This window comes from Lactuca serriola, chromosome 7 (genome assembly GCF_051521515.1).
Source record: "Lactuca serriola cultivar US96UC23 chromosome 7, Lser_US96UC23_V15, whole genome shotgun sequence".
NCBI lineage: Eukaryota > Viridiplantae > Streptophyta > Magnoliopsida > Asterales > Asteraceae > Lactuca > Lactuca serriola.
Window position 1 is genome coordinate 138,392,023 of NC_136414.1, and position 72,089 is coordinate 138,464,111.

General features: G+C 36.9%; 3 protein-coding genes across 3 annotated transcripts; 1 reads left to right on the forward strand and 2 right to left on the reverse strand.

The window, feature by feature from the left end:
* Positions 1-20,040: 20,040 nt before the first annotated feature.
* On the forward strand, positions 20,041-23,938 carry LOC145061703 (uncharacterized). Its single transcript, XM_079009245.1, has 5 exons — positions 20,041-20,498; positions 20,872-20,981; positions 21,080-21,451; positions 21,770-22,322; positions 23,389-23,938. Exons 1-5 carry the CDS (start codon positions 20,261-20,263, stop codon positions 23,469-23,471), a joined length of 1,356 nt encoding a protein of 451 aa, XP_078865371.1. The 5' UTR covers positions 20,041-20,260; the 3' UTR covers positions 23,472-23,938.
* Positions 23,939-28,186: 4,248 nt separating this feature from the next.
* On the reverse strand, positions 28,187-29,489 carry LOC145062200 (E3 ubiquitin-protein ligase RZF1-like). Its single transcript, XM_079009837.1, has 2 exons — positions 28,606-29,489; positions 28,187-28,511 (listed from the first exon to the last, which is right to left on the reverse strand). Exons 1-2 carry the CDS (start codon positions 29,453-29,455, stop codon positions 28,432-28,434), a joined length of 930 nt encoding a protein of 309 aa, XP_078865963.1. The 5' UTR covers positions 29,456-29,489; the 3' UTR covers positions 28,187-28,431.
* Positions 29,490-29,988: 499 nt separating this feature from the next.
* LOC145063006 (Acyl transferase/acyl hydrolase/lysophospholipase superfamily protein) lies at positions 29,989-32,495 on the reverse strand. Its single transcript, XM_079010603.1, has 7 exons — positions 31,842-32,495; positions 31,481-31,624; positions 31,324-31,396; positions 31,136-31,241; positions 30,934-31,030; positions 30,755-30,850; positions 29,989-30,643 (listed from the first exon to the last, which is right to left on the reverse strand). Exons 1-7 carry the CDS (start codon positions 32,484-32,486, stop codon positions 30,500-30,502), a joined length of 1,305 nt encoding a protein of 434 aa, XP_078866729.1. The 5' UTR covers positions 32,487-32,495; the 3' UTR covers positions 29,989-30,499.
* Between the last annotated feature and the right edge of the window lie 39,594 nt (positions 32,496-72,089).

A 72,089-nucleotide genomic window follows, 5' to 3' on the forward strand; every position in this document is an offset into this window, starting at 1 on the left:
TGATTTTGGAGTTGAAACCCCCACGTGCCTTGCACGTTGAGGGTTATTTCCATCATTTTACTTATTCATCTTACCGCCAGTTTAAGAAATCGATGCGTTCAATTAAACGATCATACTCCACATTGTACAACACAATCGCATACCCAAAAAAACACACAGCTATGTGCAAAATCCTTACATGAAAACCCTAGGAGCGACGACTGCAAGAACGAAGAATTGCAATGGTTTCTTGGCGCATTCATGGTGAAAAGGATGAAATCGACGTTGATCAAAGTTATGGTATGTTTGATTGACTTTCGTTTAAATGATATTGACTGTTAAAGGTTTAATTTTGTTAGCTAAAAACGATTCTCTCCTCTACAGCTGGACATCCAACAGTGTTTTCAATAAGAATGCACCATGGAGGTGAGTTTACAAGCTTTCCTGGAAGGAAGTATATTCGTGGGAAGCAAACATTTGTTGATTTACTGGACATTGATACCTTTTCCGTTCATGACATTGATGAGATGATGGAAGACCTAAGGTATGCTTCTGTCACACCCCAAAACTGGAACGGAGGAAACGTTCTGGGGCCGAGGACGTCATGTAATGTATCACAACAATGCAAAGTAGTAAACAAGCAACAACATCATCCATTGCATTAATAGTATAATTTTAGTTACAAGTGTGTTCTATCATAGTATAAGACAACAAAATGAACAATCAAAATAAAATACGAGTCTGGACTGCTCCGTCTTCACAAAACCTGGTCGTCGTACCTGTCTATTTGTGACCTGAGAATACAAGTTATTTTGAAAGCGAGTATCAGCCAAAAAGCTGGTGAATTCATAAGTATTAATGTGTCTTTGATTTGTAAAACTTGTAATGAAAGTCTTGACATTGTTTTGAAAGAAAGTTCGTACAAGTGCAGAAATGTTTGTAAGTAATGGAAAGCGTTTGAAAAACCCTAGAAATCCCTATGATTCCTATTAATGTAGATGAAATCTTCTACCAAGACCTAACTGTTTTGAAAGTAACAAAGATGGTTTTCCCTTGTATGACTACTATTAACAATATATATATATATATATATATATATATATATATATATATATATATATATATATATATATATATATATATATAGTCTACCTCATCGTTTATGTGAATGTATCACAAAATAAAAGTAATAGGAAAAATATAGCCATGTAAGTGTTTATCCTTTTGTAATAGGATCAACCCGACATCGCGACTGCCGAAATAGTAATAACCTTGGACGTCCGTAGATGTTCATTTTCCTCTGTAGCTAACAGCAAGGTGTAGGAATGGTTAGTCCCGTAAAGGTACCCTAATATAAGTATTAACCGTAGGCATCCGTAGATGTTCATTACCTATGTTGCTAACAGTTGGGTGCCGGAATGGTTAGTCCCGTATAGTAAGTAAGTAGTCTTCTCACGAAACCCGTTGTAAGTAAGAAATAATATGATTGGTAGTCCCTATTCTACATTTGGAACTAAAGGTGACTTCCACAACGAATCGCTAGGTCGAAATCCATATTTATTACCAAATCATATATAAGCCCAAACTATACCCATAATAGCTTACTAGGGATATATGAACGTATACCTTTGCTACCCAAAGGTACTAAACTGACTGACTAGAACTATTGTGTCCGTATATGTACACATGATATATAACTAATATTTAGACTACCTTCGGACGGATACCCGATACCCTACCAGACCACATCCCAACGAGGAAAAGGAAATAAAGCGGGTTAGCCTTCCTAAGTCCTTTAAACATTACTTATATAACTACACATATACAGGCATGCTTTTAACAAAGTATATATGTAAAGGTATCCAAGTAAGTGTATGCATGTAAGTGTACTCAGTAAGTGTATCCATGTAAGTGTATTCAAGTAAGTGTATCCCTTCGTATATCATTTAGTATAGACTCATGAATGAACTGACTCTGGTGTATTCCTTGTACTTGGAATGGTAAGCAGTATCTCCAAACTATACTTATAATAGTTACTAGTAAGGTACAAGTATACTGAGGGTATACCTTTGCTAGCCAAAGGTACTGAACTGGCTGATGGTACTTTTATGTCTATATGTGTATACATGATATATAACTAATAGTTGAACGACCTTCGGACGAATACCCGATACTCTACCAGACCACATCCCAATGAGGAAAAGGAAATAAAGCGGGTTAGCCTTCCTAAGTCCTTCAGACATTACTTATATAGCTATACATATACAGGCATGCATTTGATAATATAAAAGCATAAATGGAGCGTTGTAAAACCTTTGAAAAAGATTAAAATCTAAGAAAAGATCGACTTGATGTCAGTTTATAAAACGGTTTGAAAGTATTTTGTTTGAATAAACAGCTTAAGTATAAAGAAAACATTTGTTTGAAATACATTTGTAACAGAGTTTGAAAAAAAAAAATTACAGTGTATAAAGTGGTTTGATAAAGAGTTTTAAACATATAAAAACGTTTAATGAAACATTTGAAGAAATCTACTTGGTAAAACAGCTAACGTATAGTAAATCCATTTGCATGTTAGTTATTAATCACATGTGATTGATATAATAACCATCATGATTCAACTTGTATTCCCCCCCCCCCCCCATAAAAACATTTAAAAACATTTAAATCATAGATTAACGGGTATGAACTCACCTGAAATTGAGGGTTTGAACATGTTGACTGACGTAGGATGCTAAGTGTCAAGTGAAGACTTGAACACACACAGTGGTCCTAGTTATCATATAATAGGCATATGTGTAATTTAATTAGTCAATTAATAACTAATTAATCTAGTTAAGACACTCTAGGACATGGGAACACTTTGTTTCAAGTGTTAAAGATCACAGGGGTTGCAACCAAGTGTTGTAGGGCATGGCTAGTGAGTGTAGGGTTCAAGGAAAACTCCATTAGGGAGTTTACGATTTTGTGGTCACTAACAAAAGAGTTTAAGGTCGTAAAGCCTTGAGTTTACGGCCGTAAGCTCATACACTTTTGACTATATGTTGGTTTGAAGCATTAAAAGTCCCTAGAAGCTTTTCTACTTGAAGTATGTGACTAAGGAAGGAACTAGGGCACCATTTCACTCCTATTTGGAGTTTACGGTCCCTAAACCATTTTCCTTTGAGTTTACTACCGTAAACTCATAAGGTTTATGGTATTTTGGGGGTTTTCAAGACCCTAGCTCATCAAAGAATGGAACCATGTTAGTTACTAAAGCATAGGAAGGAATTTGGGTCATTTATACATACTTTGGGGTGTTTACGGTTTTGGGAGCTCCCCAAACCGTAAACACATATAAAATAGAGATGGTTGTGCCTTTTCATGTGATAAACACGTCAAGGAAAGATCTAGGCATGTCCCTAAGGCATTGTGAAGGACTAAGGCACCCTTTGGCACCTTTACTTGGTGTTTACAGTTCAAAGACTTCTTGAACCGTGAACACCTTGTTCTTGGGACATTTTCTTTATGTAAAGGTGTGTACTAAGTAGTATGATACTCTAGGATAGAAACTCTTACAGTATAGAAGCTTGAAATGAGCCAAAAGTCCAAGAACACTAGTGTGTGTTCTTGGTGTTCTTGGTGAACTTGAAGAATCAACCTTTTTGGAACATTTAGACGGATGGATGTGTGTTAAGACACTAGATTAAGTGATATACTAACTTGCAAGAGCTAGAAACACTCACTAGATTGAAGATCTCGAAGAAAACCGGGATGATACTTGAGAGAGTTTGGGAGTTTACTCTTGGAAAGGTGGAAAAATGCTAAAAATGGCTAAGTGCCACTTTTATACCCCTCCCCTTTAGGGTTTACGGCCGTAAACACCAAGTTTAGGCTGTAAACTCTAAACTTTTGATGTGTCGGGACTTTATTTTTGCACAATAAACCTTAGGGCATCCTCTCTCCTGATATCTCATATAGTGTTAATCCTAGAATACTCAAACTTATTCCAAAAAGTCTGAAATTTAATAGTAGTTGTTCTGACTTCTATTAACTTGATATGTTATACAGAATGGAAATTTCGGGTTGTCACATCATCCCCTCCTTAGAAGGAATTTTGTCCCGAAATTAGCTTTCTTAGCATCACTACTGAGGTTGGGCTCTTCTGATTGGCAAAATACCCACTCGTAGACTTGGCAACTTTGCCCTTCTGTTCATGATAGTATTCATACCTGGTCCATCTGTCATTTCCTCGTGTATACAAGCCGTATATAATTAGGTTTAGTAGGACTTTCAGATGTGCGACTCTGCCCCAGGTCCACAACCCAACGAGGACAGGAGATAGGGCGGAAACACACATACTAGATCTGTGTAATCATAATTATATACACTAAATAATAATAGGTGGGTTGTATTCGTCCATAGCCTCTGTGCTCGAACTTGGTCTGCTGGACGAGTGGTATTTCGTGGAGGTTTGCTGAGGTTTCTTCGGAACAGATAAGAACATGAGGTACTTTATGCATGAGTACTCTGGTGTTCTGGAATGGCGACTTCGCTAGCAAGACGATTTTGGAGAAAAGATGTGCGCACGAAGCTGGTATTGCGAGGATCGAATTGACTCAATTTGTATGATAATGTCGGAATCATATGGAAACTAAAGACATTAGATTTGAACATAAGGCGTTATAGACAAAACACCACAGTGCAACCTTTAACAGAATTACTGTACTTTAGTTTAACTACAAGACTATTGCTGCGAACAAGGTATACTACAAAAGACAAGTATACGCAGCAAGAGGATCCCTTAACTGACTGGATCTCGCAAAAGATAAGACTCTAGTTGCACTAGTTCTAAATAGTTTATAAGTCTGTTACAACGGAACGCCTTAATTACATTAACTTGGGTCCGGAGTAGTCTCTCTTGCGGTGGTGATCGTTAGTATCCTTCCATCTGTGCCTGTATTCGCTGCTTCTGGGCAGTTTCTTTTGTAGTGACCCACCTTGCCACAACCGTAGCAAGCCTGGCTCATACCAGCGCTGGGTACTTGGTTGATCGGTCTTGCTGGACTCTTGCAGTAACGTATGGTGTGTCCCTTTTTGTTGCAGTTTAAGCACTGCATCTCTCGACAAGGTCCATGGTGGTGATAGTTGCATTTGTTGCACTTAGGGAGATTACCCGCATATGGCTTTGTTGGTAATGGGTTAGTAGAGACTATTGCAGGTACTGTAGTAGCATTGACTGTAATTTGTTGTTGTTTCCTTGAGGATCCTTGTGAGGACTCGTCTTTCCTCTTGTTTTTGTTGTTGTTTCCTCCTTGTTGATCTTGTACAAAAAATTTTGAGTTCCGATGATTTCCGTGGTCAATCAGAGATTGTGCTGGTTCTTTGGCACTATCGAAAGTATCGGGCCTTGATACTAACACACTTGACTGAATTTGGGGAGACAATCCCCAAATATACCTCTCTAATTTCTTGCTCTCAGGAACAACCATATCCGGGCACAGATTTGCCAGATCACAGAATCTACCCGTATAGGTTGATATATCGGTACCAACCATTTCCAGACTCCAAAGTTCTTGCTCGAGCTTTTGAACTTCCCCTCGAGGACAGTACTCTTTCATCAGCATGATCTTCAAGTTTTCCCAACTTATCAAATTTTCCACTACTATAGTCAGGGACTTAACATGGCCATTCCACCAAGTTAACGCTCTGTCAGAAAAGGTACAAGTAGCAAACTTGACCTTGTTGCCCTCTGGGAAGGCGCAGATCTCAAAGACTGCTTCTGTCTTTTCAATCCACTGCCTTAGGACCATAACCCCACCAGTTCCATTGAAGTTTTGGGGTTTAGCATTTGTAAAATCCTTGTAGGTGCATTCCCTGGGGTGCCCATGTCTCTTGTCGTGGTGAGAAGGAGGTGCACTCGTTCCCGATCCACTAGGGACTGGAGCATTGATGGCTGACACGGCAACTGCCACTGCAGCCGTGAAGGCTGCTTGGGACATGGCAGCGTCGAAAGGAGGTGGTGGTTGAGGAGTTTGAGAAGATTGAGGAGGTGGTGGTATTGGTGTTTCGTTATTAGGGTTACGCCTTGGATTCTTGCGAGGCGGCATCTTTTGACTATACGAAGAAAAGATGACAACACGGTAAGAATAACGAATAAGGAGAGTGACTCATGGACTAAGTCTCCATAGTCCAACAACACAATTTAATAACACGTTTGAATGAGGATCTAGAATCGAAAGGTGAAAGCATTTGGACAATAATGTCCATACGATTTGGTATCTGTCAAAAATACTAGAATTATAGATGTAACGTGTTCTGGAAGAGTGTCCTAGGAGTAGGCCTTACATCAACCACTGATGGGAAAGTTTTGATAGGACTACAACCTAATCAAGACTTAATAGACCTAAGATTTATAACGATAGGAAATTAGACCAGAGTTTTACATTAACTAGGTTATATCCGAAGGAGAGGTCGATGAGGTTCTATCGGCGTCGAGAACTACTAGAAAAGTCTTGAGTTGAGCGATCATTCGAAGGGATTGGGTGATCATTCTCTGGCTCGTCTCTGAGCCATCCAGCCTTGTCGTGGTTAGGGTAGCATGGGTTGTCGTGGGGATGGACTCCAACCATGATATCTATGCGAGAAAAGGGATAATGAGAACTAACTAAATAGACGAACTAACTTAGATAATTATAAGATGATCCTTATCAGTTGCTTCAATACTTGTTTAGTGCATACCAGTTATATGTATTTAGGATAGGATAGACCTTCGAATAAGTGACCCTAACCCTAAGCCCCCAACCCAACGAAGACAGGACATAAAGCAAAGATTCGCAGATTCTATGTCTATGACATCCTAGTACATATAACCTTAGTGTATCCACTAAACGACTATTGACATACTAATAAAAATCTTTTTAGTTCTCAAATAAGTAATTACAGTAACACTAAATACCCCTATGGTATTTCTTTTGTGGTTGTGTTGGTAAGTTTTTAGACTTGTTGCCACATCACAACCATTCTTGGGCATATGCTAATCACTCCTCGGACTAGCATAGTTGATCAGGCTATGCCACTCCCAAGACTGACTATACATCCCCAAGCTTACTTGTGATATTCAACAATCGTAATACTTTTATTCTTGTCATTGTGACACTGATTTTAGTATGAATGCAGGCACGTATACTTTCTTAAATATTTTATTATTTAAAGTATAAACTCTTGGTCAGAGAATTTTAATCCCATTGTATTTATAGTCTGTATATCTTTTATGGGTTGATATACTCAATTCACTATAAACAATGCTCTGATACCAATTTGTCACACCCCAAAACCGGAACGGAGGAAACGTTCTGGGGCGGAGGACGTCATGTAATGTATCACAACAATGCAAAGTAGTAAACAAGCAACAACATCATCCATTGCATTAATAGTATAATTTTAGTTACAAGTGTGTTCTATCATAGTATAAGACAACAAAATGAACAATCAAAATAAAATACGAGTCTGAACTGCTCCGTCTTCACAAAACCTGGTCGTCGTACCTGTCTATTTGTGACCTGAGAATAGAAGTTATTTTGAAAGCGAGTATCAGCCAAAAAGCTGGTGAATTCATAAGTATTAATGTGTCTTTCATTTGTAAAACTTGTAATGAAAGTCTTGACATTGTTTTGAAAGAAAGTTCGTACAAGTGTGGAAATGTTTGTAAGTAATGGAAAGCGTTTGAAAAAACCCTATAAATCCCTATGATTCCTATTAATGAAGATGAAATCTTCTACCAAGACCTAACTGTTTTGAAAGTAACAAAGACGGGTTTCCCTTGTATGACTACTATTAACAATATATATATATATATATATATATATATATATATATATATATATATATATATATATAGTCTACCTCATCGTTTATGTGAATGTATCACAAAATAAAAGTAATAGGAAAAATATAGCCATGTAAGTGTTTATCCTTTTGTAATAGGATCAACCCGACATCGTGACTGCCGAAATAGTAATAACCTTGGACGTCCGTAGATGTTCATTTTCCTCTGTAGCTAACAACAGGGTGTAGGAATGGTTAGTCCCGTAAAGGTACCCTAATATAAGTATTAACCGTAGGCATCCGTAGATGTTCATTACCTCTGTTGCTAACAGTTGGGTGCCAGAATGATTAGTCCCGTCTAGTAAGTAAGTAGTCTTCTCATGAGACCCGATGTAAGTAAGTAATAATATGATTGGTAGTCCCTATTCTACATTTGGAACTAAAGGTGACTTCCGCAACGAATCGCTAGGTCGAAATCCATATTTATTACCAAATCATATATAAGCCCAAACTATACCTATAATAGCTTACTAGGGATATATGAACATATACCTTTGCTACCCAAAGGTACTGAACTGACTGACTAGAACTATTATGTCTGTATATGTACACATGATATATAACTAATATTTAGACGACCTTCGGACGGATACCCGATACCCTACCAGACCACATCCCAACGAGGAAAAGGAAATAAAGCGGGTTAGCCTTCCTAAGTCCTTTAAACATTACTTATATAACTATACATATACAGTCATGCTTTTAACAAAGTATCTATGTAAAGGTATCCAAGTAAGTGTATCCATGTAAGTGTACTCAAGTAAGTGTATCCATGTAAGTGTATTCAAGTAAGTGTATCCCTTCGTATATCATTTAGTATAGACTCACGAATGAACTGACTCTGGTGTATTCCTTGTACTTGGAATGGTAAGTAGTATCTCCTAACTATACCTATAATAGTTACTAGTAAGGTACAAGTGTACTGAGGGTATAACTTTGCTAGCTAAAGGTACTGAACTGACTGATGGTACTTTTATGTCTATATATGTATACATGATATATAACTAATAGTTGAACGACCTTCGGACGAATACCCAATACTCTACCAGACCACATCCCAACGAGGAAAAGGAAATAAAGCAGGTTAGCCTTCCTAAGTCCTTCAGGAATTACTTATATAGCTATACATATACAGGCATGCATTTGATAATATAAAAGCATAAATGGAGCTTTGTAAAACCTTTGAAAAAGATTAAAATCTAAGAAAAGATCGACTTGATGTCAGTTTATAAAACGGTTTGAAAGTATTTTGTTTGAATAAACAGCTTAAGTATAAAGAAAACATTTGTAACAGAGTTTGAAAAGAAATTTACAGTGTATAAAGTGGTTTGATAAAGAGTTTTAAACATATAAAAACGTTTAATGAAACATTTGAAGAAATCTACTTGGTAAAACAGCTAACGTATAGTAAATCCATTTGCATGTTAGTTATTAATCACATGTGATTGATATAATAACCATCATGATTCAACTTGTATTCCCCCCCCCCCCCATAAAAGCATTTAAAAACATTTAAATCATTGATTAAGGGGTATGAACTTAGCTGAAATTGAGGGTTTGAACGTGTTGACTGACGTAGGATGCTAAGTGTCAAGTGAAGACTTGAACACACACAGTGGTCCTAGTTATCATATAATAGGCATATGTGTAATCTAATTAGTCAATTAATAAATAATTAATCAAGTTAAGGCACTCTAGGACATGGGAACACTTTGTTTCAAGTGTAAAAGATCACAAGGGTTGCAACCAAGTGTTGTAGGGCATGGCTAGTGAGTGTAGGGTTCAAGGAAAAATCCATTAGGGAGTTTACGATTTTGTGGTCACTAACAAAATAGTTTAAGTTCGTAAAACCTTGAGTTTACGGCCGTAAGCTCATACACTTTTGACCATATGTTGGTTTGAAGCATTAAAAGTCCCTAGAAGCTTTTCTACTTGAAGTATGTGACTAAGGAAGGAACTAGTTCACCATTTCACTCCTATTTGGAGTTTACGACCCATAAACCATTTTCCTTTGAGTTTACTACCGTAAACTCATAAGGTTTATGGTATTTTGGGGGTTTTCAAGACCTTAGCTCATCAAAGAATGGAACCATGTTAGTTACTAAAGCATAGGAAGGAATTTGGGTCATTTATACATACTTTGGGGTGTTTACGGTTTTGGGAGCTCCCCAAACCGTAAACACATATAAAATAGAGGTTTTTGTGCCTTTATATGTGATAAACATATCAAGGAAGGATCTAGGCATGTCCCTAAGGCATTGTGAAGGACTAAGGCACCCAAAGGCACCCTTTGGCACCTTTACTTGGTGTTTACGGTTCAAGGACTTCTTGAACCGTGAACACCTTGTTCTTGGTGTTCTTGGGACATTTTCTTGATGTAAAGGTGTGTACTAAGTTGTATGATACTCTAGGATAGAAACTCTTACAGTATAGAAGCTTGAAATGAGCCAAAAGTCCAAGAACACTAGTGTGTGTTCTTGGTGTTCTTGGTGAACTTGACGAATCAACCTTTTTGGAACATTTAGACGGATGGATGTGTGTTAAAACACTAGATTAAGTGATATACTAACTTGAAAGAGCTAGAAACACTCACTAGATTGAAGATCTCGAAGAAAACCGGGATGATACTTGAGAGAGTTTGGGAGTTTACTCTTGGAAAGGTGGAAAAATGCTAAAAATGGCTAAGTGCCACTTTTATACCCCTCCCCTTTAGGGTTTACGGCCGTAAACACCAAGTTTAGGCCGTAAACTCTAAACTTTTGATGTGTCGGGACTTTATTTTTGCACAATAAACCCTAGGGCATCCTCTCTCCTGATATCTCCTAAAGTGTTAATCCTAGAATACTCAAACTTATGCCAAAATGTCTGAAATTTAATTGTAGCTGTTCTGACTTCTATTGACTTGATTGTTATACAGAATGGAAATTTCGGGTTGTCACGGCTTCAGTAGGTAAACCACTTTACTATCACTTTCAAAGTCCTTTTGGCAATTTAGATTTTGGGTTATTTGCTTTAGCTAGTGATGAAGATGTTCGTTATTTGGGGAGTTTTGTGGCTAAACATAAGTGAATTGAGGTATATATAGAGCATGACAAAACTACTTTGCACACCTATTTAATGTCCCCAACCCACAGTAAAGTTTGTATAACAGATATTACTGAACCTCCATCTTGTTCAAATAGATTGTTCCTGGAGTGGCATAACACACCTGTTGTTGACTTGGAGGATGGCATGGATCACATGGAGAAAGAATCGAGTAATGATCCTACACCCACTGGTCATATGGAGAAGGATTTGGGTAATGATGCTACTCCCACTGATCATATGGAGAATGATTTGGGTAATGATGCTACTCTCACTGATCATATGGAGAATGACTTGGTTAATGATGCTAATGACTTTGGTAAGTTTGGTGAGTTAGAGAGTGACAATGATGAAAGTGATGATAGTGATTTTTTTGTGTACATTGACAATATATTGGATGATATTAGTGTGGATATGCAAGACTTTGAAATGAATATCGACAAAGATGTGGAATGGGTTGGAGGGTCGTCTAACACTGTGGTTGATGAAGGCACACATGATGAAGCTTTAGAGGTGATTAATACTGACTTTTTAACATCCGATTCATCATCAGATGAGGGGATTAATGGTCAAAGAAAGAAGTCAATAAGAGCAATTCAAAGGGAACATGAGAATTATGAAGCACTTGTTAGTGAACCCTTCTATATTTTTCAAAAATTTGGTTCAGCAAAGGAGTTTAAGGATAATGTAAAACTCCATGCCATAGAGACTAGAAACGAGTTGGCCCTTGAAAAAATGACAATAATAGAGTGAGATGGGTTTGTAAGGGAACAATACCAAAGTTTGAGCCTAATGTAGAAGTCAATGATGAAGAAGAAATATGTCCTTGGGTCTTATTAGCTAGTAAATGGAAAAAAGATGTCAACTGGACAGTTAAAACGTACAAAAAAGTCCATAAATGTCTTCAAACTAGAACAGTAAAAGCATGTACGTATAAATTCCTCTCTTCTAACATTGTTGAACATGTTGAAAGTAACCCTACTATTCCAATTAGGGCTTTTCAAGAACAGCTACAACGGAGGTTTAAGGTAGATCTTTCTAGGATGAAAACATTTAGGGCAAAATCTGAGGCTTTAAACCTTGTGTAAGGAGATTTCGTTACTCAGTATAGTTTACTCAGAGATTACATTGTTGAGCTGCAAACTCGTAACCCAGATACGACTGTTAGGGTTGATGTTGAAAGCAAAGGAAATCCACACAGTGAAACGAGGACATTCATACTCATTTACATATGCTTAGGAGCTTTAAAGAAAGGCATCGCAGCTGGAAAGAGGGATTTTCTTGGCTTTGATGGTGCTTTCATGAAGGGTCCATTTCCAGGACAAATTCTTTCAGTCGTGGTAAGTTTTAATTATTGTTCTTTTACTTATTGTTATACATAAAAATAAGTAAAAATCTATTCATGATTGTTATTTATCATAAAATGCAGGGACTAGATGGTAATAATGGCACATATCCATTGGCATATGCGGTGGTTGAAACAGAGAACATCACTGTGACATCCTTAATTTCACGGCCAGAAAAGACCGATTTGTTTATGCTTTGTTTTTAGAAATTAGAGTAATCTTTTAAAGAAAACAGTTGCGAAATTTGTTCCCAAAACAAAATGTGATAAAAATTTATCGAAGCATTTCTTTACAGAAATGTATTTTCATTAAATAACAAAATATCGAGATGTCATGTTCCGATACAGACCAAAAGCATAAACAGTATAAAATAGACCTTACAATAGTCATTTGTAACTACTGATCTATAATCCAAAATCTCTCTTCAAGTCCACCAACTTATATTCTTATGCCATTACCTGTAATGCAAAGAAAACTGAGTGGGTTAGGCTTGGGAGCCTGGTGAGCATATAGGGTTTTCAACCCACAATAATATAATTATTATATTCAATAATCAAACAATCAACCCAATTACCCATCCCCATTATCTTCCTTACTCTTAAGGGTCTACCCTAAGAGTCATCTATTCGTTCACTCCGTATTAGGCACTAAGACAATAGCTGCCCAGATTCTTTATTAGACACTAAGATAATAGCTGCCAGGATTCTTTATTTGGCACTAAGACAATAGCTGCCACGGTTGTTTCGTAAAGCACTAATTCCATAGTTGCTATGGTTCATTGATCGGGTACTAAATCCATAGCTACCAGTGTAGATATTAAGTCCATAGCTATCATCGTCTATCTAACAGTACTAAATCCATAGCTACCAGCGTTCGTCTATACGGTACTAAATCCATAGCTACCAAGGTTCATCTATATAGTACTAATTCCATAGCTACCGAGGTTTATCTTTACAGTACTAAATCCATAGCTACCGAGGTTTATCTTTCGTCTCGTCCTCAAACTCATCCTTCATCACACACCAACTATTTCGTCTACCCATGTTCTACCAAACATATTTGTAGATATGACATACATATACAGTTTAACTCATTTAAAACCTATATAAAACATCCATCCCATGGTTATCTCAAATAAACAACAATATATAAACACATAACACGTATTTCGTAGCAAATACTTAATATCTATGTGTTAGAAGAAAGTGATCACACACTCACTTGATCAGAAGATGATCGGACAGCACTACGGCTTGTAGAATTAGTATTCTTTGATAGATCTGGAAGATCTTCACAAAAACCGAGCTCCTTGCGGGTAGAGCTTCGGCTCGGGAATTTTACTCCTTGGGATCTTCGGGGCTTCGGGACTTGCTTCGGGGATCGAGAATGATATCGGGGCTTCGGGATATTTCTTACGCGGGGCGTACGCAACCAAAAACGTCATCGCTTACGTATGCAAGGCACTTGAGTCCGAGGGGTTCATGCACCGGGGTACGCTGGGTGTACGCCAGTACGCTGGACGTACTTCGGATAAGATCAGTGACTCCTTCGGATATACATCTGAATTAAAGATTAAATATATATTTTAAGTATTTAATAAACTTCAAAAATTCATATCTTCCTCACACGAACTCCATTTTTGACGTTCTTTATATCCATGCGTAGGTGAGACTACGCTCTACAACTTTCGTTCATACTTCGTCGGCTAATTTTGACTTTATTTTAAGTAGGCTGGGACAAGAAAACTCCGTTATAAATTCATAACTTCTTCATCCGACGTCCGTTTTCGTCTGTCTTTTTAACGTTGCACTACTATCAATAATATATTTGATTCTCGTTTAGATCGCTAAGGCTAAATATCACTCTAACATAAATTCACTATTTACGTCGCGTTGTGTTGTGCCGGTTCTGTCGCGAAACTTCGACAGGTCATAACTTCTTCGTTATAACTCGGATTTCGGCGTTCTTTATATGTACGGAATCCTTGTAACATATACTACAACTTAGTTAAGATTACTCCTTCTAAATAATCTTCCATCAAAAAGTCATTTTTGATGCTTATCGTCTCTAAATTGACTAGCCTGGATCTACGGGCGTTACAGTTCATGGACTTGGTTTTTGAGATGTCTTGGGGAGGATCTTGGCTTGAATACTAATTCTAATTTCACTTTTATAACAGACATAAAAGGTACTAAAATCATAGATTTTTTACTTTATTTCTAAATTGTTTACTAACAAAATCTATGTATGATTGTTAGGGTATTCTAAATGCAATTGCAACCTTGTTTCCTTGTGCTGAAAATCGTTACTATGTTCATCACATTCAGGATAACATGAGGAAGCAATGGAGGGGTAAACCTTTCGAAGACCTCTTATGGACATGTGCAACTGCAACACATGTACAACAGTTTAACAAAGGAATGGAAGAGCTAAAGAAATTAAACAAGGATTGTTATGAGTGGCTTAAGAAGATACCACCTCAGCACCGGTCTAGGTCCCATTTCACTGGTATAACATTTCATTCTAGTAACATTCTTTATGTTTTCTTGGTTTGTGTAGTCTTTTAGTATTGACTTTAAGTGATGTGATTGGACAGGGAGAGCACATTCTGATGTGATTCTTAATAACTTGTGTGAAACATTCAATGGAAAACTGAATGAGGGTCGTAATAAACCAATTATTACTTGCCTAGAGTTCATTAGGGAATATCTAATGAAGAAGATTAGAAAAGGCCATTGGGAAATGTATTGGTCCTTTGACACTTACAGCTATGCAGACTTTGGAAAATATAAAAAAAGGCAGAAGATTATAGATATGTTTTTTTGTGGAAATGGTAAGTATCAGGTCAGTGGCCCTTGGATGGACCAATGCACGGTGGATGTGGTTCAACAAACATGCTCCTGCAGGAAATGGGAACTCACTGGGATGTCATGCAAACATGTTGTTGCTACTATATGGGAGATGGGGAAGAATAGTAAGGATGTTGGAATACCAGAAACTTGGGTGCATGAGGTATATTGGCTAAAAACTTGGAAACAGATGTACTCATTCAAAATTGAGCCCATTAATGGGAGAAGCATGTGGGTAAAGTCTGTGTGTCCAACAACTTTGGTTCCTCCTAAACATCGTGTCACAATAGGTAGACCAAAGAAGAAACGCAGAAAATCAGCTTATGAAATTGATGACATGGTAAAGGGTAACAATGCATCAAGAATCCTTCAGTCGGTTACTAGTTCAAAGTGCAACAACATTGGTCATAATGCAAGGAGTTGTAAGGGAAAAAAAGCTAGTGCTCCTAGTGGTTCTGGTGGTCCTGGTGGTTCTGGTAAGGGAAAAGGAAAAGCTGGTTGTAGGAAAGGGACTTGATCCATTAGTGAAAGTTTGTTTTGTTGGTTAATCAGTTCTTTTGGTTAAACTATGTCTTTTTGGTAAAACTGTGTCCTTATGGTTAATACTTTTGGGTAAATTATGTTTCTTTTGGTTAATCATTTTGTTGATGTATGAAACTATGTTATGGAAAGTATGTAAACTAAATTACCCTTTATTAAATCCCACTTGTGCTATTGGTTGTTTATGTCAATTGTTAGCATATGTTATTGGTTGTTTTTGTCAATTGTTAGTGTTTACTTTTCCATATAAGTTCCAGAAACACTTAATCAAACACTTTTCCATATAAGTTCCAGAAACACTTAATCAAAATACATGGATCATAGAAGTCAAAATAAGCTCCAGAAACACTTAATCAAACACTTCACCAAAATATTATCAAATTCACAAACACTTAATCAAAATACATTCCAGAAACACTTCAAAACACTTCAAATTCACATACAACAACCAACTACATGGATCATAGAAGTCAAAATAAGTTCAAAAAAGACAAACATCCTACATAGCATAGTAGTTGGATCTTAAGCACTACAACTTGTAAATAATGATTCCTATGAACACCCAACTTAAAATAATGATTATCTTCAGCAGCCGATTCTCAGCTTCAACTTTGTTCTTAGCCTTCAACAGCCCTGAATTATCCTAGTACATCGTCCACATCCTTCCTCATCAACCCATCCAATAAACTTACATTTAGGTCTCTGTCAAGTTCAAATCCAACAGATTTACGGTCATTGTCACACAAAAGCTTGAGTTAGAATCAAAACGACCTTACCTTCTTTGTGTAGCCATAAAACTTTCTTCCGGGGTTGTCGTCGGTCCATTATGTCAGTATAACACTTGGTTGCCCGCAATTACATTTCATCATTGTTGATTTTTTGTCCATTAAAGAAACGAGAGATGAAATGAGAGAACAAACGTAGAGGAAGAAAAGGGGGATGCACCGATCTAGGGTTTTTAAAGGATGAATAAGTAAAATGACGGAAATAACCCTCAACGTGCAAGGCACGTGGGGGTTTTAACTCCAAAATCAAACGAAGGTTAGATGAGGGACCAGACGTGCATTAAACCAAACTATTAAGAATTGACAGGGTTAAAAAATGGAGTTATGGACTAGACGTGTAACAAACACCAAACCACAGGGACCATTCGTGTAATTTGTCCTAGTTTTCATGATTTATGTGTTTATTTTTCCAGTGTAATAGTCTTCTCTCGATCAAACCGCAAGGGAATGTTAGTGATTAGGGTTTAGGTCCAAACCTTTAGGGTTTAACCATTAGAGTTTAGGTATTCTCTATATATTCCTATGTAATTTTCTTTTGAATATGAATCAAGTTATTATCTTACAATTTTTGTTGTTTAGGCAATTCTAAATTCATTATAGCCATTTGATCTATTTTGGACCAAAAATCATAATGTGCTTTTAGTCATAATGTGCTTTTATCCTTTTAACTTTCTAAAATATAATGATCGTACCCCAACCCTTTGTCTTCATCATTCCCATCGACGACTCCCCCATTTTCCACCGACTTCATCCAACTGGCATACCCCATTGAATCCACCTTTGGAACCCTCTCGACCTTTTTTGTTACAATCATAAGTCATAACACACATACAAACATCGTTGAATACAAACACACATGCATGCAACGTTACAGTCAAAATTCAAAAGGTAACTTGAAAAAGACGAGAATCGCCTTCCTTTGTGAAGTCAAAGCTCAGTATATCTTTCAAGAAAAAGAAAAAGAGACTTTCGACAATGGGGTAAATCCGTAAATGTCATTGGAATGGAGGATTTCAACAAAAGTGTGGGGGATGGGGTAGTGGGTGTTAATAATAACACATTTTATCCAATAAAAACATGAAATGTCATAAGAATTGTCGTATCATTTTAATATTCTGAAAACAAAACATCCATTTTATAATTAAAAACCATCCCTAACTTCACATTTGAAATGTGGAAGTATAACTGCATAAGTAGTGGTCAATGGACTAAACCCTTATTCAGAACTTAAAATTTTAAACCGAAAATAAGATGCAAGTCTCTATAACACTACTGTTTATGACTACGAAACTACAAAAAAAAAAAAAAAAAAAAAGGTAACGATTGAAAGATTAGGTTAGTTAAGGATTATAATAATGGTATTAAGTGTCTATTGTATAGTCTAATCACGTTGGATAAAAAGCATTACGATGTTTAATCAAAAAGCATTATCTTCAAAATCACTACATATCTTTTATAATTAAAACTCTTTTTTGCGTGTTCATCATCATACCCAAAAGCAAACTCACAACAACACATTGAGAGCATCCCAAGCACCGAGAACAATGTGGATTTGAATCGAATGACAAGTGTTTTAGATAAATTAGGTAAAGGTTTTCAAACTTTAAAAAAAAAAAAGGTATCGAGATTCGAGATTGGAGTACATGACAATTTTTTTTATTAAATTCTTTATAATTCAATTGACAACGTTTAGGTTGATCCATGTTTTTATCATCCGCTTCTTTTAAGATACTACATTTTATTTTTATTTATCTTCCTATCAAATCAAATGTTGACATATGGCATATTTAATGACATATTTAATGAAATTGATAATATTTTAGTCCATTTGTCATCATTTAATGTGGATAGGAGAATAATAGGAATAAAATATAGGAGAATATTTAATTTCTTTTAAGATAATATCCACATACTATTTAGGCTTAAAAAGAAATGAATCCACCATTTATAATACAAAGAGTGGTAGACCTTGTCCATTTATAGAACTTCACGTAGATCTTGCGTAGCTAAATTTATCACGATGTGGAAAACTTGATTGCATATTCACGATGTTGTTTTTGCGATACTCATGATCAATTTTTAGTAAAAACAAGTTATAAATGGCTATTTTCATGTATAACTTCTAAGTATAGTCATTTTCGTGTATAGAGCTCTCAAGTAAAATGCTTACATTACATGTGCATAGATGGTTGCATGCACATGAATGGTATAATATATTAACAACTTGTAATTTGTTGAATAAAAAATTATATTTTTATTAATAGCTGTTAAGTTTTATTTTTTATTATAAAGTTCTACGAAGTTGAAGAATACGAATTTTTAGGTTGGGCATTTATCTCTTTATTTATTCCGTGTTTGCAGAGGAAATGTATAGTTAAAAAAAATGGGATAACGATGACATGTTCTATCCTTTTTTGCCCTTTAACTTTTCTTTTTTCACAAAAGAACCCTTTTTTCTCCACCAATCCATTGCACTCATATTTCCCTTTCGCCTTTGCTTCCCCTCAACGTTCGGTAGCCAATTCATCATTCCTTTTTCATAATATTACCCCTTAGTCTTTTTCAAAATTACAATTATGTCCTCTTAGTTTTTGTAAATCACATTATTTATGCAACTTTCAACATATGTAATCAGTAATCACCATAACTTTGGTCTTAAAAGATGGTATTTTTCTGTTTCGTATTTCTACAATAAGTATCTTATTTGACCTTTTAGATTCTAATGAAAAATTGAAATTTTTATTACTATAAACGTAAATTATATGAAAAAAAATTATTACAAGATGATGTGAAGTTATATATAAAAACTAATGGATTCTTAAGAAGAGCTCATGATTATTGAACCTTCATCTACTAGCAATGAATAATTTCATTACAATAATGACATTTGGTTGATAACTAAAAATATTATTTAAATATATTATACAAAAAAGGTTTATCAAAAAATCAAACTCCCTTAATATATGTTAATATATGGTACATGTAGTATAAACAAACCTAATATTATGAAAAGCATGGTATTTCTGTCTAGAACTGAAATATTAAAGTGTATATTATACTATGAATAATTTTGGGAAATATGCATAAATATTTTTTTAACAGAAAAATCTACTTCAATATTTTGTCAAAATTAACTAAAAAGTTCTTATTTTTATTTTAACAGGAAATGGCAAATTATTGTGTAAAATTAAATAATTGGAAATTTTCTATTCAAAAAAATTTATGACTTTATTAAAATAATTCTAAAATAATGAGAATTTTCTACATATTATTCAATAATTTTTTAGATAAGCTTTGAATAATAATTTATTTTGTATGTAGATACTTTTAAAGAAACCATAATATATGCTTGAGTAACAATCATATTTTCTAAAAATAGATATATTTTTTAAACCAAACAAAAAAAAATGCTTAATAAATTCAATAATGTAACCACCAATAAAAAGTTGAAGGTTAGGAATTCAATTATAAACAATAACAAAGGGTACTTTTCGTAATTCGCCAATTTACATTCCCACATGGAAGGAAATTTGAAAATAAATAATAATAATAATAAATGCAAAAATAGTTGTAGTGGTACAAATCAGATGCTTCCTCCTCAGTGCTAGTTACAGTTGTGCCAAACCTACATACAGAGAGAGAAAGAAAGAGAGAAAGAGAATGTGTACCCATCAATAGCTGTGGTTAGTCTCTCATCATCTCACACAGCTTCAAATTGAATCAAATCTCCATATTTCTGAGGAAAAAAGGTTGATAATTGAGTGGCAACAAAAGGGGGAAAAGGGGCAGTGAGTGCACAGATGCGTTGCAAATGGGGAAATCCGAACCCCAATTGCCAATTCACAACCAACAGGAGCAGAATCATGATGGGGTTTTTTCGTTTGTTCGATGTCCGATGTGTTTCTCGAGAATAGCTCGGTTGTGTAGTTTCAAATGCGTGTTTGTTTTGCTTCTCAGTGTTTCTGTTCTCCTCACTGCGGTTTTTTCAATCTTCCATTTACACCATAGACAATCTGGGTTTGATGCAAAAGCTTCAATCAAGCACAGTGGTAATTCTTTTGTGATCGTGTTAGATTTAAACAGTATGATTTGGGTTTTTGTTTTTTGTGTTTTTTAATCTCCTTTAACGTGATTAGGCTTTGTTTTGTTGCTGATTGATCATATGATCTGCAACGATCTGGGAATTGTCTTGCTGTTTGGCTTAAATGTTAATATTTAGATTGTAGATTTGAAATTAACGTTATTCTTGCTAAATTGAGCAAATGCACTAATTTGAATTATGAACAGTATCTTTTTATATACGATTGGATGTTGATTTTCATACATCAACTTTGCTTAATATTATTCTCCTAGCAATAATCTGAGATTGGATCTGCTTCCTCCCAATTTTGAGCAAAATCTTCATGTATCTTGTGATTGCAGCCACTGTACAAGCGTATTTCAGATTACAAAAGCCGATTTCATATCTTCTTCCTCAAATCGAGAGACTAGAGTATGACATAAACGCAGAAATAGGCGTACCTAACACAACGGTTTGCTAATAAAATCTTTATTCATCATATAATCTCCACCCAAAAATGCATTTTTCATTTACATTATAATCACCCATTTGTTTTGTTGTGATCTACAGGTTGCGATTTTATCGATGCATAAAGCAAGCGCATCTAATTGGACCCATGTGGTGTTTGGATTTCTACCCGATCCCATAAATTCTCCAATAAATCTTGTTTCTTTAAGTGTTTTGAGACCATTGTTACTCGATCTGTTCAATCGACGTCTCAATTTGACATTGACGACTTCCATTTTTGGAGATCCATCTTCATTTGATCTTGTGAAGTTTCCTGGTGGAATCACGATTATCCCTAAACAATCTCCCACCATTTGGATGCTGCGACAAGCCCTTTTCAATTTTACCCTCCCTAATTCTGTTCGTGAAATTGAAGAAAACTTTGGTGAACTCAAGGAACAACTAAAATTAGGGTTGCACCTAAAACCTTATGAGGTAATTTCTTTTTTTACTTAATCCATGTTTTACCTGTGAGTAAATGACCATTTTACCTTTGATGTGAGAATGTGAATATTTGACCATTTACCCTTCTGTCTCTCTCAACTGTCTGAATGTGAGTTAATGACCATTTTACTCTTCTGATGTGAGAATGTGAGTAAATGACCATTTTTGATGTGAGAATGTGAATACTTGATCATTTACCCTCTATCTGAAGTGTCTGAATGTTAGGATTTTATTTTCCCTTCTGTTTGAATGTGAGTAAATGACCATTTTACCCTTCTGTTAATAACTACGTATTTTTCCGTTTTCCAGAGTGTATATATGCAAGTAACGAACAAAGGTGGATCAACAAGAGACCCTCCAGTTACAGTTCAGGCATCAATAGTATCTGATCTAGGCAACCTTGTGCCCCTAAGATTAAAACAATTGGCACAAACAATTACAAAATCGCCCTCGGCAACAAACCTTGGCCTAGATCACTCTGTTTTTGGTAAAGTAAAAGAAATCAGTTTATCTTCTTATCTTTCTCATACCCTAAACGCCCCTACACCTACCCCTTCCCCTGCCCCATCTCCTGACCTAAACGATTATGCGGGACCCACGATTTCACCGAGCCCTCAAAACCATGCTCAAACTTTACCTCCTGTGCCAAATTCCCCTGCACCTTCGGTACACCGTTCTTGTGGTAGGCCCAAGATCTTGCCTATGTATGGTCCTGGTCCAAGTGCTTCACCACCCATGAGTGAAAAGTCAGAAATGCCCCCGGGTCTTTCTCCTTTACCGGTTGTGTCATTTGGGTCAACGGCTGGTCAACAAAAAAGAGATGAAGCGGGCCCACCCATTTCGGTTGCACCAACCGCGTCTTGTAAGTTATCTTTTAATCTTTCTTACATTATTATAATTATAAATAATTTATGGTTTTTGAAGTTAGTTGCTATTAACATTGCCATAAAAATGTTCTTTTTTAATTTGCATATTAATAAAATAGATTAATTAACCAAAAAATTATAGATATTTAAAACTAAATATGACCAAGGGGGTAAATGACAATGTTATTGAGGGGATAGGGTAAAGAGTCGAAAAGATAAAAATAAAATAAGCACTTTTGTGTTCTTTTAAATGCACAAAATTGTTGTCTCCAATTGTAATAAGCTTTATACCCCATTAAGCCGAAATATATAAAAAATTTGTCCTTATTTATTTATATTTTCCTTCCATTCTTCAAGTGTGCTTTCATTTTCTCTAATATTAAAGAAAAATTATTATCCACACAACACTAATAATGGGAAAAAAGAGGTTTGACCTTTCGAGGGGCAAAATAGTATTATTTCACTCGGAGAATTGAAAGATCCAATTGGATATCCTCAACATTGTGGAAGATCACCATATAACTCCCTTGACTTTTAGCAAAACCATAATCAAGGGTCAATTTAGTAAATATAAGCTCCTAAAGTCAATAGGGGCTAATTGGTAGGTCAAGGAGTCACATGGGATCATATAATACATTAAGGAAACTTGGAAGTTTATATATTCTTTAGGTACAATGAGGACTTCATAAAAAGTCAATGGTCAAAATGGTTTTATGAGTTTCCATCATGGTATTTTTCGATAATTATAAGATCCACGTAGAACATTAACATAGTTTTGTGGAGGATTTTGGATATAACCCTTTATTTAATTTGTTGTTTAGCCACAAAATTATTTATTTATTTAGCCATCTAATTATTATTATAATAAACGTAAAATATAATTGTTCGATATAATGGTGAAAGTATGTTGCATTAATTGTTACCTTCGAGTTCACCTTTTAATCCTTAACATCACTCGCTACAAATGAATTGTAGCATTAATTTGTTTCTTTACCAAAGGGTATTTTAGGTATTTGACAAAGAGTTGACTATCTAATATTCTTCTTTCCACCGTTTTTGCAGCTTTATCAAATGGTTCTTTCAATCACATAACATGGCCTTTACTCTTCTTCTTTACACTTGTGACACTCCTCCAAACATTATAATGTCTGATTTATCTGCTCCATGTTGGCTGTGGGACCGGTTGATGGAGAGATCCAGGGGTGGAAAGTGGAATTTACCCTTTTTACAAAGTATAGTACAAACTTTTTATGCCCTGACATAATACACACACAAACACACCTTGATATACACACACAAACTCACCTTGATACACACACACACAAAAATATTGTACATGAACAAGAAAAAGTTGCGGGTCAAAGTCAAATGGTGGCAGGCCGCTTTGTGTTCCATGTTGTGTAAGATAGAAATGGGAATGTTTCCCGAAGGGAATTGTTCTTGAAAATGTCGGCTAATTGAGAAGTTTAATGTCTCCATGTCGTGTTATTGTTTCACAACAAAAGGTGTAACTTATGTTGGTTGTTTTTATAAGATAAAAGAAAAACAAGATCACAACTCTATTGTTATAAGAAACATAGTGAAAAATGAGATGCATCCTTTTTATATCAAATTGATTATGGTTTATGGTTGATTATTTCTCATTGTATTTTCAGTATGTGGTAACACATGACAAAAATATAATCTGAAACTGTGTTTGATGTGGATTGGACTTAAAGATCAGAATAGTTTTGATGTGATATAAATATAACTTTTTATCTCATCCATAAAGATGGAATATGGATCCACCTTTTTTTTTTCTGGACTTTGTAAAAGACTTTAATGACTCACCACCATTAGAAGATGTCATGAACACTTCTTTTGTAAGAATTTTTATTTCTTAAAAAAAATCAAATACAAACCCAATAACCAAATTAACAAATTCAAAAACATTTAACCTAAATACCTATATGAATGGATTTAGAATCATGTCAAAATATGGTGATATGCTAAATTGAATGAAGCTAGCAATAGGTCCACATATTACACTTATTGTCTTTCATTATAGATGGAGCTAGCAATAGGTCCACCTGTGTGAGTTCGGGTTTTACCAATTTATTAATTGGATTGAAGTTTTCAACCCAACACAACCCAACCTATTTAATTAAATGGGTTAAACAGGTTGATCCATTTAACTTAAATGAGTTGAAAATTTCAATCTAACCCATTAATTTTGGATTGAGTTCGGGGTGGGTTAGCGGGTTTGATCGATTTTTGTCGGTTCTAATTATAGGACATGTATTGCAATGACTAACTTGTGATTTATGGAGTTTCTTTAAGAACATAAGAACACCATGAATCATAAAATAATCACTAAAAAACAGAATTGGAACTTCATTAACCATCAACATAACCAGGGCGGGCCCTGGGCGGCTTGGGCCTTGGCCCAGGACATCAAAGTTATTGGGACATAACTTTGAGCCCAACTATTATAGATATATGTAAAAATGTCGGCCCATTTCTTTTAATCAGTAGATTTGTATTATCTTATTAAGCTCGATTGGAGTGAGAGCGGCAAAAAGTAAATTGGGTGCGCGGTAGAAAAGAAGACGAGGAGACAAGTCGAAAATTCCGATCCATTGGAAACGTATTGACACACCATTATTTATGCCCCTAGCCAGACGGTTGGAGATTTCATAGATGCAATGGACATTAACTTGTGTGTCTGTGATTTCTGATTTTTCTTTATCAGTATAAATCGAAATCAACATCTCTAATCTCCACTTCGGTAATCATCTGTAATTTGTTAGGCTGTAATCTTCATCTAATTATCTAAGCTTTTAGTCTCTCACTCGCGAAGGCACAATATCACTTTCTAATCTTCTTCTCGTGATTTTTGTCTGCAAGTTGTTCTTATTATAATAAAGCTTTTAGAGTTAATTTAGAGTGTAGCTTAGCATCCTGAGTTATTTTGTGGTTGAGCGAAACTAAGTCCATATGTGTTTTCCAGCTTTTAGAGACATTGGTATCTTTTTGTTTTTTTTATATCAAAAACACATTTATATTCGAGTGAAAGATGTATCTGCCGCCACTTTTTGTATTCAACTGAAACACATTTGTAGTCACTACATGAGCTAGGTTGTAACAAAAAAAATTAGCTTCATATTTATTTAGTTGTATTTACAGTTTTAGTTATCAATTGTTTAGCATTAATATGCTTGTCTTTAGACTTTTTTTGGTTGAACGCTAGAGTGTTAAGTTTATTTTCAAGATTTTAATCCTTTGATTGTTTAGCATTAACTTATAACTGTTTAGTTTATAATCCGATTGAAGAATTTAACTTATAACTGTTTGGTTATTTTGGGAATTGTTCGTCTAGACTTCAAGGAAGTAAATAGATGATTTGAAATTCTATACAAACCAACAAATACTTATTCATTGTGGTTCAACATCATAAATTCTTCATATCAGTTTGTATATCTGTATATTTGAGAGAAATGATGCACATTAGAAAAAGATGCTAAAGATAATGAGTTTCATATGGAGTACACTAAAATTTTGATTTGACAATAGAGTTGGTGTTTACAACTCTAGATGTTAATTTTTCAAACTCTAGAGTATAATCACACGAATGCAAGCACTTCTATGATTAATATATCACCGGTATTTTGTGGTTCAACTTTATGAAAACAAGGCATAATTATGCAATTTCGCCCAGGGTATGAAAAACCTTAGGACCGGCCCTGAACATAACACCAAAATTTAGACATGTTAGATTCGAAATCCATAAAATATGTATTTGGTTCAACTCTTTTTGGGTTCCTTGATTTGGTTATCAAATTCGTTTTGAGGATTATTTGATTTTGATTTCAAGGAAATTGAATTTATAATATAGAGAAATGTTTTACATGTAGGTTTTTTTTTTGTGGTTTGAAATTGGTTTTCGAATTCGGTACAAGATGAATATGTTAGGACATTCATTAAAGCATACGTGGATGCAGACGAGAGCAAATAGTCATTTTATCACTCAACGTTTATTTTTAGCACAATCCAAGTCACGTACCATTATCTTTTCATCAACCACATGGAGGAAAATTGTAATCTACTCTTACCAAAATTTGTAAGTTATAAGGAATTAGTTATATCTTAGAAAATTGTCATCATGAAATCTTTTATTTACTAAAAAGTGTCGTTAGTAGACTTTTATCAAATATATAATAAGCACCGAATGTACGTAATCGGTAATTCCCTTGAATACATCCGGATTTGTGGATTTGTTTTTCCTTAGAATTAGAATTTATTTTTCTATCTAAAATATTTTTTATAACAAAACATGCTATGCTTTATATGAGAAGAAAACACAATAATTTTTAAATTGGCAGTCTTAACAAATTATAATTTCATTTGGTAAGTTGCATATTTTTTTTTTGTCTAATCATTTTTTAGTAAATTGATCGATAATGTCTAAATATTTTCTATGGATCAATAGTGTCACCATGAAATTTCGTGTAAAATTAATAATTTTAATTATAAAATGACTTATTTCTAGAAATATGAATTTGGCATTAAAATTCTTAATATCCTCGAGTATCAGTGGAGCGTGTCACCAACAAATTGTCCTCAGGAACGTGTTTGAGTGTCATATTTGGTGTATTGTTCATATAAGTTTTGTCATAAACCATCCCCACCATGTCAATTTAGATGGGGTAGGTTAACAAACATCAGAATTTTTTTAACAATTATTTTTTTAAACTAAATTTTCCATTAAATAAAAAATAAAAATTACATAACAAGACATTAAACCATAACAATTCAAAATAAAAAAAAAACAATAACTTAAAACTTAAAAACATTAATATTCATAACCAGTAACAATTAAAAGAAATATTCTTCTTAAAATTGACCTTCCAAATTGTTAGATCTAACAAGTGTCGTGTTGAAATCAATATGGTTAATGGCCACCTAAAAGGAAGACAATGATGATGCAAGAGATAATTTTATACAAAAGTTCAAAAGAAAGGGTTAATGTGGTGTAAATTGGTCTTTAATTTTAGTATTTATTGTGGTTAAAAATGAGTTTAAAAAAAAAAAAAAAAAAAAAAAAAAAAAAAAAAAAAAAAGAGGCTTTCTCTCTTCTCACTAACTTGCTTCTGAGATGCCTGTTTAATTTCTGTGTGCAGACGTTTAAATTTTTTACTTAAACAAGTTAAAATCTCTTACCCAAGTTTGTTTATTTTGGTGTTTAACCTATTATGAAATTATTATTAATCGACCATAGGGACTAAATTGTTAATATTATGTTCTCTGAGCTTTTTTTAGAGAGATGGAATTATGGATTCTTTTTCTTTCTTTTTTTATTTTTTATTTATTATTATTATTTTTTTTTGTTAACGATACTGTATAAAAGCGCAAGAGAAGTAAAAGGAAGGGAAGTTCAAAATATTTTTTTGAACTTTAGAGAAAAGATAGGAAAAGATTATATAAAATTTTATAATAACAAAAACATGCCTTCTATTTTGCCATAGCTTATACTCCCTCCGTCCTAAAATTATAGTACATCTTTCCTTTTTGGTTTGTTCCAAAATAATAATCCACTTCTAAAAATAAATAACATTTTTACCAAAATACCCCATCATTATTACTTAACTAACTAAGCATTTAATGGAACATTAAATGCAAAGTAAGGACAAAATTGTCATTTTATTAAATAAAGTTAGTGGTAATTAATGTTTTTCTTAATCTGTGTGTTTTTTGTCTGTGGACAATAATATTGGGACGGAGGGAGTATGTTTTTGCAATCACCGACTTTTTACGTAGCAACGACTCAATTTACGAATTGAAGGTTATGGTAACATATATTAATAACCAAATGAATATTAAATATTATAAGAAATACATATCATTATAATTTTCATGGGACGTATTTTACAAGGATTGGAACAATCTAGAGAATATTAACATGAACATCCCACAAGAATAATCCAAATAAAGAGTAGCGTAAGGATCCAATCCAACACATATCTTTGATAGAACCGAATTTCAATATTTCCATTGAATAATATTGTCATTTTTAAATTGTTTAAATGACATACATTATGAAATTTATCTTATGTTGTTTAGAACGTCTTAATATATATTATTTCTAAAAGGTGACACCAAATTAAATAAGAAGTCATAAACCGAACCAAGTGTGTCGCCAATTCTATCTGCAAAATATATAGGATGATCATTAGATGGTTAACTACAAATAAATAAACAGAATTCAAATAAAAACAATGTTCAAGATTTATATATACGAACCTAAGAGAGAAGTTGGATTATTCATGTCATGAAAATTAGCATGTCCAAATGTCGAGTTTGAGAAAGCTCTGAAAGGCCATAAAGTGATAAATTGCTCTAAGCTCCGATTCATGTTGACAGAGTTTCGAGAACCTTGTCTTGCAAAGCCATCTTCTTCATAATGTGTGTGGGCATAATTATTTGAGAGACCTTGTATCACATATCGACATACAGGGCATGTATTATGAACACTTAACCATGGAACGATACAATCGGGATGATAAAAATGTTTACAAGGTAACTCCCTTACTTCTCCTCCAACTTCAAATTCATCTTTACAAATTGGGCAATCTGAGTCGTTAGCCAAGTGAGATTGAGTTAGGCTGACAAGTGGCAAGGCTTCGATAACTGAAATCGGTGTTGGTGGTGGCCTTGTGCCCTCTTCTTCATTGGAAACATCATTCGGTTCCTCAAAAGTTGCATTTTGATGACTAAGAGATCCGTCATTAGGTTGCAAACCAGTCACATGGAAAATAAAGTTGGAATCTAGACCTTGTTCAATATCAGTATCAGAACCTTGTTGTCTGATAAATTGTGGTGGTGGCTCGGGTGGGTCAAATAGAAGAGCCAAATTCTCTATAAATTGTGTGGCTAAAGACGGTTCAATATCTGCGATGTTGGATACCAACCTAGGTCGTTGGAAATCAAGCTCATCGGGAATTATACCTAAACACCGTGGGCAAACAGTTTCAGGTATGTTATTTGAGTTGGTTCTAAATGTTCTTTGACAGCGTCGACACCAGTAGTAATGATAAGTTCTCATCCTTTGGTTCCCGTTGACGCTTACACGACGACGAGGCGGAAACGGCATGTTTAGAAGGAGAAGATAGCAAATAAGACGAAGTGTGTGGATAAAGGTGTGAAAAGGAGAAAAATGTGGATGAAATGTATATATAAGGTGTGTTTAAAGAATTCTAGGAAAGATAAGGGATGACTTTGGTAAGTTGCTAAAGGTCTAAGGATTCTTGACTTGTGATGGTTTTCTCTTGCTTAATATGTATGTCATGTCACCTTCTCAAAAAGGTTAAGCATGTGTGAGAGGTTGGATCTTTTAGATAATAGTATATGTTATTTTTAACAATATTACCTCAAGACAAAAGAGGAAGGAAACTGAAGTATTTTGTTTAACGACTCTAATCTCTCGTGCAACAAACAAATATTACGCATAATTTTATAATTTTGCAAACAATTGATTTTCTAGACTACAATTATATTAACATGTAGGATAATACTAAAATATACCTTGTATTTATATATAATATAAAAAAATATTGTTTTTGCATATCGTATCAACGATAAAAACACATTGGCCAATTACCCTTAAACCTTTACATAGGATAAAAGTTATACAAGAAAATACACCAATAAATCTTTTTAAAATTATTACAAATATAATTGTCGTTCTAAATACAAACTTATAATATCATTTACCATATAGTAATCAACATTTCAAACCATTGTATTTGACAAATCATCCCTACAAATCCAACATACTTGCAAAAATAAAAACACAATAGTTGAAAACCCTGATTTATCCTTCTAACAACCCTTGAGCTGTCCCACAGACACCAGCCAACTGGTTGGCTAGCATAAGGGCCCGTTACTCAAAAACAGCCCAATCCATATTGGAATTAAAACTCTCACACTGTCAATAAGACAATAATTCAGATATTTGTTGTTTTTGCATTTTCCTAAGTATGTTGGTGGTGTAGAGATGACATGTCAAGTACAATTACTAGAAATACAAACCCTAGTTTTCTATATATAGAAAGCACTAAAAGTAGGATACCTACTATGTATCTAAACATACAAATACTTATACTCTTACTTTTGTACCTAATTATTATTATCATCATCATCTAACAAATGTATTGTTGTCTTCTTGAACCAAATTCTCAACGGGGTTTAAAGCAGCCCATACGGATGCATCCATGTATCCAAGCTCATACAAGTTATCAAGAATCAAATCGGCTGCTGGCTCCAACGCCCAACTGAATAGCTGCTTTGAGGAAATTAAGGTTTAATAGTAAGACAATGGGAACAATGTTGTTTTAATGTTAATGTTGTTTAAAAAAAAAAGAATCTTGTAACTTGTATTGTAAATTTGTACCTCTCTTGGGGTTGCTCTATTTTCGGGATTACAGTCAGGGCTGATTCCGATGTTTTCCAGTCCCAAACGACTGGCTGGAAAAGCACACACACGAACCTGTAAAACAAAAAAATATTACAAGGGTAAAATGGTCATTTACTTGTATAAGTAAATGAATACAGATAAAAGTTAAAAGTTACCGTTTGAGCAGCGGATGTTGGTGGCATAAATAAAGTCAAACCGCCGTCTACACAGAGTCTATTGCGGAACACAATTGCTGGTCTTGGTGCAAGGTATCTGAAAAAAGAGATTTATTTTTATTTTTTTATATTACATTTATGATGTCATAATTCATAATCATAAGAAAAAATTAGTTTATTGAAAAAGAAATTAATATTTTACCCTGGAATGAAAGAAGAAGTAATTACTGCATTAATAAGATCCTCCCTGGAATCAAACTGATCAACAAGTAAACCTCTTGGTCTCCATAGAATCTGTGTTACAGCAACTGTGTATTCATATTCATAATATAATTTATTAGAAAGCTGTATAAAAAGACGTAAATGCCCTTAAAAACAGGATATGCTCACCTCTAACCCTTCCATTAGACCTTATATGAGCATCAACTGGAAGAAAATCTTCAAGAACTTCTCTAAGAACAGCCTGTCCCCATACAAACATTTGTAAGAATGAAGCAAAATGATACAAACAAAAAGAATTTTAATAAATATAAGTTGAGAAATATACACCAAGACGAAATGCAGTTCCTCTAGTTCGACAATCTTGAGCCAAAATCTTTGTAGCTTGTAAGGCTTCTTCCATACTTGCCCCTGATGCAACAACTGCACATACAATGGCACCAGCTGATGATCCAGCTAATGGGGTTGTATCCTGATTCAAAATATATCAACACATCTTGGGATTTAGGAATTAAGTTTGTATTGATAAGAACCCTAATTGATGCTTGCATACATGTAGAAAACTATGTCTTAGGAAGAAACCTAACAATCTGTAAACAGATAATTTGGACTCTCTTCTTTGTAGTATCAACAAACCAAGCAATCTGATTACAGATGATCTGAAAAGAAAAGGGAATGGAATGATGTACCTTAATGTAACCCTTTTCGATTAGAAATTTGGCAACACCAAGATGATAGGGAAACAAAAGTCCAGCAGCAGAGAAGCTAAACCCAGGGCTAGTCACCGCCTTCCGCTCTCTTTCCGCTTCCACATCCTTCAGCCTCTGCTCCCACACCACGTCTCCATCGTCCACCACCGCCGCAATCTCCTCCTCCTTCACCTCTTTCTGATTCCTCGACCTACTCCAAAAATACGACTCCTTCTTACCCACTAATTCGTCGCCAAACATCCTAACTTTCTCCTCCGAATCCAATCCCCTTTCCATCGCATTTCTGCTCTTAATAATTCGAGATGCTATCCCTAGGAAAAGCTCCCCCGTTGCCACTGCAAAGGTCCTCTTCTCCGACGGTGATGGCGGCAATGGTGGTTGCTTGGGGTCGGGGGTGGTTATGTTGTTTGGGTCTTTTGAGACGGCCTTTATGGAGAATTGTACGGTTGGAGGATGTCGAAAGACGGTGCTGGTGGTGGAGTTAGGATTAGGGTTAAAGGAAGGACGGTGGAAGAGGGTGGAATTGGAAAGTGAAGTTGTCATCGGAGAAGAATAGGGCGGTGGAGGACGGCGGTGGTAGTTATAAATGAGTTTTTGGACGGGAGTTTTGGTGTATATAACCATTTTTTTCGATTAAAATATTAAATTAAGACGGAAGTGTCCAATTTATAAGGTGACATAATCAATAACAAATTTTGTTTGGCTCTAATTTTTTTTATCAATATTTCATTTAAAATATAATTTAGGGTTAATCACAAATATAGGTCGATTTGTGTATATATTTTCTCTTTTATGTTTTTATACATGTGATCATCGAATTTATTTAGTTTCTTCATAAAATATACTATTGTATGTTTAATCAGTTTTCGATGTCATTTGGTAGCTTTGACGAGACTTTTGTCATCTTCTTCGACGAGTCTTTAGCTAACAAAAATTGTCCTACCAGTTCTTGACACATCATATATATGTTCTTGGTTTTTAGATTTGTGTTTTGGACATTCCCAAAAATGTGTGAAAATTTTCTTAAGTAAAAACTCACACAAGAAATTAAGATATGCAAAGTGAGTAAATGAGTTCTAGGAGTTTTTCATCTTTATCTATGTTCGTTGAGTGTATTTTTCCGGTGGAACAAACCCTAACTCGAAAATCTGAAAAACGAGTTCATCTTCTTATAAAAAACAAGTTCATCTCCAACTTTATCGAGTTCATCGAGTTATAAGGTTTTCCATATTTGAAGACCCAATTTCTTGACACAAGCATGCATTTGAAGGTACATTTTCATCAAGATCTTGAACAAACCTGAAAATCAAAAACCAAATCTCGATTTCTTGAACAAACCATATCTGTCAAGTTCTTTACACACACATACACACTTAAAGTTCCATAAATCGTTTTTCGACCCTCGACCCTCTAAATTTCGTTTTTGAAGAATGTTTGTTCTTACGATGTTTTTGAGTGTCATAAAAGATGTTCTTAGAGATTTTTTTAAAGAGGGTTTGTTCTTTGAGATGTGAAAAACCATAAATGGAAACCCAAAACTCAAGAACCATTTGTGTTTGTGTTTGTGTTCGTATTCAGGAACTCAATAAAAAATTTCAGACTCTAAAGAGGGAAAGAAATTCATATGTTTGGGAAGAGAGTTTGTTCTTGAGTTCATCATGTTCTTGAGTTCTATAAACGATGTTCTTGATATGTTTTTGAAGAGTGTTTGTTCTTTAGATGTTTGTTCTTGAGATGTGAAAACCCATAAATCAAAACCTAAGACAAAAAATCCATTTGTGTTTTGTGCATTTATGTTCCATATATGATTTCGATTCTGGTGGGTTTGTATTAATCATATATGGATTTTTTGAACATGTGTGTTTTTGAGTCTGTTTGTGTGCTTGTGTGTGTGTGTGTTCATGAGTGTGTGCTTGAGTGTTTTGACCGGAAAATATGATTAGGAAAATTCATATTTGGCCGAAAACCTAATCCAACCGGTAATAATAATGTTTTTTTTAACAAACTAAACAAGTTCAATGATCAATAATAGTCATATGTGTACAAAAAAATGAACTAAATGTGTACACGAGCTAACATATATGATCTTTATAAGTCATTAACCTATAATTTTATTATTAAATCTATAAATCGTTTTTCAATGGTAAATAGAAGATACTATAAATTATACCAAGATTAGTAATAATAAGTAACAAGTAGGGTGTTTAGGATTGTTAATTTAAAATAGCATTTGTGAAGAATGGTAAAAAAATTCGTTGACCACCAACATTTTCGCAGATGTTGGCCTACGAATAAGATTGAACGATCATGAAGAATGGTTTTGTTCGTTCAATTATGTTTGTGAACATTCATTTATATTGTTTGTTTACGTTCGTTTATGTATGTTCATTTAAGTTCATTTTATGCTCAGATATCCTTAATGATGTTTGATTAAATTACTATATTATATGCTTGTTTATGTTCATATATGTTCAATTATGTTTGTTTATCTTCGTTCGTTTGTGTTCGTTTAACATGTTCACAAACACAAACTAACGAAAATGAATAATGTAACTTGTTAAACTAACTGTGACATCCCCAATTTCACGGCAAGAAAAGACCGATTTGTTTATGCTTTGTTTTATATAATCAGAGTAATCTTTTGATTAAAATAGTTGCGGAATTTGTTCCCAAAACAAAAATGATAAGAATTTATCAAAACGTTTCTCAAAGAGAATTTATTTTCATTATATAACAAAATCTCGGGATGTCATGTTCCGATACAGACCAAAAGCATAAAAATATAAAATAGACCTTACAACAGTCATTTATAACTACTGATCTTATAATCCAAAATCTCTCGTCAAGTCCACCAACTTATACTCTTGTGTCATTACCTGTAATGCAAAGAAAACTGAGTGGGTCAGGCTTGGGAGCCTGGTGAGCATATAGGGTTTTCAACCCACAATAATACATTTATTATATTCAATTATCAAACAATCAACCCAAATACCCATCTCCATATCTCCTTTATTTTCTCAAGGGTTTACCCTAAGAATCCACTATCCTTCATTCATTCATTCCTAAGGATTTACCTAAGGAATTGGCATGAAGTCCATTGCTGCCAAAGTTTATCTATCAGATACTAAATCTATAGCTATCAGGTGCTAACTCCATAGTCACCAAGGTTTACTCAACAAGTGCTAACTCCATAGTCGCCAAGGTTTATACAACAGGCACAAAGTCACATCGTCACCAAGGTTTATCAATAGGCACGAAGTCACATCGTCGCCAAGGTTTACTCGATAGGCACTAAGTCACATAGTCGCCAGGGTTTACTCAATAGGCACGAAGTTGCATCGTCACCAAGGCTTACTCAATAGGCACGAAGTCACATCGTCACCAAGGTTTTACTCAATAGGTACTGTAACGCCTGCGTTTCCAGGCTAGGCATTATCCTTGATGTAATAGTCTAGGTTAACCCTTGTAACTCTTTTTGGAGTATTAATGATGAAATATTTGAGTATTATGTGAATTATGTGAATTATGTGTTTATTTTCTTAATTATTATAATTAAATGAATTAAGACTAAAATAAGCGTCAAATTTGAAGTGTAAGATAAGCCCAATATCTTTGCATAAAGATGTAGTGGTCGAAACAAGGATTCCGAAGATATAAAGAATGCCAAAATCCGAGTTATAACGAAGAAGTTATGACCTGTCGAAGTTTCGCGACAGAACCGGCAACGCTGAATGACGTAAAAAGTGAAATTTACGTTAGAGCGATATTTAGCCTTAGCAATCTAAACGAAAGTTGTAGAGTTCGTTAAATCGAGAGCGTGCATAAAAAGAAGGCCTAAATCTGACTTCGTATGAGGAAGTTATGATTTTTCGAAGTTTCGACTTAGCGGTATGCAGCCCAAATACTCGAAATAGAGATCGAGTGATATTTAGCCAAAAATTTCTAAATGAGAATTGACGATCTCATTGATAGTAGTCCAACGATAAAAAGACAGACGGAAATGGAGTTCAGATGAAGGAGTTATGAATTTCGAACAGAGTTTTCCTGTCCCGGCCTACTAAAAATACTATATAAGTAATATACTTATAATATATTAAAAATCAATTCAAAATTAGCCAATGGATTCTAAACAAGAGTTGTAGAGCATAATGTCACCTTCGCGTCAATATAAAGAACGTCGAAAACGGACTTCGTATGTGAAAGTTATGAATTTCTGAAGTTCGGGGCGCGAACCCCAAAGCTGTGTCAGAGACCACGACGTGGCAAGCAGTGCCATGACGTGGCAAGTCTTCTGACACCTCCGGGAGTCCCCCAGACGCAACTTGCGATGACGTATGCAGTGACGACCAAGCCCACGACGTGGAAAAAGGTTGCCACGACGTGGCAAGGGCCAAATTTGCCCTATAAATAGATTTGAAGGGCCAACCGTTTAGGGTTGCTATTCTCTCTCTTCTCTCTCCCGTTTTAGCTCGATTTACGTGCAAGAAATATCCCAAAGCAAGTCCCGAAGCCCCGAAGATCCCGAGAAGTGCAATTCCCGAGCCAAAGATCTGCCCGTGAGGAGTCCGGTTTTTTGTGAAGATCTTCCAGATCTACCGAAGAATACTACTTCTACAAGCCGTAGTGTTGTCCGATCATCTTCTGATCAAGTGAGTGTGTAGTTATTTTCTTCCAATACAATATTATGAAGTATTTTATATAAAATACGTGCTATGTGTATATATTTTGTTGTAATATGTGTGAATGTATATTCACTCTCTTCGATCTCATAGATCTGATTTATTCTCTATGAAATACGTGTTATGTGTGTGTGTCTCATCTGTTATGTGGAATATGTATTGATTAAAGCATGCTATACAGGTTTTAAACTATGTATAAAAATGTATATTTTTATCTACTAATATGTTGGGTAGAACATGGGTAGATAGTTGGTGTGTAATAAACAGATGAGAGGCCTCGTTGTTGTTTTGATTCAGTCATCTAGCGGAGTTTAGATGACGACCACAGACTTTTCTAGATAGTCTTGTGGAATACTAGCAGGCTCGCCACCTGTAGGTATTAATGAACTTGGGTGTTCATTCGCTGTACTCCATCCCCCTCATGGTTTCCTTATTTGACTTATATTGCTGAGGAACCCTCGAAGCATGTGTTGTCGCCCCGATGAAATATTCTTAGACTAGGTCCTTTATGTTAGTTGTCTTAGGGATGTAAAGTGAGAATAATGGGAATGGGTAATTGGGTTATTGTTGGTTGGTGGAATTAAATATAATTATTTATTGTGGGTTGAAAACCCTATATGCTCACCAGGCTCCCAAGCTTGACCCACTCAGTTTCTTTATATTACATGTAGTGGCGCCAGAGCATAAGTTGGATGACTTGTCAAGTTATTTTTTGATTATAGACCTGTTGTTGTAAATAACTGTTGTAAGGTCTATATTTAAATGTTTATGCTTTTGGTCTGTTTATCGGAACATGACATCCCGAGTATTGTAATATAATGAAAAATACATTTCTTTAAGAAATGCTTCGGTAAATCTTATTTTATCATACTTTGTTTTTGGGAACAAATTCCGCAACTCTTTCAAATCAAAAGGATTTACTTTGAAATTATTTTAAAAGCATAAATGAAAATCGGTCTTTTCTGGTCGTGATTTTGGGGATGTCACAATTGGTATCAGAGCATTAGTTTAAGTGAACTATGAATTTGTAGGATTTCTAGACTTAAACTTAGAATGCTAAGTGGAATTTTGAGATGTGTGTCTGTTATATTTTAGACACGAGCACTAGTTTATTTTAGGAAAGTTTCCTAAAATGCTTTTGTGTGCTAATTGTTATATGTTTCCATATATGATATTATTTTTTCGGATCTATGGTCTGTTGCTGACCGGATTTGGAAACCTTATGTGTGTAGGATTCTAAGCGTACGTCTACGATATTAGAACTAGCATGTAAATGTTTCGGAGTGATAAGGATGATTTGAATATCTATCGTGAATGAGGATCTAATTTCACCTTATTCGGTGTGTAGATCAAAAATGGTGAGAACAAGAAGTGGAGTTGGAAATGCTGATGAAAACAGGAATCAACCACCAGTGATTGAACAAATACTTGTCGTAGCAGCAGCACTTGAGCCAATAACCATGGCTGGTGTGCAAATGATGATTCAAACAATGTTGGATCGTCAAATGGAGGAGACTAGGCGGTTGCTTCAACAGAATCGTGAAGAACTGTCAATTCGTGTGGAAGAGCCCGAATTAAATGAAGGGCACTCGGAAGGTGGAAACTTCAGTGGGTCTATTGGTCAAGCCAACCCACCGATAGTTAGGCAAAACAACCATGATGGAAGGAATGATGGAATGGGATGCAAGTACAAGGACTTTCTAACTTACAAACCATCGACCTTCAATGGAAAGGAGGATCCGATTGGAGTTATGGATTGGATCTCCGAAATGGAATTAGCTTTCATGACTTGTGGCTGCAGAGGTAAGTTTCAGACTATCTATGCAGTGCGTCAGTTTCGAGGTGGAGCCGTTCGTTGGTGGAACACTCTAGGGAAGACTTTAAGCCCTAATGAGCCACTGCAATTGACATGGGCAGAGTTCTTGGTGCAGTTCTAGCGCAAGTTCTGCTCGGCTCAAAATCTGTTGGAGTTGGAGAATAAGTTTTTGGCATTGACGAAAGGTAGCATGTCAGTTGATGAATACACCAATAAATTCACCGATAAGATGGAGTTTGCCTTGCGTATCGTCCCAGACGAGCTGACAAAGGTGGACCGGTATACGAAGGGACTCCCATGGGATACGAGGTGCCAGTACGTCAGGCACATACTCTAGATGCAACTATCTGGGCTGCCAAGTCTGTTGAGAACATGATTAAGGGGAGAACCACCGACAAGGTTGAGGTTGGTGAGAAGAGAAAGTTTGAGGGAACATCTGGTTCCGGTAAGAAAAGCAAATTTTCGAAATCTGATTCGAAAAAGTTTGGTGGAGGAAAAGGAGGTGAAGCGAAGTGGTGTGATAAGTGTAAGAAAAAGCACTTTGGAAAATGTAGCGAAGATGTAACCTGCTACAAGTGCGGAAAAATTGGGCATTTTGCCAATGAGTGTCCGAACAACAAAAGGATGTGTTTTGGTTGTAATGAAGAGGGGCACATTTTGAAAGACTATCCGAAGAAGAAGGAGGCAGCTAAGCCCAACATTCCACCAAAGCCGAAGGCAAGAGCCTTCCAGATGACACTTGAGACTGCGAAAGATGAAGTTGATGTCGCTTCAGGTACCTTTCTCGTAAACGAATTACCTGCTCAATTTTTTTTTTGATTCTGGAGCCAACTACTCCTTTATTTCGCATGAGTTTGGTAGAAAACTATCCTTGCCTGTTGATAGACTAGATAATGCTTTATTAGTCAAAGTAGCTAATGGAAAGTTTGTACCTGTTAGCCATCGTATGAAAGACATCTTAATCGACCTTAATGGGAATAAGTTTCACGAGGAATTATTGCCTATCGAACTTAATGGTTTCGACATCGTGTTGGGAATGGATTGGCTTAGCGCCAATGATGCCGAAATATTATTCAAGAAGAAGATAGTTAACGTAAACCCGCCTGGGAAAGATTCATTTATGGTGTACGGGGACAAACGGCGAGTAAATTCTGGAATCATTTCCCTAATGAAAGCCAGGAAGTGTTTGACCAAGGGATGTACATCATATTTAGCATTCGTGATCGATGCTAAGATGGAAAAGAAGGTGATGCAGAGTATTCTAGTGGTGTGTGATTATCAGGAAGTATTTCCCGAAGATCTTCCTGGATTACCACCTGATAGACAAGTAGAGTTCAGAATAGACTTGTTACCAGGAACCACGCCAATAGCAAAAGCACCGTATCGATTAGCACCAACGGAGATGAAGGAGCTGATGATGCAACTTCAGGAGTTATTGGACAAAGGTTTCATTAGACCTAGTTCATCACCCTGGGGAGCTCCGGTGTTATTCGTGAAGAAGAAAGATGGAAGTATGAGAATGTGCATTGATTATAGAGAGCTGAACAAGGCAACAATAAAGAATAGATATCCGTTGCCAATGATTGATGACCTGTTTGATCAATTGCAAGGTTCGAGCTATTTCTCGAAGATCGATCTAAGGTCAGGATATCATCAACTAAAAGTAAGAGAGCAAGATATCGAGAAGACTGCATTCAGAACTAGATATGGACACTACGAGTTCTTGGTTATGTCGTTTGGACTAACCAATGCTCCAACAACATTCATGGATTTAATGAATAGGGTTTGTAATCCGTTCCTTGATAAATCTATGATAGTGTTCATAGACGACATTCTGATTTATTCGAAAAGCCAAGAGGAGCATGACAGACACTTGCGAGAAGTGTTGGAAGTCTTGAAGAAGGAGAAGTTGTATGCGAAGTTCTCCAAATGTGATTTTTGGATCCGAGAAGTCCAATTCTTGGGTCACGTGGTCAACCAAGAAGGGATAATGGTTGATCCAGCAAAGATTGAAGCTGTGATGAAGTGGGAACAACCGAAAAGTCTCACAGAGATCCGAAGCTTTTTAGGATTAGCCAGATATTACCGAAGGTTTATCCAAGGCTTTTCTTCAATTGCTACTCCATTAACAGCTTTGACCCACAAAGGAGATACTTATGCTTGGAGTGATAAGCATAAAGAAGCATTCAAGAAGCTAAAGAAGAAGCTATGCGAGACACCGATACTTTCTTTACCCGATGGAGTTGAAGACTTCGCTGTTTATAGCGATGCGTCTGGGGTTGGATTGGGTTATGTTTTGACCCAAAGAGAAAAGGTGATAGCATATGCGTCTCGACAGTTGAAGGAGCATGAAAAGAATTACCCGACTCATGATTTGGAGTTGGCAGCGGTAGTTTTTGCTCTGAAAATATGGAGGCATTACCTCTATGGCACGAAGTGTAAACTTTTCACTGATCATAAGAGTCTCCAATATCTCTTTAATCAGAAAGAGTTAAATATGAGGCAACGACGCTGGCTAGAGTTACTCAAGGACTACGACTGTGAGATACTTTACCATCCTGGTAAAGCTAATGTTGTTGCTGATGCTCTCAGTCGGAAAGTCAATCTTAAAAGGAAGAGGCCAAGAGCGTTGAGAATAGAAGTTGTCTCAACAATTGTGGAGAGTATAAAGAAAGCTCAAGAAGAAGGTTCAGAGAAGAATGACCGAAAGGCGGAACGTTTGGGTAAAACTTTAGTGTTCGGTATAAACAGTCACGGACTGAAGGTGTTCCAAGATCGGATTTGGGTACCTAAGTCCGGAGGAATTAGAGATCTTCTGATGGAAGAAGCTCACAAGACCATGTACTCGATTCATCCGGGTAGCACTAAAATGTATAGGGACCTGAAACCCTACTACTGGTGGCCGACGATGAAGCTTGATGTTGCAAAGTATGTGGCCGAGTGTGTGACTTGTGCGAGAGTCAAGACACAACATCAGAAACCATTTGGGAGTTTAGAGCCTATACCTGTGCCTATGGGTAAATGGGAAGACATTGCTATGGATTTTGTCACTAAACTACCCCGAACAAAGAATGGTCACGACATGATTTAGGTGGTCGTTGATCGATTCACTAAGAGTGCGCATTTCATAGCAACCAAGGAGAAATGGTCTATAGATAAGCTTGCGAATTCTTATGTGAAGGAAATTGTGAGGCTTCACGGTGTTCCGTTAACGATTGTATCAGATCGTGATAGCCGTTTCACCTCGAGATTTTGGAAAAGTCTACAAGAGGAAATGGGTACCAAGTTGTGTTTAAGTACAGCTTACCATCCGCAGACTGATGGTCAGAGTGAAAGAACAATACATACACTTGAAGATATGCTTAGAGCATGTACCTTGGAATTCCTAGGTAATTGGGATGAACATTTACCTTTGGTAGAATTTTCCTACAATAATAGTTTCCACTCGAGCATAAAGATGGCACCTTATCAAGCTTTGTATGGACAGAAGTGTCGTACGCCGTCTTGTTGGCTTGAGGCTGGGGAAAAGCAGTTTATGGGTCCCGAAATGGTCCATCAAACCGCTGAAAAGTTGAAAATAATTAGAGAAAGAATGTTATCAGCTCAAGATCGTCAAAAGAGCTATGCTGACAAGAAGCGAAGGCCGATGACTTTTGAAGTTGGAGATTCGGTTTTGCTTAAAGTCTCGCCGTGGAAGGGACTTATAAGATTTGGTAAAATGGGAAAGTTGAGTCCAAGGTTTATTGGACCGTTTAAAGTTCTTCAGAGGATTGGGAACCAAGCTTACAAGCTCGAATTCCCCGAAGAACTGAATGGAATTCACAACACTTTTCGTGTGTGTTATTTGAGGAAGTTCACGGGAGAAGTTCTTGATATAATTCCAATTTATGAATTGAGAATTGATGAAAACAAGAGGTTAATTGAAAAACCAGAGGCAATTGTTGACCGAAAGACTAAGAAGCTTCGACGCAAGATGGTCGAATTAGTGCTTGTCCGTTGGAAACATTCGAATGGGCCAAATCTCACTTGGGAAACAGAGAGTGACATGTTGAGTCACTATCCGCATTTGTTTGTTGATGTGTGATTCCGGGGACGGAATCATTCTAAGGTGGAGAGAATTGTAACGCCTGCGTTTCCAGGCTAGGCATTATCCTTGATGTAATAGTCTAGGTTAACCCTTGTAACTCTTTTTGGAGTATTAATGATGAAATATTTGAGTATTATGTGAATTATGTGTTTATTTTCTTAATTATTATAATTAAATGAATTAAGACTAAAATAAGCGTCAAATTTGAAGTGTAAGATAAGACCGATATCTTTGCATAAAGATGTAGTGGTCGAAACAAGGATTTCGAAGATATAAAGAATGCCGAAATCCGAGTTATAACGAAGAAGTTATGACCTATCGAAGTTTCGCGACAGAACCGGCAACGCTGAATGACGTAAAAAGTGAAATTTACGTTAGAGCGATATTTAGCCTTAGTAATCTACACGAAAGTTGTAGAGTTCGTTAAACCGAGAGCGTGCATAAAAAGAACACCTAAATCTGACTTCGTATGAGGAAGTTATGATTTTTCGAAGTTTCGACTTAGCGGCATGCAGCCCGAATACTCGAAATAGAGATCGAGTGATATTTAGCCAAAAATTTCTAAATGAGAATTGAAGATCTCATTGATAGTAGTCCAACGATAAAAAGACAGACGAAAACGGAGTTCAGATGAAGGAGTTATGAATTTCGAACAAACTTTTCCTGTCCCGGCCTACTAAAAATACTATATAAGTAATATACTTATAATATATTAAAAATCAATTCAAAATTAGCCAATGGAGTCTAAACGAGAGTTGTAGAGCATAATGTCACCTTCGCGTCGATATAAAGAACGTCGAAAACGGACTTCGTATGTGAAAGTTATGAATTTCTAAAGTTCGGGGCGCGAACCCCAAAGCTGTGTCAGAGACCACGACGTGGCAAGCAGTGCCATGACGTGGCAAGTCTTCTGACACCTCCGGGAGTCCCCCAGACGCAACTTGCGATGACGTATGCAGTGAAGACCAAGCCCACGACGTGGAAAAAGGTTGCCACGACGTGGCAATGGCCAAATTTTGCCCTATAAATAGATTTGAAGGGCCAGCCGTTTAGGGTTGCTATTCTCTCTCTTCTCTCTCCCGTTTTAGCTCGATTTACGTGCAAGAAATATCCCGAAGCAAGTCCCGAAGCCCCGAAGATCCCGAGAAGTGAAATTCTCGAGCCGAAGTTCTGCCCGCGAGGAGTCCGGTTTTTTGTGAAGATCTTCCAGATCTACCGAAGAATACTACTTCTACAAGCCGTAGTGTTGCCCGCGAGAAGCCAATTTTTGTAAAGATCTTCCAGATCTACCGAAGAATACTACTTCTACACCCGTATAAAAACATAAAATTCCAAGCCCATCTCAAATAAACAAATAATATATAACACATAGCACGTATTTCATATCTAATACTTTATATTTATGTGTTAGAAGAAAGTAACCACACACTCACTTGATCAGAAGATGACCGGACAACGCTACGACTTGTAGAAGTAGTATTCTTCGGTAGATCTGGAAGATCTTTACAAAAATTGGCTTCTCGCGGGCAGAGCTTCGGCTCAGGAATTGCACTTCTCGGGATCTTCGGGGCTTTGGGACTTGCTTCAGGGCTCGGGAATGATACCGGGGCTTCGGGATATTTCTTGCACGAAAAACGAGGTAAAACAGGAGAGAGAGAAAAGAAAAATGAGCAAGAAGGCCAGCTGCCCTCGCAAGGTATTTATAGGGCTGAACCCTCGCATTACGCTGGGCGTAATGCTTAGCTACACGGGGCATAGTGCCAAAAAACGTCATCGCTTATGTATGCGAGGCACTCGAGTCCGAGGGGTTCATGCACCGGGGTACGCTGGGCGTACTTCGGATAACATCAATGACTCCTTCGGATATACATCAGAATTAAAGATTACATATATATATTTTAATTATTTAATAAACTTTAAAAATTCTTATATTTCTCATACGAACTCCGTTTTCGACGTTCTTTATATCCACGCGTGGATGAGACTAGGCTCTACAACTTTTGTTTAGACTTCGTCGGTTAATTTTGAATTTATTTTTATTATTTATTTTTAGTAGGCCGAGACAGGAAAACTCCGTTATAAATTCATAACTTCTTTATCCGACGTCCGTTTTCGTCTGTCTTTTTACCATTGCACTACTATCAACAGATCTTCGATTCTCGTTTAGATTGTTTTGGATAAAAACCGCTCGATCTCAAATCGAGTATTCGGGCTGCATACCGCTAAGTTGAAACTTAGAAAAATCATAACTTCCTCATACGAAGTCAGATTTGGACGTTCTTTTTATGCCCGCTCACAGTTTAACAAACTCTATGACTTTCATTTAGACCACTAAGGCTAAATATCGCTCTAACGTAAATTCACTTTTTACGTCATTCAGCGTCGTGCCGGTTCTTTCGCGAAACTTCGACAGATCATAACTTCTTCGTTATAACACGAATTTCGGCGTTCTTTATGTGTACGAAATCCTTGTAACATATACTATAACTTAGTTAAGATTACTCCTTCTAAACAATCCTCCATCAAAAAGTCATTTTTGACGCTTATCGTCTCTAAATTGACTAGCCCTGATCTACGGGCGTTACACTAACGAAGGTGAACAAGAAAACTCGTTCGTTTATCAGCATGTGTTCGTTTGTTTGTTCGGCTAACTAAAAGAACGAACATGAAAAACCATCGTTCGTGTTCGTTCCGTTCGTTTATAGCCCTAGGTTTGATCATATAAAAGAATATTACCTATTTGGTTTTATTTGGTAACAAATGTTTAGAAGTTTATAGCTTTTAGGTTTAAACAAAAAAATGATTAAAAAAAACTTCATTTGAAAATAAAATAAAAGCTTATAGTTTTTAGTTTAATAAACTCATCCACAGTCGTTAAAGATTCACTTGTTGGTAGGAAAAAAACAAGTTAATACTCGTTGCTCAATTATTGATAAATTTATTGCTCATATAGAAATGGGGAGTGTTTCGGTTATGATGTCTTATAAGTAAAGCCGATTTAATTAAATATATTTAACGTCTTGGTGTGAACGAAGATAATTAATGTTATGTCTTATAATTCATGTGGCTTAGAGACAGAAAAATGTCGGGTGATCTCTCGGTTATGCTCAAAGTATCAGGTTAAATTTTTGGGTTAGCTGGAAACGTATCTTACTTGCACAAATTTGTTGAAGGTTAAATGTAACGCCTGATGGTTTCAACGTATTATTTAATTATTTATTTTAATTGTCTAATTATGCAAGTTGTGTGGGCTTGGTGGAATTGGGATTTAGTGTGTAGGCTTTGTTGAGGCCTTAAGTTGGGCGTAATCCTGGTGTACGTGGGGCGTAAGTGGATCATTAAGGAACGCGGAGGCATGCACGTACGCTTAGCGTACAAAATGGTACACGCAACGTACATGGTCATAACCAAAAACCCTACTTTTTAGGGTGTAAGCCTTATATAATGTCATTAAGTCCCAATTGTTAGCCTCCTTATCAACCTCTTATATCCAGAAACACAAAACTTGAGTCCTATCTTCTATTGTTGAGTGTGTGAGCTTTTGGAGCTTTTGGTGTTCATTTTGTACATTTTGAAGGAGTTGAAGAAGCTAGAAGTTGATTAGCCTGAACAGGAGGTCTTGGATTCAGAACATCTACCCATTTTGCAAGAAGTTCGAGGTATCAAGTTCTTATCTTGTGTAACACCCCGTTTTGAAAGTACTCGGTTGTGGTCCCAAAAGCCAAAGGGTAGGGGCGATTCAGTCTTTTATGGGTCTCGGGTTTTATTCGGACGGTTTTAGGCTTGAGGGTGCGGCTAGGAGCATAGGGCTTCTTGCCACCTTTTCATGGATATAAAGTTCATCGGAAACAGACTTAGAGTGAAGGAGTTATGACACTTTGAAGTTATTGTCAATTTTAGCTCCTAATGGAGTTTTGTGACAAGGCAGCCCATGCATGCATGTGTTTCGCTGGGTATGCCCGACATAAGCTGGGTTACGCCCAACGTATAAGGTTATATGGTCGCGGATGCGGAGAGGCGTACACCTAGCATATAAGGTTATATGGTGGTGGGTGCGGAGAGACGTACGCCCAGCGTACGCTCAGTGTTTCTAAAATCCTAACTTTAGGGTTGTGTCACTATAAAAGGAATGATGTGCCTCATGGGTTAGCCTCCATCTCATCTTTAGACAGCCACCGCGAAACCCTAACCCTCCCTTGAGTGTTCTTGGAGCTTTGGAGGCCATTAGAGAGCATTTTGGTGTTGTGAAGCCATTTTTCAAGCAAGTGAAGAGTATAGCAAGGTGGTGGATCAAAGGGGAAGCAGTAGATCCAAGATTGTGGTTCCATTTCAGATTATTTTGAGGTCTAAAGTCTGAAACTTTCCTCAAGTATGCTTAGATCTATGTTAATGGAGTTTTTGGACCTTTATGACTCAACTCGTTTTCTAGTTCCAGGGTTGCCACCCTTAGTGTCATATGAGTCCCATAAGCAGTAAAGTTTCAATATTTAGGGATCACTTGTGACCATTAATGAGATCTAGCCCTTTCTATGGAAGTTTGTTGTCACATTTCAAGTTTGAGCTCATTTGGTGGGTTGCAAGCCACAAAGTAATGAACTTTATGGATTAAGACATTGAAGAGGACTTGGATATGTATGTAGCTTCTGGAATGGAGTATTAAGCACTTAATGGGAAAAGTAGCTTAACAGAGGAGTACATTGGGCATACATGTAGGTATGCGCAACATACACCACCTTCAGCTAGTACGCTTAGTGTACAGAAGAGTATGCCCCGCGTACTCATCAGTTATGGGCTTGGTGTGTTTTGGGCCTCGGGTTGGGCTAGGCAGTGGACTTTGGGTCTTTCGGCCTTAGTGGGCCATTAGAAGTCTGATGTTTTGGGCCAAGAATATGTTTGGTCTTAGGGTAAGGCTCATTAGAGGGATTGGGCCCAATTTGGCAGATTGGGCCATTAGTGGGCCACTAGTGGGCTTGGAAAGCCTACCTAGTGTTGGACCTTTTTGTATTATGGCTTTGGGCCTTAGTTATGGACCAAACTAGACTAGGGGTAAAATGGTCATTTTACCCTAAGGAGGATTATTGATTTGGACTAATTGTCATTTTGGGTAATGGTAGCTCGGGGAGTCGAGAGACCAGCAGTTCGGGGATCCGCCAGCTAGCAGCGAACGGTTATTCGCAGGGTTCTACAGTCAGCTTGTGAGGTGAGTCTCCTTACTGTTTTTATGGGTCTAAGGCACCAATGCCGACCCATTTAGTTTATGTATGATAGGAAGACCCGGGGGTTAGCCCTAAGCATTATGCATGAAAGACCAGGAGGCGGCTCCTGGCACACATTATGTTATTATGTATGCTAGGAAGACCTGGGGGTTAGCCCTAGGCAATATGTATGAAAGACTAAGAGGTGGCCCCTGGCACACTGTATGCTATTATGTATGAAAGACCAGGATGTGGCCCCTGACACACTATATGCTGATTAGCTAAGTAGAGTAGTATGTATGATAGTTGTCTTTGTGATGCTTGCATGGAAGACTAGGAGGTGGCTCTTGGCACTTGTGTGTAAGACCGAGGGGGGTGGCCCCAGGCTTGGCAAAAAATACCACGTGCGGCTCGTAGCATAATGGCAAGACTATGTTTGGCACATAACACCTTACTTGGTTATGGATATGTTTGATATGTATGGCTCACGGTTTATTTGGCATGTATGCCCAGTTGATATGTATGGTATGAGGTATTTGGGGAACTCATTAAGCTTCGTGCTTACGGTTTACAGTTTTGTTTTCAGGTATCTTCAGTTTTCAATAAAAAGGAGCTCGGGACGATTGCAGCGCATTCACCTATGTTATTCCGCATTATGTGATCTGTGGGATTAGACTCTGATAATTGTTTTAACTAAAATGTTTTCAATGTCTGGAACAAAGATACTAAAGGTTTTCTCATATTAAAAATGAAAATTTTGGCCTTAAATTTTGGGATGTTACAAGTTGGTATCAGAGTCTTGGTTTGAGGGATCCGGGCACACTCTCGAGCGTGTCTGGACTCAAGCTGAGGACTTGGTATGAACATTTTCAAAATAAAAAAAATCATTTTTTTATAAAACAATTTTGAAAGGAATCTGAAAAGAGAAAGAAACTTTGAAAAGAAATGGGTGCGATGTGTGCAATCGGCCAAGCTCAAGTAAGTGGTTCCCAAAATACCAGTACATGTTTGTTATATGATATGATTATGTGATTCGCATGCTAGATTAGAGCTAAGGATCTAGGAGAGATGCCTTTGTATGCTTATATGAGCTTGTAGATTTGCATGCTAGAGCTGATCAACCAGTGGTAGGATGGCTTGTTTAGGCTATGCCTAATTATATGAGCCTTGTATTGTATGCTAGTATAGATTCCTGATTAGAGGATAGTTTGATTTGAATATGTTGGTTAGAATTTTCCTTTTTCTGAATGCTACTTGCTTTGTGCTTTGTAGGACTCTGAGTGATGGGAGTTAGCCATTAGGTGAATATGTCAAGTCACATGTGATCAGGGTTGAATAATCTCAGAGTGTTGGATTTGGCCCTATTGCGCATCTATTGTATGAGTCTAACCGTTGTAGGGATGAGTCCTTTACTCGAAGGATTATCTGAGCCTCATCACATGTGATGGTATTCAGGTAGTGGCTAATTGGCATCACGAAGATACCTTCAGTAGCTGAGGATTGGGTTCGGGTTGGAGGTTACCCTAGGGCAAGCCTAGGATGAGAGTAATGCTGAGAGCAGTCGTAGCAGTAAGGGACTTGGTGAAGTCGAAGAAATCCTTGAGGAAAGTACAGATAGATGTGGAAGGTAGTATGGGACCATACTACTGAAAGCAGAGGATTTGTACTCAAGTCAAGGAGGGCCGAGATAGAACCAAGGAACTTGTAGTATGTGAGACCTTTTGAGGTCACGTGTGACCCTGACGATTATGTGTTTCGTTTCAGAATGGTGATGATTACGCGACACGGAGCAGGAGGATCAGGATTAGGTTCAGGTTCGGGATCCGAACCAGTTGATGAGAGTTTGCGCGAGCTTATCGCGTTGGAGATCACGAGAGGCGTCCTTGAGGCAACCCCGGTGATTTTTGGGTCGATCAAGGAGGGGATTTTCGATTTGATGGAGAATCGTCTCAGGGCGTTCAGGAGTGATATGGCATCTGGCCAGACGAGGACACACACACTCTCCTTCAAGGACTTCAGGGGATGTGGTGTGCTAGACTTCCACGGGGTGAAAGACCCCATTGTTGCCAGGAGATGGATTGCAGACATGGAGTCTGCTCAGTTGATTAGCTTCTGCCTTGAGGGGTCGAAGGTCCGGTACGCTGCAGAATGTTTGAGAGACAGAGCTAGAGATTGGTGGGAGTCAGTTGGTGACTCTCTGGGAGCCTCAACCATTGGGGCTATGACTTGGTCAGACTTTATGGCCCGGTTTAGGGCAGAGTTCGCACCAGCTATGGAGCTTCAGCAGCTGGCCAAGGAGTTCCATGACATAAGGCAGATGACAGAGACAGTGGTGGAGATTACCTCCAAGTTCTGGGAGAGGGACTTTTTGGTGCCTCAGTATGCGGGAGATGAGGAGACGCGGAAGAGCCGCTATCATGACATGTTGAGAGCTGATATTCAGGGGCATGACAGCTACTCGGCATGCCCGACTTTGGATTCTATGATTGCCAGGACGCGGGAGAGGGAGATTGATTTGGAGCACATTACGAAAAGGAGGTCATATTAGATGTATACTTTGGAGGGTCCCGGGAAGAGACCCAAGACTTCACATCAACGATTGGTAGGTCGGTAGAGCCGAAGTCAGTGCAGCACATGCGGGAAACTGCATGAGGGAGTTTGTCATTCCAGGGGTTCAGGCTGCTACAAGTGTGACAAGGATGGTCACGTCAGCAAGGACTTCCCACAAGGGGCAAACCCATTATGTTTTCACTGCAGTCAGGTGGGCCACAAGAAGGCTGACTACCCGACGATGAGGGGAGGAGCAGGGAGTGCGACTGTCCCGACTACTTTGAGGATTACGGATAGGCGAGGGGGTAGGGCCTTGCAATAACAGACAAGGGAGATCCGGATTACAGCAGTTAATGTTGCAGGTATGTATCAGTTTCCCTTTTTGATTCTATATGTATTATGGTTGTTCTTGCCTTGGTCTCGGGTAATAGTATGTATGAGTTATCTCCCTGCTTGTATTCAGATTGTATTTGCGGAAAATGTTATATGTCAATTGCATATCGGGAATTATTAGTAGCTAGTGTAAGGTCATTTCCCTTTTCTGGTTCGAAGGGTTCAGTGTTATCTCGGTTACAGTCGAGATCAGTTCAGGAGCATCATGAGAAATTTGCGGTCAGGGTTTACCGGGATGGTTATCCACCATCGTCAGGATTCAGTGAAGTTCAGTCGTTATGCTAGGGATAACTTTTGGAAGCATCAAGAGAGGCAGTCTAATGCTAAATGAGTTGCTCTGAGCATCGGCTAATTCGACTTTAAGGATTGAGAGGGACATCAGGTTATGATTTTAGGGTCATTAGTGTCAGGATTTCAAGAAGCGTTCATCTAGTTTTCGGTGATTTTGCGACCTTTGGAGTGGGCTAGTGATGGATTGCTAGCAAGATTAGGCGTTAGGAGTTAGCGTGTCTATCGTGTAAGGGAGGAAGGAATGGAAATCCTCCGATTTTCGCGTGCCGTGAAGACTTAGTCGAAGCTAAGTGTGGGAGAAATGATCATGTACTCAGAAGCAGGAGCGGATTTGAAATGGGATAAGTTTTGCATCCTTGTCAGGAAGAAAGACGGTTCAAGCGGCTATGTGGATTAAGGATAGTGTGAATTGGAAGTTCGGAGAACTTAGCAATAATGAGATCGCATTCTCGGGATGCCTGTTAGCAGGTTTCAGAAAATTAGGTTGGGAATTTCAGTCAGGACATGAGTAAAGCTTGGGGTACTAGATCGTGCTTGTATGCTCGATTATGGGGGTGTTCATATTAGTAGTTAGCATGGAAAGTGTTGTAAGACTGCGGGATAGCCGTAGCATTCACTAGTAGCTAGTTGACGGGGGGAAGTGTTGTAAGACTGCGGGTTAGCCATGGCATTCACCAGTGGCCAAATAGAGTGAGAAGTGTAGCAAGACTGCGGGGTGGCCCGTAGCATTGGTTAGCAGATAGTGTAGAAGTGTTGTAAGACTATGGGGTGACCCGTAGCGTTCACTAGTTGGCAGATAGGCTAGGTATCTTTAGGAATTACATGATAGAATTGCCTGATTATATGATGCCTGATAGCCTAACGTCTCCCTTATATGAAATTGACACAATTACTGTAATTTCTTAGTGTATGCATCATAGCTATACATAACTAAGATTCTATAGCTTGAGAATGTTTCGTTTAGCCTTATTTCATGTTCTTGTTTGATGAAGAGATTAGGGTAGAATCAAGTATTTGAACGTCTATAGGATCCAATATTATGTATTATTAACATACACAAGTACTGCGGGGTTGGTAGAAGTTTCATGAGTGGGTACAGTATATGGCGGGTCAACATGAGGATTATTAGCCACTCTTGAGAGAGTGAAGCCAGGGCAAAGGTGCATCTGAGATGCTGGGAGATAGAGATAAAGTATTTCGTATGAGGATCTATGTAATTTTATTGTGTGTAGTGCCGGTTGACTCCATTGCTCGAATGTTTCTTGCTTTGTGCTTTGTGGGAGTCACATTAATAGGAGCTAACTATCAAACGGATACATTTAGTTACAAGCTATGGAGGTTAAATCATCCTAGATTGAAGGATTTGACCCTATTTCGCAACTCTCCTTTGATTCTAACCATTGTAGGGTTGGGTCCTTTAGTCGAAAGATTATTTAAGTTTTGTTGCATGTAATTGTATTCATGAAGTGGTAGGCTGACATTGATCAAAGCCCATCAACAGCTGATGGAAGGGGAGGTGGGGAATCCTCGGAGAGCCTAGGGAGTATTTTAGTGCGGTTGTTTCGCTGTTGAGCAGGTTTCGGGAGTATTTTATGAATAGATCTTAGAGGACCCAAGATGATTCTTGAGGAAAGTATAAATAGGTGTGGAAGGTAGTATTGGGCCCGTACTACTGGAAGCACATGATCCATACTCGAATCGAGGAAAATATCAGGGGTTCTAAGGGCCCGTTGGGGTATATATCATGGTTTGATACCATGATTCGTAGCAGTGGTCCCGTATCGGTCAACCTTTTGGTTATGGATGCTCGAGCATAAGGATGGGTCCGGTAATTGTTTTGACCCCCCAGTGGCGATTGCAGTTTGGGTTGATTGCTTCAAAACTCAATGAGTTTGTTGGTTTTAAGGTCTCGAGAGTTTTTGCTTGAGGTCGTGCATTGAGTCGCGGGGCTCAAGAAGGAAAAGATTGATATGATCGGCTTGGGAATTGCAGTTGGAAATTGAGTGGTGGATTGATGGATTGGATTATCGCTATATGCGGCAATGAATATGCCCTTTCAGTTTTCCGAATTCGGAGAAGGAGTAAGCAGGCTTGTGACTATCAGAGTTGGGATGTAAACCCAACATGGGGTCTGTTGGCCGCGGTGCTTGGCAGAAATATGTCAGCGTGGAAGTACGCAGGTGGATGGATGTGGTATGGATGCTTTATGATGCAATCAAGGGTTTGTATTCTTGGGTTATAGGCAGGTCAGGTACCGTATTGACGGTTGGGATTCTAGGAAAGGAGGGTATGTTTTGGATCATAAGTCAGTATTTGATTAGGCATTTGCATGATTGGAAAATTTTGAAGGTCTTCAGTTGAAATTCTGGAATCTCTTAGGATTTGTTTGATCCTTGTCTAGAAGATCATCCTGTGTATGCTTTATACTCCAAGAGTCAGGGGTGATTATAGTTGGTTAAGCCGGTTTAAGATATGGTTTGTTCTCAACACCATGGGGTGGTAGTTCGAACCCTAAGTAGGGGAGAACTAGGTATTCTGCCTGGAGGATCATTGATCTGTTTGAGTTTGTGGTGTTGGAAGAATGGTTCATAGGGGTTTACGATGCGGGTATGCGGGATTTAGGTTTAAGACTTGGTCAAGTCAGGGGTATTGTGCAAGTAGTGTGTTGGGTTATTGGGTTAGTTGTCAATGCAGTCTCAATAGTTGGTCTTTTCGTTCATCATTCAACGGAGGTTATCCGGAAGTTCAAGTTGTGACAGTTGAAGTTCAATGGACGTGTCAACCTATCATCAAGTTCAGTATGTTTAATGCCCCTTTGGTCTCTAGGTATGTTTACCCTCAATGGTGGTGTGGAATTTTAGTTTGTAGCAGGTTCAAGTTTTGGTAGCATTCAAGATCACCTTGGAAGTCTTCTCGAGCTAGTTATGTATTGGTGGAATCTATTCAGTCTCAATCAAGTATGGGATCTTGTTTCAACCGATCGTGAGGATGTCTTCTGTTGTTGATTGAGGTGTCGTTTCAATAGAACTCTGGTATTTGTTCCCTTTTGGATGAGGTTATGGGTTCCCTAAGGATATCCATTGTGTTAAATTCATTATATATTGCCGAGAGGGGTATATGTGAGTTGGACAAGATAACATTGGAGCACTTGGTTCAAATTATGTGCATGGTTCTTTTTGGGTTATAGCCTTTGAATTGGATCAAGAGTACGACTATTATCCTATTCTCGGGTCGTGTGTGACCATGTTTTCGTAGGGTTTTGCTTTGGTAGCAACTTGTTCCATGAAAGGAGTTGTGTGTGGTAAGATTTCGACATTATTGTGCTCGGTTGGCATTGAGGGGGACGTTGTTGTTGGATAAGGTGTCTAAGTCCATAACTATATTTGGTATGTACTTGACCCGAACCGACATGGTCTATTTGGGTTGCATGGCATCATGCATTTGGATAGACTAAATCAGAAAAATAACACTTGTCGTTTATTAATATATTAATAGTTCTAATATATTAATAGTATTATTTAATTAGTATTGATCAAGAATTAATTTGGAATTAATTAAGTGATCAAAAGCTAACTAATTAAATATATGGGTTGATTATGTAAATAATCCATCACTTGTATAGTGGGATAAAAGGCTCCATGGATTATCAAGTTGGGTTAAACCCATAGGATGCTCCATGGATTCTCCATGGGAGTTACAAACCCATGGGTCATGGAAATGAAGAGTCATGTCACATTAGGGTTTACATGGTGTAACCCTAGATGTGACACACTATATAAAGGACACAATACTCACCAAAATCGGCTACACACTAAGAACAAGAGAAGGCGAGCCGATTTATAGAATTGTTATACATACTCTAAAGTCATTCCAAAGCATTTGGTGTTGTGTGAAGCATTTGAGGCATCACACTTGGGGTGCTAGGCTCTGGAGGTTTTCAAGGAATCAAATCAACTACAAGGTATGTAATTCTAGCCATCTTTTAGATTAAAAGTTCCCCATGTATGCTAGATAGGATTATGAACCTTGGAAATCATATTTTGCATGTATTTTATACGAACATAGATCCAAGGTTTTCTAGGGTTGCATGTACACTTAGGGGTGTTACAATGCTCAAAGCCCATCAGTGGTATCAGAGACTAGGCTTGTTTGTTAATACTTGATGCAAAATAGTGATAAAAATCGAATTTTGAGCTGTCTGCACAGGGGACTCGACGAGTCCTTGGGGGGGGGGGGGTCGATGAGTCCAAGTGAAAATGAAACCAACTCAGTAAGTCAGTTCGTGCACTCGACGAGTTGGCCAAGAAGAGTGCATACTTTCGATTTTTGCTGCTGGAAATGGACTAGAAACATTACCCTAAACTATTTTGGTGTTATAAAACTTGTTTTAGATGGTGTAATGGTTGTTCTAATCCATTTTCAATGGCTAATATCAATTTTCATGATCTTATGTGTTCATATGTTCTTGAAACTTTGATATGAATATTCATGTTCTTATGATTTTTTGATAGATCATAGGAATTACTTGTTTAAATGTTTAATTCATGATCTTTATTTGTTTTAATGGAGTCCATAACTTGTCCTCAAGTTATCAATAACCAAAAGTCTATTTGTGTTAAAAACCATTAAAAGAACACATAAGTTATAAAATGAAGAGTCTTCATTTTAATAACTCATAAGTTATGAATTTGAAATGTTTTTAAAGTTACAAAACTTGCCCTCAAGTTTTGGAACGTGTAAAGTCATCTAATAAAATTTAGTTCCAACCCCTAGATTTTTAAATGTTAAAAATCAACCCTTATACTTTATAATATTATAAGTTAATATATATATATATATATATATATATATATATATATATATATATATATATATATATATATATATATATATAAGAGCAAGTCGTCTTACCATTAGTAGGCCTCATTCATGAAGCTGGTCCATAAGGGGGGTATAAGGTTGCTGCCTATAAAATGGCAGCTTAATGAGTGTCCACTCTCACCCACCACTTTCTTGATCGGTGGAGGTCGTTAGCCGAACGGGTAGGACAAGGATTTATAAATTCTCATTAAAAAGTATGATGAATATTATATAGTAACTAAATGTTTTATTAAATTCCCAATCTTAGTTACTTTAGGAAAATGTGAATAAGGTGCTAATCCATGAAATTACATGTTACACTTTGATTAAGTCGTTAGCGGAGCGTGTGTGGTTAACCGACACACTAACCTAGACTTAACAAGGTAGGTAAAGGGTGACTTAAGGTTTATCATAGTATCGGTGGAGCGCATGTGGTTAACCGGCACATCGATTGAGTGATAAACATTAAGGGTACCAAGTGATTTGCATGGTTGCTTCACACCTCGTTTTGTGATCCTTGGTATCCCAGTCACAATACTTAGAGGGCACACTTGAGATTGAAAAATGCCATTGAAAAGTTCATTGAATCTCAAAAGAATCTAGAAATTTCTAAGAACCAATTAAAACCTAATAGTTTATATTTTGTTTTTTGGTGGAAAATGGTGAATCGTCATTCACCTACCTTTCAAATATGTTATAGCTTAGATTACGACATACCTCTTTTAACTTATGATATATTTGTTGGGTTTTAGTATAATACAACATCCTATGGTGCACATACAACCCTAAATACCTTGGATCTATGTTTTCACTAATTATACATGCAAATGGTTTCCAAGGCATTAAACCTATAACTAGCATGCATTTGACATAAACCATATAATATACTAGTTAGGGAAACATACCTTTTATCTGGCTTGAAGTCTTGATGTATTTGGCCTTAAGAGTTTAGCACCAATAGTATGAAATGCCTCAAATGGAATCACAACACACCTAGGACAAAGGTGGCTCTTGAGAGAGAATTCGATGCACCAAAACACTTCCATATTTCTCTAAGAAAAGAAGTGGTGATTTTGGCTATGGAGTAACCTATTTATATGTAGGATTCCAAGGGTCATGGGTATAACCCATAATCCATACCCATGGGTTTTATGATCCATGGTTCATGTTGCCCAACTCTTTATGTATCCATACATAAACTTGGTCCAACATGGATCATAAGCCCAACACATATAAATATAACTAATTATCATAATTAGTCCCCATAGATTTAATTAGTCTCTTTTGATCACTAAATTATTTCCAAATTAATTCTTGATCCATACTAATTAAAACATATGATTTCATATTAATATATTATAACTTATAATATATTAATAAACCATAAATAACCTTCTCTCAAAAGTCCATCCTAACAAATTGTCCTTATTATATGCAACCCAAATGGACCATGCTACTCTCGGGTCGAATACATACCAATAATAGTTATGGGCTTAGACACCTAATCCAACAGTCTTCCACTTGGATAAGTCTAAAACTATTATTCAAGTATGACTCCAAGATCCCGACTAGCAATCATAGCTCTTAAAGCCGCTGTCAAACTCTGAAAAAATCAAATGACATGTCCATTAGATAAGGGATCATATATTCCTCCATTCTAGATATCATATGGACTGAGACATGGATTATAATCATTCTCTCTGTCCATTTGTTGTTTCCCGATTTCCGATTTATGACGACTTACTAATTGAACAAATCAAACCAGTCCTGGCCCGGCCGAGCACTTCCATTTGTCATCATCAAATCATCGAGGGGCCCACAGATATCGCTTTTATCCCGAAGGTAAAAGGAATGGATAAACTTCGACTCATATGGCTTGTTCTACTACTTGTTGAATCATACACAAAGGCACGTTTTATAACATCGAGTTACCAATGCATTTTCGTGCAATCAATGTATAACCAACTCATAGTAACAACTCATATCTCTAGGTTTGAAGAATAGAAGATATTATCGTCTCATGATCACTCGTGATAAAATCCATGAAGTGATTCCGATGAGCGCGGGTTGAATCCAATACTCAGAACTTATGAGTACTCATGAGTGTTGTAGCCCTTTGTCCAACTTCTTAGACCTCTACAAGCCAACCCATGACAGTCTTAATTCATATCTACTTCCAACATATGACCGACTGTGGATGGTTTGAATAACTTAGTCATCCAGAACAATGACCTAGTTTATTCTGGAAGTCAAAACATGCAAAATGAAACACAAGAATAATTGAATCGAATATGGTATCAAAACCTATGAACATAAATAAAACACCTTTTATTTATCACCATATGATCACACATTATTCATTGTATACTGTTTCAGCTATCAACTTTATTCTTGAATTTAAAACAATAGTTGTCCCATGCTCCAAGCATGTACACTATGTTTTCTAAACACTAGTCATTCCACACACCAAGTATGCATACTATGTTTGTCTATGATCTTTACTTTGTGAAATAGATCAATTGAACATAACTCCAATGATTCTCATTTCACAGTCCCAAATCTTACTGCAAATGCAAGAATTCCAAATTCATGTCATTTACTGAAATCTGTTAGATTCTACACTTATATGCATTGATCCTCTTGTAATGATTATGCACAAATTCACAAAGACTTGGCAACAATCATTACAGAGTATTCCAAAGGAGATCAACTCCTTGGAAACATCCTTCTTGCATTAAGTTTCCTAATCATACAGATTGAGTACTTTCTAACTTTGAAGCATTTCCATATTCCATTTTGACTATCACTTCTGAACAAGAGTTGCCTCCTTACAGATTATGTCGATATGGTCCTTCCAGAATTAATACTATACTTCCAACTATCCTTGAGCAACCAATCTTTGGTAAACCTTAGATTGTCCTCAACAATTGCTTAATCATTTTAGTCATATCAATTTCTAGACCTTTTTCCCTTCTTCATGCCCCAGGCATTTGGAAAAACTTAGAAAGAGTGAATATAGCACATGTAATCGATCCTACATCCGAAGCATATGGGACACGATTCATGATGTCTCACATAAAGACTAAACCAGTCTTTTGCTATAATATTTCTATTTCTATTTGCCAAGCTCTCATAATTCAGATTATGAAAGGGGATGCCGTAATCATAATCAAATTTTAGAACGCAAATAATGAACCCATATATAGAATTTCCTTATGTTGAGACATCCCAACATGAAATTCATATAAATTCTTGACTAAATACGATTAAGACCTCAATCTAAGCTTTTAAATTTGAGATGAAGTATAATTTCCTCTCCCTTAATTATAGCAAAACAACTTTTTCAACCCTTGCAACCTCATGAATTGAAACTTTTGTTTTCTATAATTAACATTGCTAACTTCCAATACTTATCATAATTATCATGCTCCCACTAACATGATGATTATTAGCATAACACTTATGCTCCCACTAGCTTTGACATGTACCCAGAAATCAACTGAACTTCTAGAAATCAATACTTTATTGACTTTCTTACCAAAGTTCAGATTTCTGATACTAGATTGCCTGGATAAGATTTTATCAATATCATACACCTCTCTTAGATAGCTCACATGTGTGTCTAAAAAATTATGAAGAGGGATGCCGTAATCATAATGTTTAGACCTTTTGTCATTCCCACAATTGCTATCTACTCAAAATCTACTTAGTGAAAGAGTTTCCTTACCATCATTTTCATGAATCGAAGAGAAAACTTATGACACTTAGTTTAATGGTGTATGTGTTCTTATCCATGTGAATTGTCAAAACCATAGTCACAAGACAAGGATAATGAAAAATACAAACTCATATGGATTGAACTTGTGCAATCTTAACTTCTTGCCACCTGGCAGCTCAAGGGCTTGCCATTGCTTCCAAGTAGTTATGCAAACAATTGAGAACATGTAGAACTCAAATGTATAGCCAACTTAACTGGAATGGGCACAGAAATGTCAGCACGATAGGTTATAAACCTCTACTTGTGTGCTAGCAATGAAATACATGTTTTATTCTTGATTACTTCTTGAAACCTTTTTCAGGATCTTTTAGACTCCCACTGTCTCCTTGACCTATACGACTTTCTTTCCAAATATTCAAGAGATAGTGTGGATTCTAATCAAGACAAACACTTAACACAATTAGCCTTAGCTGGTCTTTGTTTTATCCAAAACATCACAACTTACCAATTTCAAATGTACAAAAGTAGAAAACTTTTACTCTTACATTTGACAAGTGTTTTAAACCTTCTTTAAAGATGTCACTCAAGTTACAATCTTAGAGTATAACTCTATGAATTATTTTGGAATGAAGTATGAATCATCTTCTTGATTTAACCACTTCAACAATTCATAACTCCTCTTCTTAACTATCAGAATGTACTTAGAGGATGAATTGTGATAAGGTCTCAAAATTATTAAGATGACCTTAAACATGATACTAAAGTACTCTCCAATCTTTTCAGATTTGAGAAAGTTTTATCTTTCTGCCTAATTTGATTCTTCTTATTCGTTCCGTTATACATTGAAAATTTTCCAATGTTTCAGAATTATACTTAAGCTTGTAAGTATAATCATATTTACTAAACCTTAGTAAATCATGACGAATAGTCTTATCCATATTTTGTGGTGGACTTTGACAAGTGCACAAGAAAGTGTACTTGATCCCTTTGTCCTTCTCTTGACTCACACATCCATGTGAACAAGTACGTAGTTAGTCTTAATTTTTCCAATGCTCGAAAGTTCTCATTCATCATACTATACAACTTGCATGATTCTAAGTTTCGGTCCAATTGAAACTTGGGTGATGAGAATCTTTCCTTATTTGGTAAATTTAGACACTACCACAAATGGATGAATCAAATTCATATTTCCAATATTGCTATAAACATACAAACATCAAGTTTTCATGAATGCCATTGTAAGGAGATAAAAATAAAGTAAAAAAAACTTTTATTTATTTTAAAATGCGGAAAAAACTTTTTCCTTACAATGTAACTTGAAATGAAAACTATGTTATTACTTGTTTCCTAGCAACCTATGATAACTCCTAAGAGTAGCTCAAGAATCCAATCTTCAATCAAGCGATAGAAATCCATCTTCGCGATCAGATTCAACATACTCTTTCTTTAAGTTTCCTTCACTTTTTTCCCTTTGATTCTTAAACATCAACATGTGACCCAGTCACATCTTGTAATAAGAATCTCAGGATAGAAACTTAACCGAGTTAGATAGTGGAACTTACCTGAAATAGAGTCAAACTTATTGACTTTACTAGCCTTATGATCTTTCAGGTAAAATTGACAGCTTCGCAACCAATGCCCTTTCCTTTTGGCAATAGGACCATATGGACCCTTAGGTAATAGTGCATGGGACTATCTCAGACTTAGCCTTTCTCTTTACCATTTGGTCAACTGAGTTGACTATGGCCGATCCCTTTCCATTGGGAAGAGAATGCTTTTCTGGATTTCCTGTGTCACTGTTGTCCCTGTCCATAAAGTTTTGGGAAGTTAATCTCCTAATCAAATTTTCTTTACTAGTACACTAAATCATTTCTGATTTAGCAACAGAGAGCAAATAGATAAGATCATTAAGGGTCTTGTCATAGTCTGTTTCATAGGAGTTCCAAGGAACTCACTATGTGACTTAGAAAGTGATTGAATCACTAACTTTCTTAAGAATTTGACACCCAACTCTCCCGGATTGTCAGTGTGTGACTTCATCTCCAAGATGTGATCACACCTAGACCTTGCCTTGCCAATAGGGCTTGAGTGACCTTGAACTTATAGGTTAGGGAGAATAATTGGAGGAGGTGGAGGAAATGAAGTTCCAAGATATTTGGGAAGATCATAGATGTCTGAACTAGACATCTTTTGGGAGATATTCAAGACAGTTGATTTAAAGTCCTTAATATAACACCCAATATGAAATATTAAGGCTAGGACCCAACAAACTATTTTATAACTTGGAAGAGGGATGCCACAATCCAAGCTATAGAATATTTGAAGGTAGGTGAATGACGATTCACCAATTTCCACCATGAAAAACGAAATAATTTATTAGGTTTTAATTGGATACGAAACTCCTAGATCTTTTGAGATTCATTGAACTTTTCAATGGCATGTTTCAATCTCAAGTGTGCCCTTCAGGTTTTGTGACTGGGATGCCGAGGATCACAAAACAAGGTGTGAAGTAACCATTCAAATTACTTGGTACCCTTAAGTGTTTACCCCTCAATCAATGTGCCGGTTAACCACACACGCTCCATCGATACTATGATAAACATTATGTTACCCTTTGCCTACCTTGTTAAATACGAATTAGTGTGCCGGTTAACCACACACGCTCCACTAACCGACTTAAACAAAGTGCAAAGTGTAATTTCATGGATTAGCACCTTATTCACATTTTTCCTAAGTAATTAAGATTGGGTATTTATAAAAGGTTTAGTTACTTAGTATTTATCATTAATACTTTTAATGAAGGGAGAATTATAGTCCTTGTCCTACCCGTTCGGCTAACGACCCTCCATCGGTCAAGGAAGCGGTGGGTGAGAGTGGACACCCATTAAACTGCCATTTTATAGGCAGTAACCTTATACCCCCCTTATAGACCGGCTTCGTGAATGAGGCCTACTAACGGTAAGACTGACTTTACTCTTATACATATATATATATATATATATATATATATATATATATATATATATATATATAAATATTATTAACTTATAATATTATAAAGTATAAGGGTTGAATTTTAACTTTTAAAATTCTAAGGTCTAGTTTGGAATTAAAGTATACATGGGGGGTAACTTTACAAATTCCAAAACTTGAGGACAAGTTTTGAAACCTTTCAAAACTCTTGGATTTTTCATAACTTACGAGTTTAATTAAGGTTTAATGAAAAAAAATCAAGTTCCATAACTTGAGGACAAGTTATGAAAGACATTAAATCATTTAATGATGACATTAAAAATAGAGACTCTTCTATTTTCATAATGACACTTTAAAAAGAAAAACTCTTCACTTTCCATAACTTGAGGACAAGTTATGGAGTTCATAAAAACCATTAAGATCAAATATTCCAATTAACACAATAATCAAATAATTTTTCTATGATCTAGATTAAACTCATAAGTAAAGATAATTCACATCAACAATTTTCAAGAAATTAGATAATCATATAAACTAATACAAATCTTGAAACTTTGACAATTATCCTTTGAAGACTCTTGGACTTCATAACCTAAAGAGTTAATAAATGAGACATTTCACATCCATAACTAATGGAAGTTTCAAAACTCTTAAGATCATAACTTTAAAAAAACTTTTGAGTTCCAAAATTTTATGACAAAATTTGTAACTCCTTAAAACCACTTAGATCAAACTTTTAAAACAAATAAAATAATCATATCATTCTATCTTTTAATAAATTGACCTAATTCAACTCTAGTAGTAAAGTGACTCAAATTTTACAAATAATTAGTTTTTCATAAAATCAAGTAATTATCATAAAATTTGACAAACTTCATGTTTTTTTTCCTTTTTTTTTCATCAACTTGAAAAAAAATACATTTGCATCAAATATAGTAGAAAACAACCCATGGCTCTGATACTACTGTTGGGTTTTGGTATAATACAACATCCTATGGTGCACATACAACCCTAAATACCTTGGATCTATGTTTTCACTAATTATACATGCAAATGGTTTCCAAGGCATTAAACCTATAACTAGCATGCATTTGACATAAACCATATAATATACTAGTTAGGGAAACATACCTTTTATGTGGCTTGAAGTCTTGATGTATTTGGCCTTAAGAGCTTAGCACCAATGGTATGAAATGCCTCAAATGGAATCACAACACACCTAGGACAAAGGTGGCTCTTGAGATAGAATTCCATGCACCAAAACACCTCCATATTTCTCTAAGAAAAGAAGTGGTGATTTTGGCTATGGAGTAACCTATTTATATGTAGGATTCCAAGGGTCATGGGTATAACCCATAATCTATACCCATGGGTTTTATGATCCATGGTTCATGTGGCCCAACTCTTTATGTATCCATACATAAACTTGGTCCAACATGGATCATAAGCCCAACACATATAAATATAACTAATTATCATAATTAGTCCCCATAGATTTAATTAGTCTCTTTTGATCACTAAATTAATTCCAAATTAATTCTTGATCCATACTAATTAAAACATATGATTTCATATTAATATATTATAACTTATAATTTATTAATAAACCATAAATAACCTTCTCTCAAAAGTCCATGCTAACAAATTGTCCTGATTATATGCAACCCAAATGGACCATGCTACTCTTGGGTCGAATACATACCAATAATAGTTATGGGCTTAGACACCTAATCCAACAATATTGTGATTGGATACTAGCCTTAATATTACATTTGGGTGTTTTATTAAGGACTATCTTTATATCTAAACTAATCTTGTTCTCTTCTATTTCAGATGTCTTCCAACAACACTGCTTCTGGATCAAACCCTACTGGCTCCTTTTCCTTCATGAACCTATGTGGGAGGGTCATCTTCGATGTTCCAACTTTATGGATTGGATCCGGAACATCAGGATGGTGACTTTTTACGAGGACAAGGAATATGTCCTCGACAAGGAGCTAAAGGAGATCGATGAGTCCACCATGACAGCTGAACTCCAGAAGTCCTATGAGAACTGCTACCCTTTTGAGATGCACCAAGATATGATGGAAAGATACCATCAGAGTGCTCGTCAAGAGCGGTATGAAATAATCTCCTCCATGATAACAACTAGGATGAAGGACGGAGAATCCGTCATGAGCCACATGAAAAAAATGCAAAGGTATGTGGATCGTTTGCTGAAGCTTAATCTGAACTTCCCCGAGGAGCTTGCAATAGATATCACTTTGCACTCCTTACCCTCGTGTTATGATCAATTCCGCATGACATATCACATGAATAAGGAAGAAGTCACCCTCAATAAACTTCAGGGACTCCTAAAGACCGCAAAAACATGTCTTAAAGGTAAGTCGGTTGTTAACACTCCTACTCCTACTCCAAACTCCGCCCCTGTCTTGGAAATCGGGAAGGTAGAGGGAAGAAGAGGAAGAGATCTTCGAAGGGTACCAAGGCTAGGACCCTTGATGCCTCTTCTTCAATTGGAACCAAGAAAGGTTTCGTCACTCCTTCTTCTGACCCAAAAGAGGCTGAATGCTTCTATTTCCATGAAAGGTCGCATTGGAAGTAGAACTGCCCAAAGTACCAGCAAGATGTGAAGGATGGGAAAGTCAAACCCAACCATGCAGGTATTTACACTATTCTATCTAATAACTCACCCTATTCTAACTCTTGGGGTCCTTGATACCAGTTGCGGTATTCATATCTATTCTGATTTGCAGGGACTAAGAAGAAGTGAGAATGTGGAGCATGGAAAGATAAACTTGATCATGGGGAATAGGAAAGCTTCACCTGTCACCAAGATTGGAGTTTATTCTTTGTTGCTAAGTAGTGGGTTTACTTTAGATTTGAATAAATGTTGTTATTTTCCAGAAATGGCAAGAAATATTATTTCCTTTCATGCTTTATACAAACAAGGGTTTACCTTTTCTTTTGATAATGAAATTGGTGGAATAAATGCTTTCTTTAATAATGTTCTTTATTTTAAAGCATTACCTTGTGATGATGTGTATGAAGCTGTATCTGTTGTAGATAATCTAGGAAATAATGTGTTGTGTATTGATTCTTTGAGTAAGAATAACTTGGATAAAGCATCATTATGGCATTGTCGTCTTGGACATGTGAGCAAGAAACGCATAGGTCAACTCCAAAAGGATGGAGTCTTGGAGTCATTTGACCTAAAGTCAGATGATAGTTGTGAATCATGCTTACTTGGAAAAATGACAAAGCCACCCTTCACTAGTTCATATGCTAGAGATGAAGGTTTGTTGGATCTGGTACACACGGATGTGTGTGGACCCTTCAAATCTGCCACAAGGGATGCTAATTGTTATTATCTGAATTTTACTGATGATTATAGTAGATATGGATATGTCTATTTAATCAAGCATAAGTTAGAGACTTTTGAACGGTTTAAAGAGTTTAAATAGGAAGTCAAGAATCAATTGGGCAGGAACATTAAGATGCTTCGATCCGATCGTGGTGGTGAGTATTTTAGTACATAGTTCCTCGACTATCTTAAGGAATGTGGGATTATCTCACAATTGACACCTCCCAGGACACCACAGCTTAATGGTGTGGCTGAGAGGCGCAATCGAACCTTGTTGGATATGGTTCGTTCCATGATGAGTTGAGCTTCGCTACCGTAAGGCGTGAGACTCATGATAAGATCGAACCTCGAAGTGAGAGGTGTATTTGCATCGGCTACCCACAGAAATCCTTTGGTTACCTCTTCTACAGACCTAGTGACAATGTGGTCTTTGTAGCAAGGAGGGGTGTCTTGAGAGAGAGAGAGAGAGAGAGAGAGAGAGAGAGAGAGAGAATTCATAAGACAAGGAAACAGTGGGAGGCAAATTGACATTGAAGAAATTCAAGAGTCAAGTGGTGAAGGAACTTCAAACACTAGCACTCAACCTGAGGAGGAAACTCCTGTTCAGCCAATTGACAAGTCTGTACCTCTGAGGCGTTCTACAAGGGTTAGGAATGCACCTGAGCATTATTATGGTTTCCATATTATTGCGAAAGGTGAGACACTTATCAGTGATAAGACATTGGTAAGTCTGGAAGAACTTAACAGTTACGTGGAAGCCATGGCAGGCCCCGAGTCAGCCAAGTGGAAAGAGGCAATTGACAACGTGATACAGTCCATGTATGATAATCAAGTTTGGAACTTGGTTGACAATGTACCAGGTCGTAAGACAGTTGGGTGCGAATGGATCTTCAAGAAGAAGACTGACATGGATGGTAATGTTCACACATATAAGGCGTGACTGGTTGCAAAGGGTTTTTCTCAAACTCCAGGAGTTGATTATGATGAGACCTTTTCACCAGTAGCAAAGATTAAGTCCATTAGGGTTCTGTTAGCCATCGCTGCATTTCATGATTATGAAGTATGGCAAATGGATGCCAAAACCGCCTTCCTTAATGGAAGTTTGACTGAAGATGTTTACATGAGTCAGCCAGAGGGTTTTGTCAGTACAAAATACCCTAATAGAGCGTGTAAGCTTGAGAAATCCATTTATAGATTGAAACAGGCACCTCGCAAATGGAATCTTTTCTTTGATGAGAAGGTAAAAGAATTTGGCTTTTCGAGGAGTGAAGATGAATCTTGTGTCTATGTCAAGTCTAGTGGGAGTATAGTCATCTTTTTGGTACTATATGTGGATGACATACTACTCATAGGAAATGACATCCCAACCCTGCAGGAAGTGAAGTCCTGGCTTGGGAAGTGTTTCTCTATGAAAGACCTAGGAGAAGCTGCCTATATTCTAGGGATAAGGATTATGAGAGTCCGGAGTAAAAGACTAATTGGACTTAATCAGAGTACTTACTTAGAGAAGGTGCTGAAGAGGTTCAGCATGCAGGACTCCAAGAAAGGAGAGTTACCCATCCAGAGTAACGCCAGACTGAGTAAAACTCAAAGCCCAAGTATTGAGGTCGGGATAGCAGAAATGAGTCGAGTACCTTATGCTTCTGCAGTAGGTTCGATCATGTATGCTATGACCTACACTCGACCTGATGTAGCCTTTGCTTTGAGCATGGTTAGCAGATATCAGGGGAACCCTGGAAAGGCACACTGGACTGCGGTAAAGAATATCCTCAAGTACTTGCGGAGGACTAAGGACTGGGTCCTTACCCTCAGTGAGAGTGATGAATTGAGAGTTGTAGGGTATAGTGATGCTAGCTTTCAGATTGATAGGGATAACTTCTGCTCTGAGTCAGGCTGGGTCTTTACCTTAAACGGAGGAGAAATTACTTGGAAGAGTTCCAAGCAAGAGACAGTGGCTGATTTAACCTGCGAATTAGAGTATATAGCAGCAAGTGAGGGAGAAAAGGAGGCGTTATGGCTGAAGAACTTCATTGGAGACCTTGTAGTTGTACCAACTATAAAGGTTGCCAATGGAAATTTTCTATGATAGTGAAAGTGCAGTTGCCTTAGCCAAGGAACCAAGGGATCACGGGAGATCCAGACACATCGACATAAAATACCATTTCATCAGACATCGAATAGAAGAAGGAATCCTCGTGGTAGAGAGGGTATCATTAGATGAGAACCCAACAGATCCCCTCACGAAGGGACTGAGTCGGGCTAAGCATCTCCAGCATGCTCGGAGCATATGGCTGAAGGATGATATTAGTTTTAGTAGTTAGATAATTTTGAAATTTGTAAAGTGTAATTGACATTTGATGATGAATAAAAGTTGTGTTTATTTATGAGTAAAGTGTTGCTATCTCTTGTCAATCGTTTACTATATTTCTTTGGAATGTTTTGACTTCCAGAATAATTGTGTTTGGTATATCATATTATTCGAATCTCCACAGTCGGTCATATGTTGGAAGTAGGTATGAATCAAGACTGTCATGAGATGGTTATAGAGGTCTAAGTTGTTGGACTGGGCTACAACACTCATGAGTGCTCATAAGTTCTGGGCATTGGACGCAACCCACCCTCACTGGAATCACTTCATGGAATTTATCTCGAGTGATCGTGAGGCGGTAATATCATATAAGTCTTCAAACCTAGAGATATGAATTGTTGCCTATGATTTGGTTATGCATTGATCGTACGAAACCGCGTTGGTAACTCGATGTTATAAAACATACTTTTGTGTGTGATTCAACAAGTAGTAGAACAAGCGTATGTAGTAGAACAAGCGTATGAGTCGAAGTTTATCTGTTCCTTCTTGGATTAGAAGCGATATCCTGGCCCCTCGATGATTTTGTTTTGACCTATGTACCGGGCCCGGTCAGATTCGAATTGATGTGTTCAATTTAGTTTTATGTCAAACAAATCGGAAATCGGGAAACAAACTGCTGGACAATAAGTAAGACATTGTTCCATGTATTTGTCCGGCTGATATCTAGAACAAAGGATTATATGATCACTTATCTTAAATGGCGTATCATCATCTTCTCAGTTCCGAGAGACCTTGAAAGAGCTACGATTGCTGATCGGGTCCTGAAGTCATACTTACAGATATAGTTATTAGACTTATCCAAGTTGGAGACTGTTGGATAAGGTGTCTAAGTCCATAACTATATTTGGTATGTACTTGACCCGAACTGACATGGTCTATTTGGGTTGCATGGCATCATGCATTTGGATAGACTAAATCAGAGAAATAACACTTGTGGTTTATTAATATATTATAAGTTCTAATATATTAATAGTATTATTTAATTAGTATTGATCAAGAATTAATTTGGAATTATTTAAGTGATCAAAAGATAACTAATTAAATATATGGGATGATTATGTAAATCATCCATAACTTGTATAGTGGGCTAAAAGGCTCCATGGATTATCAAGTTGGGTTAAACCCATAGGAAGCTCCATGGATTCTCCATGGGAGTTACAAACCCATGGGTCATGGAAATGAAGAGTCATGTCACATTAGGGTTTACATGGTGTAACCCTAGATGTGACACACTATATAAAGGATACAATACTCACCAAAATTGGCTACACACTAAGAACAAGAGAGGGCGATCCGATTTATAGAAGTGTTATACATACTCTAAAGTCATTCCAAAGCATTTGGTGTTGTGTGAAGCATTTGAGGCATCACACTTGGGGTGCTAGGCTCTGGAGGTTTTCAAGGAATCAAATCAACTACAAGGTATGTAATTCTAGCCATCTTTTAGATTAAAAGTTCCCCATGTATGCTAGATAGGATTATGAACCTTGGAAATCATATTTTGCATGTATTTTAGACAAACATAGATCCAAGGTTTTCTATGGTTGCATGTACACTTAAGGGTGTTAGAATGCTCAAAACCCATCAGTTTTTTAGGTTCCTGCAAGGCGATAGAATGATGTGAGTATCTTTAGGCCCAGGGTACTGGGTGAATGATGTAATGTCGACAAGATCGGTGTAATAATGGGAGCATTCCAGACATGGGCTAAGGGCTGGGTAGGGCATTCTAAACTCATGATGTGGGCTTGGAGGCAATCCAGACCTATGTTGAGGACCTTATAGGGGTATTCCAGACATAGGCTATAGGCCCAATGATAATGATTGTTCATTTCTTCTTTTTATGGTACTTTCGGTGTTGACGTGTTAATGGAAGTCGAGAGAGTCACAAATCAGCTGGTTTATATAAAGTAAGGAGTTAAGGGTTGTTGGTAGTATCAGCCGTACATCATAAAATCTCTTGCGGAGTGTTGGCATTATAAATCACGTTAATTTGTGAGATATTATTAGGGGTTGCGCATCATTTATGGAGTCTAGAATCATGAAGTTCATTATGAATGTCTCGAGTGATTTTCCAGGTAGGAGTACACTTGAGTTGATAAGGATTGGAGGAAAATGTGAAAATTCTTGGATTTCTCATCTTTACTCGTAGGAGCAGTAGTTGTGAATGGTGTGTTAAGTAGTCAAGGATTCATTTAAGGTTTTAAGTACAACTTATGGATTTGGAATTGGTTGAAATTCATGATCGTTGTGTTTTTAGTGCTTCATTCCGCCTGTTTGGTGGTGTTCTTAGTTATAGCAAAGGGGTAGGTTTAATGAAAGGATGAATACCAATTCTGGAATATGGGTTCTAAAGTTTATATCTGATGGGTTCCCAATCTAGGGAAGCATATTGTTTGAGTCGATTCGGTCTTATAGTTAGGAAATTATAGAATATGCTGGCGTTGCTGATGCTTCTCTGTAGTGGTTATATAGATGAGACTCACATTGGGAGTCGTCATGATATTTTTGTATCAGATGTTTTCATCAGGCAAGTTATGCGGCTTCAGAATTATAGAAGTAGCATTTTGGATCGACAATTATGGGTTCGGTGATTTGTTCAGCACTAGAAGGTTTTTTTTTTTTTTTTTTTTTTTTTCAGAACGTTGGTTCTTAGGAGGGTGGTAAGTAGTGATTTTGAGGACGAAAACTAATTTGAGGGGGAGACTTGTAACGAGCTGTTCCGAATCGTTTCCTATGTAGGGTTGGTGACCCGAAGAACGAGTATCATCAGGCTTAGGGCCTTTGAGGAAAAGATATTTAGACCCATTTGGGTGTGGGTAATGTAATTTGGATGATCCGGGAGTTTGGTCTGTGTTTTTGGTGCCAAAGGGGTATTTCGGTAAAGTATGAGTTCCGACTTTGATGAATTTTGGATTTTTGTTCGGAAAGTTTTAAGGCAAGGATGATTTGATAGAAGTTTAGAGCTTCTCGTTACCTTTTCGTGGATATAAAGAATGTCAAAGTCGGAGTTAGAACTAAGAAGTTATGCTCGTTTGAAGTTTGGTTGGTTTTGGGTTGTGCTGAGTACGATGGGGGTATAAAGGGGAGTACGTTGGGTGTACTGAGGCACTGTGAGTATGCTGGGCGTACCAGAAGTACGCTCGGCATACGTAATCAATTCCCAAACCTTATTTTCGTGGTTTGAGCCCTATTTAAGCTCCTTAACTCCCCTAAAACCACTCCATTCACAACCTCCACCCCTCCAACACCCCTTCCATGAAACCATAACCCTAGTTGAGCCTTATGTGCTAAAATAAGGTGTTTTTGAGTGCTTTGGAGTATGCATGGCGCACCTTGGAGAAGAAGGAACTTCTTAGAGAAGTGTTGGTTGCTTTGGAGCTTGTAGATATGGATTTTGTTCACCTTGATCTATCTTCTATAGATATAAAATTTGAATCTTGATGATGCACTTGTTAGATGTAGCTAATCTGGATGTTATGAGATTTTGGTCATTTTAGTGCATAAAGTGTACATCTTGAAAGTTTGTGACCTTGTTATGGATAAAGTTGGAAACTTTATCCATCTAAACATCATTTTGATTTAGATATGAAAGTTGGAGACTTGTACTTAATGGATTAAGTTGAAAAAGATGAACTTTTAGGTCCCTTTGAGACTTAAATACTAGATCTTGTTTGTTGGCACCATTCTAATGGATAAAGTTGGAAACTTTATCCATTATAAAGTTATTGTGAACTATTCAAATGTGATCTTGGCCCTTCTATCCCTTCCATGCAAGAGTTGTTATGTCTTATTGGGTTAAGAACTTAGGGTTTTTGACATTAAGCACTTTATAGCCATGCAAAGTCATAAAGTTGGAAACTTTATGACTTAGGACATCATTTTGGGCTTGGCTATGAGTTTTGGATGTAATAACTTAATGGAATAAGCTCTTAA

Coding starts and splice junctions, on each gene's coding strand:
- LOC145061703 (XM_079009245.1), top strand. CDS start 20,261: ATGGGGAAATCCGAACCCCAATTGCCAATTCACAACCAACAGGAGCAG. Junction 20,499..20,871: donor AGCTTCAATCAAGCACAGTG/GTAATTCTTTTG, acceptor TTGTGATTGCAG/CCACTGTACAAGCGTATTTC. Junction 21,452..21,769: donor TGCACCTAAAACCTTATGAG/GTAATTTCTTTT, acceptor TCCGTTTTCCAG/AGTGTATATATGCAAGTAAC.
- LOC145062200 (XM_079009837.1), bottom strand. CDS start 29,455: ATGCCGTTTCCGCCTCGTCGTCGTGTAAGCGTCAACGGGAACCAAAGG. Junction 28,512..28,605: donor TAATCCAACTTCTCTCTTAG/GTTCGTATATAT, acceptor TATATTTTGCAG/ATAGAATTGGCGACACACTT.
- LOC145063006 (XM_079010603.1), bottom strand. CDS start 32,486: ATGGTTATATACACCAAAACTCCCGTCCAAAAACTCATTTATAACTAC. Junction 31,625..31,841: donor TCGAAAAGGGTTACATTAAG/GTACATCATTCC, acceptor ATTTTGAATCAG/GATACAACCCCATTAGCTGG. Junction 31,242..31,323: donor GTCTAATGGAAGGGTTAGAG/GTGAGCATATCC, acceptor ATGAATACACAG/TTGCTGTAACACAGATTCTA.